This window comes from Lissotriton helveticus, chromosome 8, assembly GCF_964261635.1.
Source record: "Lissotriton helveticus chromosome 8, aLisHel1.1, whole genome shotgun sequence".
Classification (NCBI taxonomy): Eukaryota; Metazoa; Chordata; class Amphibia; order Caudata; family Salamandridae; genus Lissotriton; species Lissotriton helveticus.
The window spans coordinates 1,522,742,391-1,522,814,479 of NC_136069.1; the positions used below are offsets into that span (position 1 = coordinate 1,522,742,391).

A 72,089-nucleotide genomic window follows, 5' to 3' on the forward strand; every position below is an offset into this window, starting at 1 on the left:
AGCAGGCGGCAGTGGGGTGTGAAATTGACGAGGAAGTTTTCACGCGTTACTACGGCAGCGCTCAGCTGAGGCGTCAGTCTGTTACCTCAGCTGAGACGCGTGAAGCATGCCGGGAGCGCGCTGATTGGAGCATCACGACGTAAACAACGTGCGGCCATTTTGGGTTTTAGTAACGAACATCGGCTGTTCAAACAAGCCAGCTGAGGCAATTGTCACACGCGCAGGAAAGTGAATGTAAGGAAATAGCGAAGTGTGAAGAAAATAACACAAGTAAGCCACAGAATTATAAATCGGAAGCAGGAAATTCATATTTTATGTGAAAAACTCTGTGGGAATATCTTTTGAAAAATAAATAACATGGCAGAATGCAATAATATTTGTGCTCCTCCACGTTTCTTGGATGAGCCCGGAAAACCTACCATGAAGTGGAAGAAGTGGGTGAGGGCTTTTGAAAATTATATTGTCTCTATAGATGGAAAAAATTTCGATGCTGAAAGAAAATGTTCTTTACTATTCGGACTGTTGGGCAAAGCAGGTCAAGACATCTTTGATAGCCTGCCTGAATATGAAAGTCCACCTGGAGTGTTTATTCCCCTGAATGAATATCAGGAAGCATTAAAAAGATTGGAGAGGCAATTTGATGAGGAGAACAACATCATGGTTGCCAGGCATAAGTTTGCTCAAAGGAGACAACATGAAGGGGAATCTGTAGAAGACTATGTTGCATGTTTAAGAGTATTAGCAGTAGAATGCGAGTATGAGGAAATGACTGATATATACATCAGAGATCAGATCGTATTTTATTGTTACACTAAAAAGGTGCAAGAAAGACTGTTGGCATGCAAAAGACCTACTTTAATGGAAGTCATAGATATTGCTAGAGGTATAGAGAGGTCTTTGATTTCCACTAAAGAAATATCTTCTACAGGGTATAATTCTAATGTATTGTATTTGCAGGAAAAGAAGAAGGGTGATGGTAAGACTATTGAAAGGAACATGAATGAGAGAAGAGTGGGAAGTAAGCAGCTATGCTGTTTTAGATGCGGATCAAGTGACCACTTGGCAGACTTTAAAAATTGCCCCGCTGCAGGGAAGAAATGCATTAAATGCAAGAGGTATGGCCATTATTCTACCCTGTGCAAGACCAAGAGAGGTAGCGGTAACACAAGTATTAACACTGTAGGAAATTTTGATGAGGAAATGTGTGCGAATATTGTTTTGTACATAGAAATGGAAGATGGTAAAATAAAGGGTCCTATTAGTGATGTCAAGATTGGGGAAGTAGAACTTAAATTTACAGCTGATTCAGGTGCCCCAATCACTACTATATCAGATACCCTTTTTGAGGATAGGTGGAAGGGTGTGGAATTGACAGAGTCTGACATGAACCCGAAGGCATTTGGAGAAAAAGACATAAATATGTTGGGGTACTTCATCGACACGGTAACCTTTAAGGGGAGAGCGATTGAGACAAAGGTCTATGTTGCAGAAAAGGGGAGGATACTGGTGGGATGGAGAGACTTAGCCCAGCTGGGGGTGGTTTTGGTCCCGGGTGCAAAAGACCCAGTAATATTGAGGGAAGAATGGATGAATAGTATTAGTGAGGGGAGTGAAGACATAGATTTAAATACTGTTTTTCAAAAATATGAGGATGTGTTCAAAGATGTAATTGGATGTGTAAAGGGGTTCAGTCACGACATAAAATTGAAAGAGAATGCAATTCCATGTAAGCACAAGGTAAGAACAGTGCCCTTATCTGTAAGGAATGAGCTAAGGGAGGCGTTAGAAAAATTAAAAGAGGAAGGTGTGATTGAAGAAGCAGAGGAATCTGAATGGGTTTCTGCTATTGTGGTGTCCAAGAAGAAAAAAACAGGGGACATCAGGTTATGTGTGGACCTGAGGTCGCTCAATAAGAACATTATAATAAACTGTCACCCCCTACCTAAAATACAGGATATCCTTCAGTCCACAGCTGGGTCAAAGTTCTTTTCTCTCATAGATTTGAGGGCCGCTTATCATCAGGTGTGTCTATCAGAGAAGTCTAAATCATTAACAACTTTCATCACGCCGTTTGGAGCATTTAGATACATAAGACTTCCTTTTGGCCTGGCGTCATCTTCAGGAGTTTTTCAAAAACTCATGGATGTCTTGTTTGGAAAGGTGAAAGGGGTAGAAGCCTTTCAAGATGACATTTTACTACATTCTAAAACTGAAAGTGAGCACGTAAAATTGATAGGAACTGTTCTGAGGATCTTGAGAGATAAAGGCATGACAGTTGCCAGAGACAAATGCAAATTCATGACTGAAGAAGTGGAATATCTGGGACACGTCCTAAATGCCGATGGGATTTTGCCCAAGGACGATTTGGTTCGTGCAATAAGGGAAGCTCCAGAACCAAGGAACAAGGATACACTCAAGTCATTCCTTGGCCTGAGTGAATATTATGCAAAGTTTGTCAAAAAGTACGCAGAAATGGTGAGTCCACTCAGGAAACTTCTTAAGAAAAATGAGAAATACGAATGGAATGACGATCAGGTTGAGGCTTTCAGATTGATCAAGGAGGAGATAGCCAGAGCTCCAGCGCTGAAACCGTACGATCCACAACTGGAGAATATAGTAACTGTGGATGCAAGCAACGAAGGGATAGGAGCTGTGTTTTGCCAAAGGAAAGGTCATGAAGAAAATACAATAGCTTTTATTTCAAGACAGCTAAATGAAACAGAGAGACATTACAACACTATTGAAAGGGAGACGTTGGCTTGTGTATGGGCTGTACACAAGCTCAAAGACTATCTATGGGGCAAGAGTTTCAAACTGATAACCGATCATAAACCGCTTGTGCACATGATGGACGGCAAGGGTCGAGGCAATGGCAATGCAAGTTCCAGGCTAATCAGACTAATGTCGAAACTTCAAGAATTCAACTTCGAAATTGAGCACATAAAGGGAGGAATGAACAGTAGAGCAGATTGTTTGTCCAGACTGCCAGTGAGAGAAGTTAAAGATGAGGAACAGGACGACAACGAATGCATAGTTGCGCACATAGACGCAACGGTGATGTGTGATGGATCAATAGGTAAAGATGAATGGGAAGATAATGCGAAAGAAGACAATGTGTTGAGAAAAGTGAAGGAGTATGTGCAATCCAAATGGCCACATGTGAGAAACATGCCTAAAGAACTAAGAAATTATCAACAAGTGAGTGATGAGTTGACCCTTGAAAATGGGTTCTTGAAGAGAGGTGAAGTCTTCATACCACCATTTGGACTCAGGCAAAAAATTATTCTAATGGCTCACAGAGGGCACCCTGGCACCACGGCCACTAGGAATGTCCTGAGAATGCACTATTGGTGGCCGGGGGTGGACAGCGAAGTCAGGAATCTTATTGACAAGTGTGAGCAATGCTTGAAATCTGACAAACACTGGAGAATGGAGAGAAATGAATTGCAGATGGTACAAATCCCAGATGGCCCCTGGGCTAAGGTAGCAATAGATTTTGCAGGTCCTTTCAACATTTTGCCCAATGAGTGCAAACATCTAATAGTTCTAATGGACTACTACACCAAGTGGGTGTGTTACAAATTCGTGGAAATAGTTACTACAGAGGTAGTAATTAAGTTCCTAGATAAGATTTTTGAAAGAGAGGGACAGCCAAAGGTCATTGTATCTGATAATGGGTCACAGCTGGTATCTCGAGCTATGGTCGAATTTCTGGATAAGCGCGGAATAAAACAGGAAAAGACTCCTCTATACAGTCCCAAGAGCAATGGTCAGGTGGAAAGGATAAACAGGTTCTTCAAAGAAGGAATTCAAATGGCTGTGGCAAATGGAGTGAATGTGAAAGACTTTATTAAAACCAAGATCAATGCGTACAACAATACGCCTAAGGAAGCAACGGGTTTTACCCCGTTTTTCTTGATGAGAGGAAGAGCATGCAACAATGCCATGACACCGAAAATAGGTGTGTGGGAGAAAACAGCTGTTGAGGCAAAACAAATATGCGACAAAGAACTAAATGTGAGGGAAAACATAATATGCAAGCAAGCACAAAATAAAACGTATGCTGACAAGGTAAACAGAGCTAAGGATAAGGTCATCACACCGGGTGATTGGGTACTAATGAAAAAGCCTGGTTTAGTAAGCAAAGGAGAATCGAGACTCAGCAAACCAATGAAGGTTGGTAAAGCGTCAGGAGGTGCGGTGTTTGTTGAAGGAGAAGGATGGCGCAGTAAGGATGACATAGTAAAACTGAAACCAGGCCAAGAACAAATCATTATGAGAGAAGCTGAAGAGGGAGACGGATATCTCGATGAGAGTGTCCTAGAATGGGATGATGTGTCTGGTTGCTCAGAGGTGTTACATTCTAGTGCAAGTCCAGGACAGATGTGGGATTCTAATAGGAACTTCACCAGACTCTCCTCTAGCCTGGAAGGTTCTACTTTTGTTCAGGAGGATTCAATGATTGACAATGAAATTGAGAGGAATGGAAATACAGTAGCCGGTATGAGTGATGTTGGCAACCACCCCGGTGGGGAGCAAACGTCTAGATCGGGCAGAGTAGTAAGATTGCCCACCAGACTGAAAGACTATGTTATGGAATAAATTCAAGTTTTGTTTTCTTGGAGGAAGGGAGATGTTGTATATCATACTGTAATGGGAGATGCTATGTTAGTATGTTATCTATTTCTATTAGCAGCGTCATACACGTCACAGTGGAATGTTAGGAAGGTATTTATGTGACGTCATCTGTGCCAGTTGACAGATGACAGCTGCCGTTGTTGACACCAGTTGTTTCCCGCTACCGCGGGCCCTTGTGATTAATAAAATCTTAATCAACACTTCATCCATCTCTGTGTCCTGAACTCTACACTACATGAATACCGTTTTGCGAGTCCTTATTAGCGATTCGCTATGATTCGCTATTAGGGGCTCGCAAAACGGCCCGTTGATGAATCAGGCTGTTAGTCCATTAAATGTAGGTGGATTGCCAATGTTTGTCGTTCTAAAAACAGGGTCGGGATTTTAAACGCGTTGGATGCTAGACTAGATTAAAGCTTCAACTCAATACAAAATATTTACACTATTTGCATATTTGTCACGTGATTTAGGACTAGGGTCTTAAACGGTTTGCCAGTGTGCCTACCAACTAATTATAAAACGTATAAAGGAAGCATCTTGGAAATACGATTTTCAACCATCAGAAAAGTGTATCGTAACTAAAATAAAATCACTCGTTATAGCGCCGCATAGTCTGGTAGGATGTCTCCGGGTTAGTAACTACTTATAAGAAATTAATGAAAACATTCCAAGATGGCCGCCTCTTTCTCTCCGTTTCTTTCTCGGCTGTCAAAGGGCTTTGCCGCTGCTGCCTGCACAGCGGAAGTCGCGTTGCCGGACGGCTTTGGGTGAAGCACACTCAGTGCATCGCCCTTGTGGCTCCCCGGTGCTGTCCTTCACCCGAGGTTGAACGCCTCTGCTTCAGTGGGGATGGTGGCGGACGAGGCGAAGCGGTTGCCCCCGCCGGGCATAATTAATAGGAATTCGGTGTGGTGCGGCTTCATGGGCTGGTGTTCCATCATCCTGGGAAACGCAATGAACCAACGCCCGCCCCTGTATTCAGGTGAGAGCGGGCACACTGCTGATCTGCACTGTAGTTCAACGCTGAACATGCTCGGGCTATTCCATTTCCTTTGACATTGGTGGCAGCTATTTTTCTTTGCACTCTGCAGCTGCATACATTTTGGAAACTGCAGAAGTAAAAGTTACAAATTACAATGTGAAAAAACCAAAAAAAACCTTACACATAACCTGGAACGACTTAACATCTCTACTGCACTTAGGCGGAGGTCTGGGCGAGGGGCGCGCCTTACTAAATCACGCTTCCTGGTGGGGTGGAGTTGCTCGGAACTGGTATTCACACCGATGATCAAGAATTCTAGATGAAGACACGGAGCCCTGCGTGGACGGTTGTCTGCTCTGGCTCCTGTTGGTGGTTGTTTAAGCTGTCCTTCTGCCTGCCAAGAACCATCTCACCATTATCCTTCCATTATTGGGAAAATGCTGGTGTGGGAGATCTTCAGGCAGTTACAACAGGCTTTAGGCATGTGCAAACTGTGCACCTGCACAGGGCCACCAAACCCCAGGGGCCACCACACCAATATATATCCTTAAAATATTAATCCTCTGAGGATGGATACATATTTGCGTGGTGGCCCCTGGCAGGGATTTGGCGGATCTGTTCCACTTCTAAACACCCTGACCCCCTCCCCTCTTTACTGGCCTGCGCGCTCCGCTCCGCCCGGACCCCCTCTTCCGGGCCCCCTACCTACGCTCCCTGCCCAGGGCCACCATGAGCCTAGAGCCGGCCCTGGTTACAAAGTTACCTGAAGACAGTCAGCTTCATTGATGCATTACATTAGGGTTTTAGCCTTTTTAATGGGTTGGATTTTTCTATAATTTGTGTGGCGGATGACTTGTCCACGGTTACTGACAGGACATTTGGTGCTGCTAATATTATGTTGAACTTTGCACTGACTTTCAGTACTGCTAAGGATGGAATGCTCTCGTAGTACTTCAGACCTTGTAGTTTTTAGAGCAGCTGTTTTTTTTCTTCTTTTTTTTGCAAAGCATTCATCCCAAAGGCATTCCTCTATTTCTTTATTTTTTATTTTTTATTATTTGTTTTTACTCTATAGACAGTTGTTGCTGTTGGGTGATTTTATCCTGTAGCCTGGTCTGATTAGTATGAATATGCTGATGAAGATCCAATGTTAAAGATCCAATGTCCTGAAACTCAAATTTGTGAAGAAGCAGCTTCTTGGAGCTGAAAGAGATTAGATTGTTGGAGTTGAAATTGTCAAAAATTGGTGGTGAATTTAGCATGTTTGTGTCAAAAAGCCGCACCACTTTATCAAAGCTACAAAGTTGCCCACCTCTAATGGCCTGCTGTGTATTGACCGTACAATTAACTATTTATACAGAAAGAGAGACAACAAATACAGTTGAATATGGATTAGTAATTGGCATGAATGAAAACTCCTAGGTCCTCGTCAACGTGGTAGATCTTTTTTTCACATTTCTTCACGCAGCCAACACGTTTCGCCTTACAAAGGCTTCATCAGGGTTGCAACCGTAAAAGACAATATTGAAACACACCACTACATAAAACATCCATATAAAATTAAGGGTCTAGGACACAGACCCATATACACACAAACAAGAGTATTTACTCGGTTCTCAAAATGTTAGGTGATAATCCTGGGGTATACCACATATTTCTATACATAGCAATGGTGTGTGAGCTATGATTGTTTTACCAACGTATTCACCTTCCCTGAAGCAGTGAAAATGTTCTGCAAATAACATGCATTCTCTCCGGGACATGTGATGCATCCTTGATGCAGTTCTCATTTAAAATACGTCATTATTTCTTTTTTTTTCTAATTGTTTAATTAAGTTTTGCATCAAAACAAAATACAGCCAGTCAGCAAGAGTGCCCAATGTACATCGATATGAAACAGTGATTGGAACAGATCACAGTCCAGAACGTGTCGGCCCGAATGGCCCATAACACAAGGCGATCTGCACATGCGCCACTGGAAATACATTAGGTTACAGCATTCAAGCAAGTACAGTCACACATCCTCGTGACAGTCCAGGGAATATGTGCATGCAGCTACAGTAGTCTTCTCAACCAACACAGGGGTCAATTTCGATTTCCTCGCCCATACAGTCCATGCAGTGGTCTAGCAATGAGCCCTATTGTATCACCTCATGGGCAAGTAAGTAGGCCTACAAGGGGCCCCACATCTTGCACGGACGTAGTGCTTGCGGGATCGTGAAGTAGTAGATTTCCAACTGCTCATTACAGTATATAATATTTTTGAACCACAGTTTGACAGTAGGAGAAAAATCTCTGCCCACACACAGCCACACATTGTTTGGCCAAAAGAAGGGTCATGGAGAGAAACCAATTGATGCTCTGCTCTACATATATGGTGCAGCCCAATAGGGCCATTTTCGGGGAGAGTGTAATAGTGGATCGCACCTTATCTGATAATTTATGGAACATTTCTTCCTAGAATGCGTAAATGCACAGCCAGTGCCAAACCATGTGGGGAAAGTCAGCTACTGAGAAATTGCATCTGTGCAGTGGGAATCTGCCATCAGCTTCATTTGAAAGGGGCTTAGGAATGTGAAGTGCAGTAATAGGAGTTGGACATTAGAGGAGAGCTACACTATCTGTCTATAGCAGTAAATCCTCTTTTTATCTGATATTGTTGCTGCCAAATCTGCATCCCATTGTGTTTTAGCCTGGGGGAGTATGATGCGGCCTCAGATTGCATAGTGGTATTCAGCTTGATCACCAGATACCTAGAAGTGAGGGCCGTAGATATCAGCGCAAGGGTTTTAGAACTAGGAGGCTGTTGAGGAAATGTAGGATATTTATCTACTGCATAGCACCCTAAGCCAGTAAGCGCATCGAAGTTGACCTGGGCAGATAGTGACATAGTCTAAGAAAGTTCCCCCCATGAAGATGTCAGCCAGCTGGGTGACTTGCCAACCTCGCATGGTCTGTAAAACAGCCTTCTCTTCTGTAAGATCGCCACAGGGAAATGAGTTATAGGTTACTCTTGAGTGCATAGAATGTTATGTGAATTTGTAGACTGCGGCTAGTTACCTGTTAGTGTATACAGAATGGGGTAGGCCAAGCGTTGGCGGAGTCCCTCCCATGCTGGTTTTATACAGGAGACTGAGTAGATTTTAGGAAGGGGCCGTGGAGAACCGAGCCAGTTAAAGAGGAAAATGTAACGGTATGTGCAATGTCATGTTCTATTGCCAGCTGAGGCTTACATGGAGGTGGGCGTAGTCAGAAGTGTGTGAAGTGCTCTTGGGCGCAGTGATAGTAGAGTTCAAAATCTGAACAAGAGGCCGAGTCAGCACTTCCCAATGGATGCAGGGCTGCTTACCATTCCACACCAGCACCGTCGGATGCATAACCATCTTTATAAGGGCTATCCTGCCCATCGGGGATAATAGTAGATTTTTCCATTTATGGACTTGTTCTTCTATTTTGGGCTTGGCCATTCCTTAATTTTCAAGACGTACCGCAATTTTATCTATGCTAACCCAGATTCCCTGGTACTTCAGGGACGTGGAGGTCCACAGCAAGGGGAAGTCTAAGTCCCTCATGGGTGTCAACAGGAAAATAGTGGATTTGTTCCTGTTTATTGTAATGCCAGGTATTTCTTTAAAGCACATGAATTCCCTAATGACTGTACTGAGTTTCTGGGCTGGGTCGCATGGATAAAGTTATAGCATCTACATAAAGTGAAATTGTTGTGGTGAAAATGTGAGCCCACGGTGGCCCTGCAGTTGACTGCATATGCTAGGCGTTCTGAGGCTAGGCATAGTGCAGACGAGAGAGGGGGCATCCCACCCCTGTGCCTCTCAATATGGAAGGTATTAGAGAGCAGTCAATTTAAGCGTATTCTGATAGTTGGTCCAGAGTACAGCAATCGTATAAAGTTTAGAAACACTCCCGGGAGTCTCAGCCTGGCCAGCACAGTGAAATTAACCCAACTCCAAGGAGTCAACAGCTTCTGTGGCATCTAAAACAGCTTTGCGATGGGGCTGGGGCAGTAAGGCGAAAAGCATGCGGACATTGTGTGGCATTGACCTTCCTAGAATAAACCTTACCTAGTCCTGTAGCGCCTGGTCCAGGAGGAGCAGTAACAGACGATTTGCAAGACGTTTTGCCAATATCTTCACATCTGTATTTATGAGAGTGGGCAATATAAATCTTTGAGATGACAGGTTACCTGGCTTCAGGAGAGTGATTCATCAAGACTCCTGGAGGGACCGGAAAAGGACTCCCAGCTGCAATGCCTTTTGTATATTTGGAGCAGGGGCCAGAATAGCAGGGTAAACTTTGTAAAATTCGGAGGGAGACCTGTTGCTATCTTGGTCCTTGCAAGTAGGGAGACTGGAGATGGCAGCCGTTCTCGCAGAGGGTGATGGGCATTTCTACGAATTGCCGCTGAGGGCTCTCAATCCAGTCTAGTGTAATCTGCTCAAGATAATCTGTTATCTTTGAGGTTCTAGAGCTGCGGACTGCGTAAAGGCATCGAAGAGTATTTTGCCTATATGGGTTTTGTCTATATCGGTCTCTAGCTGGAGATAGCCCTGCAGTGAAGTCTTCTGGTGAGACAAGTAGACTAATGTTCTTCTTGGTGTCTCCGCCTCGCCATATGTTCTGGCACATCATTGTTTCTTTCATCATCGTAAAGTGTAACTGGGCCTGGGGAATATAGATCTATCAGAATTATGATCTAATACTAAACTGAAATCTCCCTCCGTTCCCATAATGATGTCACCTGTATATTGGCTGCAAATTGATATAATGTATGGTAAGAAATTAAAAGTGTTGATGTGGGCATGCACGTTATCTAGATCAGTCTTGTCTGCCATTGAATTTCACCACATTGATTACCTGTCTTCCCTCTGTATTTCTAAGTGTTCTGAACAGGAGAAACCCTTTTGTCTCCCTGATCAGTACCTGTTTGATTTAATAGAATATGCCAAGCTGCGCGCAGAACCTCTTCTTTTCTTACCCACTTTATGTTGTTTTCTTTGAGTAAGGATTTTTCACGTAGTAATGCTATTTTTGCATTCCTCTGTTTTAAATGGGATCACACTCTGCACACTATCTCACATTTATTCTTGTCTCAAACCAGAAGGCTCTGTGTTTTCTTACTAGTATTGGTTTGTGATATTAGCCCTTAGTGCACTCATCTGCTTGTCAAAAAACATGTCAGAGGAGTCCAGCCCCAACATTTGCCATGCTTCCATCTCTCTGAACTTCTCCACCTAGTCTCCTCTCCTAGAAGTTACTAAAACACCCCACCTTCTTACAGTTTAATTCTAAACCCCCATCAGTTTAATTTATTAAATATCTCTCCTCTCCTGTACTGCAGTCTACACCAAAAATGTCAGTGTTTCGCAATCAGTAACAGTACAGTTTGTTGCCAGATTTACAGTGAATGGCACCACAGGACTTATTACTGTATCACTTTCCTCCTACAAGCTTGTGTTGTGAAGAGGGCAGTTCACAAAAAAGTAGCTGCATAGTTATTTAAATCATTAAATATTACAGTTTCATGTAAAATGAATAGTCGGGCAGAGTTCAAATACAGAACCTTTCAGCTTGGCCAGTGAGACCACTGAACCACAATTGGCTGCTACTTCGGAGCACACAAGAGCATGATTTGACATGCATAACATAGTTCTTTGATAATTCCTGCATAGCCAACTCTGGGATTACATCTCCATGTTCTACTTATTACGAAGCAGTCCTTGTGAGGATGAGCAGAGTGGCTGAAAGCATAGGGCACTTGTTTACTGAATGTATTACATTCCCTTCAGGGCGCCGCCTATTCCTGAATGGTACTTATGTCACGTGGCCCGACTAGAAATTACGCCATCTTTTTGCTCACTTTTCTTAAGTTTACTTCTTTCTGCAACATGGTGACTTTTGACATATATTTGTGTACGTGCCAGTGCAGGATAGGATTTCCTGAAACTGCATTTGCTTACATTTCAACTTTGTAGGCACACCATCATGCCGCCTTGAACATTCAGTATGATGTATAGAGTTCACTGCACAAATGGCATGGCTTATTGTTGCCCAGTAAGCGATGACACTATCTAGCTAACGTGAACAATTGCGGCCTGACAAAGACTTTGACATGCCAACATGGGCACTGATGACACTTGCCTGCAGATAATGGGGAGTTAGATCCCCTGGCAGGGGTTCTTGACAGATGGACCGAACCCCCTGCCAGCCTCGTCTTTGGGCACGGCTGAGGCAGCGGATGCTGCTCGCAACTTGGGCGTCACGTTCGGCCCAAATTTACAGCTGGACGCCTTTGTAAATAAGACAATTGCCACATTTATGATGCTGCTTCGCACATTGCGTAAGATCCTCCCTATGCTTCCGGCCCCTGCTAGACCGGAAGTAGTGCGTAGTATCATTCTTAGCAAGCTTGATTACTGCAACGCACTACTTCTGGGTGCCCCCAGCACCTTGATTAGTAAGTTGCAGCGCATACAGAATATGGCAGCTAAGCTGGCTCTTTCTCGGATGCGCTCGACCTCTTCTTCTTTGGCGCTAAAAGAAATTCACTGGTTACCAGTCCATCAGCGTATCGGTTTTAAGGCGTCTTGCATAGTCTTTAGGGCTCTCCACGGACAGGGGCCTGTCGCGCTGCAAGATCTCTTCTCATGGTATTCAGCAGCCAGACCTCTACGGTCCTCCTCTGCTTGCTTGGTGACCGTCCCTAGGATTCAGAGGATTCGGATGGGCGGCCGTTCCTTTGGTTTCACTGTTGCGAAGCTTTGGAATTCTCTTCCCCTGCGTTTGAGGAGCCTGAAGGAACTCTCCTCCTTTTAAAGAGGGTTGAAGTCTCACTTTTTTTCCCAGGGCAGTGTAATTTTGTGATTGCGTGAAGCTAGGTAGAGTCAAAGCGCCAGGATACCCTTTGGGTGACAGTTCGCGCTATAAAAGTATGCGATACATACATACATACATCACCCACCCTAGGTCAAACTAGGTTAGGGAGTGATAGATAGGAGCGCACAAAACGATATTACAATTTACTACATGCTAGCTTATATTCCATTGTTATAGCACAATGGTGGAGTTAATTCTCCGTTCTTGTATTGCTGATTATGGTAATATGTTTCATTCTATTAGTAATTGCAGCGCACGTATTTTACTCCAGAATCTCACTGCTTCAATAAATATTGAAATTGCAGTTTGTGTATTTCTTGTGTATTTTCTTTTGGTTTGCATGAGAATCTGAATGAAAATGTTTTAGATCTGTTAGCATGATTCCTTGGGGTGTCAGGGTTGTCATGTTCTGAGGTTGCACGTACATTTGTTAACCTGTAAGGTTAGGGGTACGAATAGTGCACTGTGAGATAGTAGGATATAGGCCAACATCTTCTGAGGGGGTGCAGGGAGTCAGACTCCCAATGTTTGTCCAACAAACACTCAGTTTTTACTGAGAAAGTATATAGCTGTACGACACTTAAAGCTATACCATGGTGTTCCAACAACTCCCTCAGCCTTCATTAGGCTAACGAAGAAAGATGTGGTGTCGCTTATGATTTTCAGTCAGGGTGGAATGATGTATGTAATTTGAGCTTGACATAGTTTTGATTTGATACCATAGAATGAATTCTACTGTATTTGCAGTGTGTTTGTGTGTGATAGCTCATTGCAACTAAAAATTAATGGGGAAACATTTCCCCATATATCGTAGGATTGCATCTTTTTCTTGATCTTTTGACTATTTGAGACGTTGAAGATGCTCTAACTGTGTCCTTTTCAATAGGGCATCTTTTGCTCTTCTTGTGATAGAGTGAAGACGTGGTCCTTCGTTAATGGCAGAGGATCCCAGACATGCCCCCCACCTTTTTTCAAACATGTACAGTCGGTCTAAGCAAGGGTGAGCCTGACAGACACACTTCATGTTGAGTTCAGGCAGCTAGGCGATGTGCATAGACTAAATGTGCAGGCGCCTGGCTGCCTGAGCCAGACTTTGCCTGGCTGAAGGTCTGTGGGTGTGACCTCTTCACATCAGCAACGTGCTGCAAGATCCTCCTCCCTCATCGTACCGGGGTGCTTCAGTTTTAAGCCTGGAAGCGCTCAGTGATACCTCGTCATAGGATGGGGTGTGGTTAGCAAGTTTCCATGACCCATTCCACTCTGTGACCAGTAAGGGAAAGGTTCTCCTCTCATTGGCTGAACCATGACAAGGTCCGCCAATGAGAGGAGGTGGCAGCCCCATCCCCAATATTTCTAGTAAACACCAAAGCCCTTTTGACCAATCATAACACTATTGTATTTAATTTGCCAGCCCACGGGACTCCCACAGGACCACCACCATCTAGGTATTTTTATTTTTATAACCTTAAATTCTCCAACTCACGGCAAGCATTAGCATAGCCAAAATGACTCACCTATGCAAGAGCTATTGGCTTTGCCAATTTGTTTTAGCCATGTTATATGCCAGTGAGGCTGCTGTTCAGCAGTGCTAAGCTTAAGGGGGTACAGGAGAGTAGAGTGTTGTGGAGGGAGTAGAGAGTCGTAGAGTTTAGTGGCATAGAGTAGAGTAATGTGTCGGAGTGGAGTAGAGTGTTGTAAAGTGGAGTGGCATATTGTCGTGGAGTCATTTTAAGCAAAGCGGAGTGGCGTAGATGGAGTTGCGTAGAATGACAGAGCGGAGTAGATTATCATCGAGTGGAGCAGTGTAGGATAGTGGAATGGTATACAGTGGATTAGAGTGTTGTGGAGTGGCATATAGTGGAGTCGATTGAAACAGTGGAGTACACAGTGGAGTAATGTGTTGTAGAGTGGAGTAAAGTGGCATGAAGCTGCATAGTGGGAGTTGTTTAGAGCATCGTAGAGTAGAGTTGTGTCGTTGAATAGAGTGGAGTACAATTGAATGGAGTAGGGTGCCACAGCGTAGTGTCGTAAAGTGACGCATAGTGGAGTGGAGTGGGGTAAAGTGAAGTATGCATGTTGTGGTAGCGCACTGTCATTACAGACAACACATCTTCATTTGAAATTACCATTCTATTTGCCCAGACATACAGTTTTACTGATAAAAGTATACAGCACAAAAACGATAATGTGTGGAAATGTCATCACCTAGTGTATTGATTTGTTTTGATTGTATTAAAATATTTGTTTCCACCACACTTCTAAATTACCCAAAAATGTGCTTCACTTGTACGTTCCCTAGTCTGAAATATCTGCACAGTTCATTTACATTTTGTTTTGTGCTAGAAAATAAATAACACTGAATATCGCACCCCCAGTAGCCAGCATGAATGTCACATAAATCCTCTTACTTTGAAGTCGCAGAAAGAAAAGTAAACACCAAGCTCCCTGGAAGACAGTCTGACATTTTACCCCATCTTTCAATGCAAAGCAAATAAAACAATATAAGAACAAGATTTAAAGGCCTGTTTACAGAATTTCAGTCCTGGTGGAAGAATACAGCAAATAGGGTCTGGGTAAGAAAGGGACGAATTCGAGCTGGACAGCCTTAAATAAATTAAGCCAGCAAATCGAAAGCAAGCAAATGTGAGCTACAAATCACAAAGCCAACGGTAAGCATTGGGCAGAATGCATTCCCAGCTAAGCTTTCCGAAGGTCCTCAAGAAGTCGTCAGCAAACCAAACAACTGTGCTGTCTGGTAGACTTCGACCTAAAAAGCAAACTTTCTGGGTAAAAATCTAGTTTTCAGCCACATTTGAGATAATCTTGTTCAGCTGCTTTTTGTATATCGTCACTCCATAGGTGAGATGAGATGCACGCTAATGTTTGAGTGCTGGGTCTAGCAAGGATTTGACTACAGTTTAAACAAGGTGAGCAGATGGGTAGGTAAGATGTTGTTCTGATTGGTTTAGATGGTGCATACTTTACAGGTTTGGACACATCTAGGTATTTACAGTAATGATGTGTATAATGGGTTATTTTGTAGGGCAGCTGGATTTTACAATTCCTGATAAATAGTGCAGAGGTCCTTGATTTGGTTGGGTGCCAAAATAATGCATTTAGGGAAGTAGGCCTTGACTATCCCTGTAAGTCTGTGGTAGCTTCTTATGTGTCTTTTGTAGGGGGGGTTGTCCTCCCCAACCTGTTCTATGTTATTTTGGCACACTTTGGTTCAGCTAATTCTCTGCAGAACTGCTGATTTGTTGATTTCCCAACTTGAGTTTTCCGGCTTTAGGTGATGCTGGAGGTCTGGGGCAGACTAGGTGTAGTAACTGAGTCCAAGCTGGTTGTAGTAGTTCAGGAGACTTTATTGTAGATGGTTACATGTTCTGAAGTTCAGCTCAGGACTAGCCTCACCAGGAACAGCCAGCATGAAGCTCCGCCCTTCTCCAACTGTAATCTCTGACCCCCAACATTCCATATTACATCATTCTAGGAGGAACTCGCTGGCAGAGCATGAACACATTGAAACCAGGATACAACATATCCTCCTTTCTTCCAAAAAACCCCAGAAAAGAACACCATAGCGGATATAGGGAGAAATCAGAAGCTAAATAAGCGGAAGAGAGTAGAGAGAGTCAGGGAGAGACAAGAAGAGCAGTGGAAGAATAAAAGGAAACCACAAAAGAAATTAGAGCAGACAGATAAACATAATCCATTAACCATCCTACCTTCTTTATATAACCAAAGAAGAGAAAGAGACAGAAAAAAACAAGTATAGAGTAGGAAGAGAACCCATCAATGACTACCACATGCACACCCACTGGCCAGACAGGTATGCGAGGAGGCAAGTCAGAGCAGGAGGAAACCAGAAGACAGAGAAGCGGAGAAATACAAATGACTACACATACTTCTCCATCACATATTGAAGACCGAATCAAAATAGAGAACAGGACTGGGCTATAGTGTTGACAATGAAACATGAAACAAAAACAAACAAACGCCCAGTGTAACGTAAACCATGCACTATGGAAATGGGACTAGAACTGAAACCATACACCCAAAAAGGCTAACAACTCGCTTATGCAGGGGTAACCTTGAGAGGAGGTAAGACGTTGTGCACTGTTGCAATGAAGAAACACCTACACTGTAAAACGTGCACTATGTAATGAAGGTAAGAGACCGTGTGAGACACACTTCACAAGGTCAAATAATGTGCACTGCGTTGGGGGACAAAGACACACGTGAGACACCTCGTGAAGGGGCAAAAAGCATTTTAGACTGTAGCAATGGGACTGAAACCCACGCTATACACCTCATGTGGAGGTGTAAACAATGTGCACAGAACCATCAGGAAACCACCCAAAGAACGCACCTCGTGTAGAGGTAAAGACAATGTGCACTGAGCAATGGGAGTAGGACCCTTGCGAGACACATCAAGTGGAGGTAAAGCGTGGCGCACCGGTAGTGCACTGTAGCAACGGGACTGGAACCCGTGCGACACACCTCGTGTGGAGGTAAAAACGTTGTGCACTGTGAGAGGTAAATAAACACTTAGAGCAAAACATCCTCGCTTGGAGGTAAAAACGTTATGTACTGGAATGATGGGACTATAACCCAGACTGTACACCCTACTTGGAGTAATGGCACACCAGAATACGGACGAGATGGGACTGAAACCCAAGGTGTACACCCTGTGTGGGGCAGTGTGTGCAAGAAAGATACTATGGGCGTGGACCCATGATCTATACCATAAATATGAAATTAGGTAGACCAAACACCTGGACAAGTGTGTAAAAAACCAAAAGCTCAAAAATGGTAAATAATGTGCACTAATGCGTGCGCAGGTATAGAATACCTAACTGGTTCAAAAGACACAATAGTGTACCAAGCATAAAGGAAGAAAAACAACCAAAGTATCATTCCCCTTTATAAGAGACATGTTAATTGGACAATGGTGTGCCTGTCACCGCGAAATAGAGAGACAGGCGAGGTTATAGGAAAACAACACTTTGAAATACAGGGGTGTCCCTTGTTACTTGAGAAAGTACAGTTGACCGGTAAACAGAAGATCCGACTGAAGAACGAAGTGCGTCATGGATTGAAGAGAAAATAGGACTCGCTCGCCACTCACCACAGAAGTAAAAAAAAAACGTGTCCTCCAATCTCCGTGTGTGGAACCTCCGGTAATCAGAGATCGTAGTACAACGCTCAGGTGTAGCAGGAGAACAGAGGAGCATCAAGTCCAAGTCCAGCGGAGGCTTCGAATCATGAGGAAACAATCACAGCACTCATGAAGAAAACGTGGTTGGCATAACGGAGAAAGGTGTAAGAGAATAGGCAAATCACAAGATGGCGGTACGCCCTTTTACGTCTTCCCGTGTGGCTCACGGCATCAGCGTGCACGAAAGAATTCCTGAAGATGAAATGGACGTCACAGAGATGACGGTCTGCTGACCTAGGTCACACAAATGGAAAGACTGCACGTGAGCAAGACACTTTACTAAGGTAAGCGCGTGCAGCATTGGGCACTAGTTTGGTTAGTTTTCAAAATATAGATGACAGTTGGGTAACACTACAGACAAGAGGTCTGAGCGTTGTCCAACAATAACAGACATGACGCGTCTCACCTGAATATGACAGGAGAGACTCGTGACATAGAGGCAGCCATCCCCAAACTTGTCTTCAGACTATCAGCTCGCAAACGTGCGATCCTAACCTGGGGAATTCACCGATCCACTCTTGTGCAGGTCTAGATGTGTAGAACGATTTTTGTAGACATTAAGGAGCTATTAAAACACCATGTAGACACCTCCCTTCTTGCGCATAGAGAAGGAGAATAATGAGATCAGGTTCCTTGAATAAATTGTAGGGGTGAAAGTGACCACAAGTTGTTCCTTGAACAAATACACAGTTCAGTTCCAGTAGTTGTGACCACTGATTCCAAAACACACCACTCCAGAGGGAACCACAAAAACCAGATACAGCAGGAACTGTCTTGAGTTGTAGTAAAAAAAAATGCAGTAACTAGCTTTTTGAGAGGCTGGAGGGACAGCATGCAGTGACTTTAGCTGCGGTTAAAATCCTTCACCTAGTTCCTTTATTGTTGAGACGCTGTAGAGGCAGCATGCAAAGACTTGAGCTGCAGTTGAGACAGGAGCTGGCACTGTTGCGTAGAGGGCGGCCGATGTGGAAGTCACTGGTGGGGCTGAGGTGTGCCAGTTAGTTGATGATGTGCAGCTGTAGATGCAGAGGTTGCTTCTTTGACAGTAGGTTACCAGCTACTCCCAGTTGAACTTAAGAGGTAGCAGACGCAGGTTCTTGAGTCAACTCGTCGCCATAAAATTGTAGTAACTGAGTCCAAGCTGGTTTCAGTAGTTAAGGAGACTTTATTGTAGATGGTTACATGTTCTGAAGTTCAGCTCCGGACTAGCTCCACCAGGAGCAGCCAGCGTGCTGCTCGGCCCTTCTCCAACTGTAATCTCTGACCCCCAACATTCCATATTACATCATTCTAGGAGGAACTTACTGGCAGAGCATGAACGCATTAAAACCAGGATACAACACTAGGTTTGTGCTAAGTAAACTTTAGACACCGATTAAAGACTTCAAAAGGAGTTTAACGACACTGATGGCAAATATTTCCAGTTTGATGTAATAGTTTTTAGTGTCTTACCTTGCAGGACCCTTATCCACTGTTCTTCCTGAATGAGACCTTTGCATGAAAGATGCTATGCACTTTTAATTGAAGCAGTCGGCTCTGGAACTGGTTGAATTGACATTCCTGAACTTGATTTCCTCAGGATAACAATTGTATCTCGTTGTGCTTACTAACTGACCCATATCTGACCTACCTGTAACATCTGAAAATGGGCCAATGCCTGTTATGCAGTGTGTAAAGTTTTTTTTTTTTTCTTTCTTTTTTTAGGTGTCCATCGTCAGGCTCTGGCACTTACCATTGGGTGGTTTATTGGGTATCATCTTACTAAACGTGAAAATTACATCTATGCCAAAAAAGACCGAGACATGTTTGAGTACGTAAAGTTACATCCAGAAGATTTCAAGAAAAAAGGTATGGTAAAGAGCCTTTGAGTAATTTAACCAGCTTACCTATTATCTCCTGTATGTAACTTTTATCAGCCGTCAATCTTTGAATTTTTCTTACAGTAGTATTGTAGGTGTACGAGTGACAATTAATTAAAATGTCGGAGCACATATACATGAAAAGGTTCACTGTTTTGACAGCTGTTTTAAGGAATGAAGATCGTGCACCATTTTTCATGGTACTGGTGGTGAAAAAAGTATATATTTTCACTGAAAAAAACAAAGGTTAAATTAAAGTTATGGGTAGGTGAATGTCACTGACAACATTAATGTTCTGAACTAATACAATCTATATTTTAGAAAGACATATCCAGCTGGATAGGGGTCTTTCAGAGTTTTTACTCAAGATTCATGTATAAAATCACACGAGATACCTTCCAACTGTCCGCCAGTGTGGACCACAAGCCTGTGTCCAATACCAACAGAACAGGTACAAAGGGTTGAAGTACACAGCAAAGAAGGGCTTTTAAGGCAGATCAAGTACTCTACCAACAATGCAATTGTACAGAGTATCACAGTTAAGCACTACACATACTATAGTAATCACAGTTAGTTTTCGTGCTTATAAGGTCGACGGCGTTTCGGACCCTTAAAAGATCACAGGGTCCATCATCAGGACATTTACAATGAAAAGCCTTAACGTTTTTAGCCTCTTCTGCCTCGAGCACGCCAGGAAGAGTGATTCTCTACCGACTAACCCGGTCTCCTGGCAGCCGACGTTCACCACCGTGTACCGCGGCTCCCGCCGCCCGATTGTGGGTGGTTGCTGTATGTATCCGCTCTTTCCGGATCGAGCCTCTACCCCGTGAGGCTTTCCGGCATTTTAGAGGCTAAAAACGTTAAGGCTTTTCATTGTAAATGTCCTGATGATGGACCCTGTGATCTTTTAAGGGTCCGAAACGCCGTCGACCTTATAAGCACGAAAACTAACTGTGATTACTATAGTATGTGTAGTGCTTAACTGTGATACTCTGTACAATTGCATTGTTGGTAGAGTACTTGATCTGCCTTAAAAGCCCTTCTTTGCTGTGTACTTCAACCCTTTGTACCTGTTCTGTTGGTATTGGACACAGGCTTGTGGTCCACACTGGCGGACAGTTGGAAGGTATCTCGTGTGATTTTATACATGAATCTTGAGTAAAAACTCTGAAAGACCCCTATCCGGCTGGATATGTCTTTCTAAAATATAGATTGACTCTGTCTATATTTCATTTTGTGTTGAATGCGTCCAATGCTGGGGACCATTGTTGTTTGATAAAAGTATGCTCCCCGAGGTCCCTGCTGACTAATATTGGGGTCCCTTGTTGTTGCTGAACTGAACTAATACAAAACACAGAAATTCATCAGTTATTTTTAGCAGAGCCACAGCCTTCGAGATCTATAGATGTCAATCACTGGGGGCCCCACTGTACGGTGCTAAATTATGGGGCGTTTGTGACGCTAGACCCATTGAAGTAGTGGAAAATCAATTTCTGATGGCCTTTAACAAACTCCCAGCAAGTACCCCCCTTATCCTTTGACTCGATCATGGTTAAAGAGAGGTAATGACGTAGTGGGGCTGAAACCTTTAATGTATTTGCGAAGACTATGGTTAGCCCCGCAACTTATATTTGTCAGAGGACCCTTGGAAGAAGCAATGGGGCAGTTGGTGTCCAGTAAGGTCTCCCGGTTTAGGTTGGTCGGGAATCGGTTGAGACAGATTGGTTTTGGCAAGCTCCGGTCAACACCAACTGATGCTCCACTGGTCTCCAAACAGGCATTGAAAAGAGCCTATTGGCAATATGTGGACCAAAATACTGCAAGAACCTCTGGGGTGGGCTCCCTCACTGCCTCTTTCTTGTTGTTAAAAATTGACTACTGCTTTGAATCATTATTGGATGAGATGCTAGAACCCTTTACTTAAAGTTCCGTTTATTTCCCCCAATTCGAAGCTTTACCACTGCATGGAGGTCTGGGAACTCAGAGTCTGACAAAACATGCCCTTTCTGCCCTGGGGTGATCGAAGTGATTGAACATGTAATTCGATTTTGCCCAGCATATCATGGTCCAAGGAAAAAGTGGATTTTTCCACTCTGTCGTAATTTGGGTCTGAGGAATTGCAGCATCACCCTTCGAATACTCAAAAGTAATACAAGTCAGTCCATTGTCTCTGCATTAATCTGATATCTATGTGGAGGATAAGACAGAAAAAGGTGTTCCCCTAATGCTGCTGTGCACATAACGTTTTAACACATTTTATACTGGTTTTACTATAATCTATTTAGTCGGATCTTCTTTCTCTTTGATATGCTATCTATTTTTAATTGTTTTTATATATTGTGTATTTAGGTTTTTATTTTGCTCTTTTAGGCCGAAATAAAGATATTGACTGACTGATTTAGCAGAGCTAACTAGTGTTGTGAATCTATCTAGGACCCTAATTGGATATCCCCGATTCATGCCCTTATGTGGTTATAACAAAACATACCCTTATAAAGGCATAAGAATCATGTCCATATTTAGCCATAGCCAATGCAGTCCAAATACGGCAAGGCTACTCCCATAGACTCCTAGAAAGTACAACGCGTTCTTTAAACAAACCAAGCCTCCAGCAGCCCGGGAATTCCCCCTGCTTTTGTTTTGATTTGCACAAGAACTCCTGGAGTCCAGAAAGAACTGTTAGTTCTTAGTGACGTCTTATGTCCAACCTTACATCAAACACGGGACCTTTCAGGTATAAATATACCAGCGTTGCCTTAAGCAAACATGCGGTGGTTTGGAGCAGAGCGGCTATCTACTTGCCCGACGCCCAGCTGATGCGAGTGCTGAAGGAAGCCGACCCTCCCATTTGACGCACTGAGAGAGACGCTGTCTTTTCTCCTGCCGAGAAATCCAGCTCCGGTGTTTCCAGTCACCCTTGCAGGTTGCTGGGAGATCGAGTCCTGAGAGAGAGATACAAGACCTCCTTCATTCTAGAAACCAAGGTACGGAGCTGACTAAAACCTTAAGAGAATTCTTGATTCAGATTCTTGGCAAAAAAACAACTTAACTTAAACTGCAACTTACTTACTCCTTCCCACGTATTAGGCTTAGGTCAGGTACACCGGGGTAGGCGTATATTAGAAGCACCAGTTGAGTACGTTAGTCAATGTTTTTATGTATGTATATATTTTATCCATTTTAAAGTATCGTATGGCTAAGAAACCATATCAATGCTTTTACAGTATTATTTCATAATACTCCTTTTACTGTACGCATTTTACTTCATGATAAGTATTGCAATTGTGGCAATTTCTCTTGCATGAGAAAGAAGACTGCTCAATAAATAACAACTTTTATTGAAAACGCCCGTCTCTCTATTTCTCTGCACTCCTGGTGAAATTAAGCATGCACGATTGACTGAGTGAAATAGATGTCTATTGTTTTCACACGACTCTAGAGATATACTCTTTATTCTGAGGGAGCAAAGTTGTCATGTTTATGCGGTTGTCAGAAGCTAATCCCTTCTTGTCTATTCAGGGAAGTTAACACCTCCTTGTTTATTGGAGAAAGTTTCTAGTGACCTCTGAGCTAGCTGGCAAACCTAATTAAGTCTAACATAGTCAGTAGAGACCTAGATGACCTCAGTCCCACGTCTAAACTGCTGTTTATATTATTCCAATGCGCAGAGCCTATAGGGAAAATAGGAACTACACTACATGGCGCCCAACGTTTGGTAAGGCGATAATCTAACGCTAGATGCTAGAGTAACTCAGTCGTGCTTTTCACACAGACCCCTTTTTCCCGTAAAAACTCCAAAAGACGTCTGGAGTGGGTAAAAGGTTAATATCCGCCAGAACTTAGTAGGAAGAGATTCCTATGTATTAGTTTTTGGTTTAGTCAACGTTGAAGGATACAGTGTTCCAAAATATTGTTCACCTAATCTTTGTTTCCTTGAAACTTGCTCTGCAAACAAAACTTTCTGTCAGTAAAAATGGTGGAAAGTTACGATGAAAGAGAGAGAGCTAGAATAGCAGCTCAACTCTTAGCGGATGACACAAGTCTCCAAAATGATGACCCGAATTTTATAATCATTCCGGTAAACGTAAGAAGAACTATAACTCTTAAACTTATAGAAAATGGACTATCACCAAGAGGTGGTACAGTCATATTTGTGGTAGAGGCCCATGAATATCGGCAGACAGAGGTATTCTATTCATGGATACATTTTCCAGCAGCACATGCTGTAACACAAGATTTCCACTATTACAAAATAGAGGAATCTCCAGAGGAATACGCTCCTTTCGAGGACATTGAAATTCCACTAACATACCAAGAGCACCTGCTCTGGTTTAATGGCGCCCTAAAACATCAAAATCACATTACCAGGCTCGGTCCACTAGGTAGACCAGGAGCCACGTGGCCGGTTCTACCCAGCTACACACCACATCCTGACATTGAAAAGATGTCAAGTGAAGAACTTTTAGTTAAACTAAAAGAATTAAGAAAGGCATATAGAGAATTCGTTCAATTGGCAATGGACGATAGAACATACCTGCAAAAACTGAAAGAAGCAGATATAGCAGAACAACCTTTTGAACTTGCCAGAATCATAGAAAAATCCTATGAAGAACTAGGTAGAGATAGTTTGGGTGGGAAACCACTAAAACCCCAACTAACTGAAAATCCTGAAAAAACCTTTATTAAAAATAGTCTCAATACTTCAAAAAAGAGTTGGGAGGGTAATAAACAATTCACTCCTAGAGAAAAACGGTTTCAGTCCAGTGGAAGATTTCCTCAACGGAGAAATAGATCTCCAGAACAAGGAGGCAAGTCTCCCCAGATGGAGCCCTCTGAGAAAAGATACAACCTTAGAGATAGGGATAAATTAAGGAAACCTGACAGATATCAAGATATTGATACACGTCCCTCTCGATCTTTTCAGACTTCCTCACAGAGATCGGAAAGAAGAGGACGGTCAGAACATAAAGAAGAGCACGTCAAGTCCAAAGACAAGGAACCTGCTCATCAAAGTAAAAAATTACAATTTCCAAAGAAGAAGGTAGCTAGTATTAAAATAAAACATGCCAATGATTCTGAGGACACAACTGAAAAACGGAGAGTGGGCCCAGACAATGCTAGACAGCGCAGCAGAAGTAACCATAGCTAGCAAGATCCTGATTAATCTTCTGGAGACAGTGGACACGAATGAATACATTAAAGTGGAAACTACAGACACCAGAGTTAGCAAACCCCATAAATTATATGAAATAACATTACGTATCGAGGGGGACAAGACTAGGAAAGTAAGGGGTCTCTTTTGGGATAACCTTTAGAGAGGCTATGACATCCTGTTAGCTGCGAAAGACTGGCCACCAGAGTTTGTCAGGGAGTGCCCCCATGGCGAAGAAATGATTAGGCCTGCCTTCTCAAATTATATTCCAATTCATAAAAAATACACATTTGCTAGAAAATGGGCAGTGGCCCAAGCTCCTGCATTATATAAAAATCATGTTGGATGGGATGAGAAGTCTCCTCACCATAAAATCCAGTTAAAAAATCAACCCATTGCACAAAGGCAGTATCCTGTTAAGCAAGAAGCTAAAAAACAAGTCAGGGAGATCTTGGATCAACTTGAATAGCAGGGGGTGATTGAAACATGCACCTCACAAATGAACAATCCTTTGTTTCCAATCTCCAAGCCAGACGATTCATATCGTCTAGTTTTGGACTACAGACACCTAAACTTCTGCTGCAGAACATTTGCAGTACAAAACTCACACAGTGCAGCACTAATGAATAACATCGTGCGCAAAAAATATAAGACGACATTAGTTATCTCAAATGTCTTCTTTTGTCAAAACATTGCACCTGAAAGCAGGTATTTGACCACTTTCTCAACAATGGGAGCGCAAACACAATTCTGTCGACTCCCACAGGGATTCAAGAATAGCCCAGGATTATTCTCAGCAAGGGTAACAGAGTTACTACAAATGTATGATGATGAGGCATTATCATATGTCGATGACCTCTATCTTACAGACGACGACCTGGAGACACACTTGAAAAGAGTGAACACCATAATACTTGGGTTCGCAACTGAAGGGTATAAATTCAACTTTAAAAAGTCACGAATTGCCCATCTAACTGTCCTGTTTTTAGGATATGAATTATCAAGTGAAGGCAAAAGCCTAGCAGACAACTTCTTAGAGAAGCGTGCTGTACTCCAAGCTCCACAAACGCTGAAGAACTTACAATCAATACTAGGTTTCCTGAATTTCAGAAGAACATACATTTTAAATTATGCAGAGAGGGTTAAACCTCTCTATGAATTAATAAAACCTGATTTCAAACCATTTAATTGGACTCAGAAACACACAGAAATGTTAAGATCATTACAAACAGACATGTTAACTACAACAAAACTGCAAACACGCGAAAACATACGCAACCTTGTAATCCGAGTCATCCCAGGAAGATGCGGATTCACGTACCTGACCTCTAATGAGGGAGAAACGGAACCAATAGCTTACAAATCACACTTGTACACACAAGCTGAAATGAAATTCAGTTCAACTGAAAAAATTCTAACTGCGGTTCAAACTGCTGTAGCAAAAGAAAGAGCCCTAGTTCAAGGGAGAAACATATCTGTTTTGACAGCAGAATCATCCCTTGAGGCAGTAACAAGACCATGCATTCCAAATGCTGTGGCATTAGATCCAAAATGGATACAATGGGAAAATTCTCTTGCTGCAGAAGACGTGAAACACGCATTTGATCCAAAAATGAAAAAACTAGAAGATCTAGAATACGAACATGAATATCCTCTGCCAATCGAAATTCTGCCTCTAGAACAGTACACCTGTGTAATCTACACGGACAGATTTGCACAACACTACGTTGTGGATAAAAAGTCTTACAATTCAACGTGCGCGATTGTTAAAGGTCGCTGGTGCTTAGGTAAATTCAGACCGATGGTCACTAAAACTGAATCACTCAAACTGTACAGCTTAGCGAGCTGAAATAAGATCTTTAAAGATGGAGCTCGAAAATGCCGATCGCGAATTCCCCACACTAATAGTGTGTGATTCGCATTACTGCGTCAAATCTTACAATAATGATATGCAGACTTGGGTCAAAAACGGTTACAGAGATGGGACAGGTGCCACAATAAAGCATAAAAAGCTCTGGGAACAAGTAGTTCTTTTGCAGAAAGAACTACAAAAGACTCATGTGATACATACACTGAGTCATCAACGTGATGGCGTTCACGTTGCAGGGAATTGATTGGCTAATAGAGCCGCAGCGGTTCAACCGGCTTCCGTAGCCACAAAAAAGCGTTCTAAAAAACACATAGATGGAGAAACCATGCTGGCAGTAAAAGCCTCATTAAAAGGCGACTATGCAGCATTACCTCTCAACTATCCACTCAGTAATACATACATAATTGATGCAAACTCCGTTCCTTTTGCTCAAATCCCTGGAGTGGGGGACAGAGTAATTCCAAACACGAACCGGAGGGCTTACTTGATTCAAGAAGCACACATGCGACAGGGTCTGAGGCACCAAGAGATCGTGAAAACTCTAAAAAAAAATGACAGTCAGAATACTGGTGGCCGGGGATGAGCCTGCAAATTTACAACTTTGCAATGGATTGTCAAGACTGCAACAGAGATCGCAGTTGTGAACCGGGCCAGACTACTGCCAGGACACCTTTATTAGAAAGCATCAGGCTATCTATATGCAGAAATCCAGCAGGAGAAATGCGTTCCCATAATTATTAAGACTAAATTCACTTAAAAATGTAGGCCCCAGCGCTCGGCTGACGCCAGAACTGGTTTAAAAGATTTGTGAGTCTTTATCGGCACATACGCAATTGGCATGCTACATTCTGACCAGGGTCCTGCGTTTAGCTCTAGAGCTTACAAAGAGGCCATGACCAGCATGGGCATTGCATTGCGGTACTCTTCACCCTTCCATCCTGAGGGAAATGCGGTAGTGGAAAGAAAAAAACGTGACATAAAGCAATCTATAACGGCGAGGGTATTAGGTTCGGGTGATGAGTGGGTCAAACATCTAACAAGTGTCCAACGTAGTCTTAACAGTCTGCCAAGAAATTCTCTAAAAGGTATCACTCCTTAGGAACTATTGTTCGGCACTAGAATGAAAATCCAGGACTTAGATTGTCAGACTTCAGTGTTAAAAGAAAAAGCCTTTGATATTAAAGATCGTTTGGCTGTTTTACAGGACTTAAATGAAACAAGAAGGAATCTTAGTAACATAGAGTTAAAGCCAACAGCCACTGAAGAGAAACCACCTGTCCCAGCAAGACCTGTCTAGATTCCGAAGATTGGGGATCTAGTCAGAGAAAAGATCGCGGTGAAGAAGGAATTTGGGCCTTCTTACAGAAAAGCAGTACCTGTCTTAGCTGTCAGCGGAACAAGATCAGTAGTACTACCGCCCCTTGCTGGTAAAAAGGAGAACAGAGTTGTATCCATCGACCTGGTAAAACCACAATCATGTAGCCAATAATAAGTTGTAGGCCCAGTGGACTCCCAAGAAATAGCAGAAGACCAAATCTGGCTACAATTCAATAGGTTCAAACTGAGAGACTAATCACCTTTAATAAACCTACAGTGAATAAAAAAGGACTATGCAACAAAGCCATGGAACTTGTGCCTCTTGAAACACAAATTGCAACAGTTCGTCAAGAAATGCCTGTCTACAACGATGTAGCCTCAGACTATGCTAATGAAACAAAGAAAAATGCAAAGACTAATGAGAATCCGGAAGCATTTCCAACAATTGACAGAACTGCATCTGGCTACTTCATCAATTTCGATGACTTTTCTGATGATCCAAGTGAGCATGAAGAAACGCCAGCAACAAAATCTTTCAAAGAAAAAATGACTGAACTCATTCATCAACTCAAAGAAACATATCTGATTTCACCATGGATTGAATTTTGGATTGTTAGGTGTACGTTTCCTCCTACTTTGGCTCATCATGGTTTTATGTTTGGGTAGATATGTTTTTTTTTTTATTTATTTTTTTTGAAAGACCTTTATTGTCATGTTACATATACACAGCGGTGTTCCTACAACCCACTGCAGGGCCGGCCGCAATCGGTGTATCAGGCAAAACAAGTGAAACCAATAATAAGCAGCATTAGCGTTGGAATGCATATTATGAATACTCAACTCAGAAAGGCACATCAGATGATTACATAAAAAATGTACATAGCTCACCAGAAGGCTGCGGCCTCAGCGCCCTGAGTGGGTCTCGGTCTCTTTTTATATAGTGAAGAACCAAACTCAACAATCCTATAGAACCCAATCTACCCCCCCCCCCCAAACCTGGTCTTCGTGGGTGGTCCCAACCTGTAAAATACATTGTTTGTAAGGTAATTCTCCCTGTTGACAACAGGTAAGTAGCAACCCAGGCCGGCAGGTACAGAGAGACCTACTCACAGTGATGTAAAGAGCAATTGTAAGTAACGACACAAGCATTAGATCCACTGTCCAACTATGGCGTTGTGAAGGCGCCACGGGCATCCGTAACTCAAGGACATCGTGCAGGACAACCGACACACGCTCCCCAGTCACAACTCATTCGGATTCAGCACCTCCCACAGAAGAGGCAGCCCTCACACTTCCCTCGCTGTCAGAATTGTCCAGGGAGAGCATATAGAGCGTAAACGGAGTCCATATGTCCCGTGGTCTCGCCGCCTCAGGGAGCCCCTCATAATAACAATTAAGCTGATCCCTACAGTAGGCTATATCATTCAGCCACAGCCGCACCACAGACGCTCCCCTCCCTCCCCAACACAGCGCCACTCTTCGTTTGGCCAACTGGAGCGCTAACACCACAAACCTTCTAAACTTAACCGACACACCTGAGACAATGCCCAGCAGGCAAGTGCGCACATCCAACGCAACTGCAGTCGATGTCATAGCAGTAAGCATCTCGGTCACCGCCTTCCAGAAGTCATACACTCGTGAACATCCCCAGGCCAGGTGCACAAAATCAGCGTCATCCTCTCCGCATCTAACACAGCAGGCAGAGTCGCGAAGGCCAAACCTAGCCAGCTGGACCGGCGTGTAGTACCACTGATGTATGTACTTAAAATGCAGAAGTCGAAAATTACCATTTATCATGAATCCTCCTGTCAAAGTACAGCACTCAGTCCAGTCATCATCGCTCAGAGGTTCAGGAAGACTTCTATCCCATCGGGCTCTAGCTTGGGTCGCACCCCCCCCTTCATACCCTGCACGAGAATATATCTACCCTCCCGATCAATTTCCTCATGATGTATTTCAAACGGGACATTTTTTTTGACCAAAATCATCACTCCCCGGGCATATGAGGAATAGGACGTGGCCAGCCGGACTCCCGCCCATTGCTTACCCACCATTTCAGCCGCCCTCCCCCGAAGATGAGTCTCCTGAAGAAACACAACCTGGGCACCGTGCCTATTCAGAAAAGCAAGCATCTGCCGTGTTTTTTGCGGCCGATTAAGTCCCCGCACATTCCACGTGACACATGTGAGTTTACCCCCTCGATCCATATCGCCTATCATTCACGCAGCCCAACACTCCATATTCCCCCACCAACATCCACCCATCAACCCAACCATCTCCACCCAGCGACCCAGCATGTACATTAGCACACCAGCAGGTTACCTCGAACAGCTGCCAACAGGAAGTAATACATTTCTCAGGTAATTCAGAACCCCGACCCCGGACCAGGACATGGAACAGTACCCCAATAAACTCCAATAACTCTCCCCCCAACCCCCCACCCACTTCAGCAGCCCCAATGTGCCAAAGCCACTCCGAGCCCCCCCCCATTGCAACCCCCAACCATGCAATCAACTGTGTGTGGGGATCTCCCATAACCAGGGGCGCAGCGGCGCACAACTCCCGCCAGAACACTGACGAGAGCAAGACCAGACTCAATGATCAAACCCCCCCCCCCCCTCCAGTACCCCCATCTGCCAAAAGTTTGAGGCAGGCAATGCAGCAGTCAAACAGTAGCGCAACGTTGCATAACATCCATGAAGCTCGTCATAAATCAACAAAGATGACAACAGGGGGGCCCAGTGCAAAAAGTATCCATGCCATAGGCGCCCGTGCCGCCCCACAGCCCTGCATCAAGCCAACTCGCTCACCGCACCAACAGCGCACTTGTTCAATACCGTAGATCAAATGGTGCATTTAGGCGGCCGGGACGCAGCACAGTCCTTCCGTCCCTCAGCAGTAGCCACAGGACCGGCCGGGACAAGCCCAACTCTCAATGACTGCAGGATCGGGCTCAGCCGCCCCCAGCACAAATCCAGCAGAGGCGCAATGCAGCATCGCTCGACTGTGCACCCCCACAGGGAAACGGTCACAAAAAGTTAGGCAACGTCATCTTGCTGTCTATCCCCATCTTCCTGAAGCCCTTCAGACGCCCTTTTGCGTTTCTTTTGTTTTTTAGCGTAGTCCATAGCCGCCTTAGGAGAGGAGAAGATCTTGTTATCCGACGGCGGTCCTATCCGTAGGCGAGCAGGGTATAGCATGGCATAAGGAACACCTTCGTCACGCAGAAGTTGTTTCACTGTGGTAAATTCTTTGCGCGCAGTCTGCACCGCCACTGTAAAATCTGGATAAAACTGAAGCTTGTTACCCTGATATTCAATGGAGCCTTTCTCCCTTGCAAGGCGCAGAATGGTATCCCGGTCCCTGTAGTTCAAAATTTTGGCTACTATTGGACGTGGTGTGGCCCCGGGAGGTGGTCGTTTCGCCAGGGAGCGATGAGCACGCTCCACTATGAAGACGCAAGACAACTGGTCCGCTCCAAAGATGTCTATAAGCATACGTTCCATAAAGTCCTCCATGCGACCAACATTCGTGGACTCTGGCAGGCCCGTGACGCGGATGTTGCTCCTTCTGGATCTCCCTTCCAACTCCTCATTCTTTGTTTGAATGACCGCCAGAACCCTCTCCATGTTGAAGACCTTAGTCGAGACCGTCGCAAGGCCATCTTCGGTAGTCGATACCCTCTGCTCCACCTCTCCCATCCGTTCATTTTGACGATCAAATTGCGTCGCCATGTGGTCCAGTCGGTGATTGACAGACTCCATAGTACCCTCGATCGATTGGAGGGTCTTTTGCATGGCAATCAGCGTGGATTCCAAGTTCGGGACACCCCCCGTCGCGCCCCCCTGTTCATTGTTAGTGGGCTCCTGAGAAGACACGGGCGCCGTCTTTTTGGCCTCAAAGGTGATCTTCGGCTGGTTCCTCTCCGTCCTACCCATGATGGCGCTCTTCGTGATGCAAGCCGGGCCACCTTCTGTGCGCAGCCAGAGCGTCCCGCGACCTATCACCCAGCTCTCGCAGTGTATGTCAGCCCAGTAGCACCCACAATCAACTTCTCTGCTGCAGTCCCACAGCCAACAGTGCGCAAAATGGCGGGCACAGGATGTCTTCGCACCACGTAACAGGCAGCTCAGCAGTGACCACAATCACCCGGTCTGCTACAATCCCCGGGTCTCAGTTGACATGCAGTCCACCCAGCACAGTCTGTGCCGTAGCTAATGTACTCCCGGTGGCACCCTCGTTACCGCCACCGATGCATCCAAGAGTAAGATGGCGGGCACAGAACGCTCCTCAGCCTCACAGCAGAGCCCAGCCTGTCCACGCCGTGCAGCAAGCCGCCTGTCTCCGCTCAGCGCATTCCAGCAGCGCCGCCCGGACCTTCCGCCTCTCAGCAAGCCGCCTCCGCTCACCCCCCACCAGCCGCGGGTCGCGCAGCGCGGCCCCACGCGGCCCGACACCACCTCCGCAGCCCCGGGCTCGCGTAGCGCCCCGCCCCACTCACCACAGCCGGCAGAGCCGGGACCTCTCCGCCTTCGTTCCTGGTCTCTTCAGAGGCCTCCGCGTCCGGCAGCTCCACCTCACACGCCAAGCCGAGCGGCACTCAGGCTCCACACGCCGGGAGCAGGCAGGCTCCCAGCTCAGTCTGCGGCGCGCTGATTCCCCCTCTCAGGCCGGGGGTCCGCCGGCAGAAACCCGGGGAAGGGCCGACCGGTCCAAAAGACGCCCACCGCAGCGGCCGCCCAGCTGAAAACAGCACCAGGACTTCTCCGACAGCAGCGGAGTCAGCTGCCCTCAATTACGGGGCTCAGGGGGCACGATTTACAGGATAAATAGGCAAATGTTAGCTGGTCTCGGCGGAGCCTCACACAGGTGCGGCCATCATGCTCGGCGCCCTCTAGCGCCCCCATGTTTGGGTAGATTTGTTGATGGAAAATATAGTACAATGGACACAGCAAGTCAGAACATCAACTTGGTCCTAAAGCCTCACAGATCCTCACACATCGAAAAAAGAGAACTGTCATCAGTGAACATCACAGCCAATCCTATACCCGGTGGGGTAGCATGGGACAAAACGGATTATGAAATCTATGGCCCGTTTGAGCTCTTGAAATATCCACATCAATTCAAGGTTTCCTTCAGTGACTTTGTGACACCAAGTACTTTCTCTGATAATTGGGACTTTGAAAATATTAAAAATATTATGTCAGATTTAGTAATGTCAGCAAAATTTACAGAACATGATTATTTACAGGGTTCATCGAACTATGAAGAAATGTACTGTTTTAACCTCTATGGTCATCACTATTTGCAGAAATCTGCTCAACCTAGAAATGTTTTTACATATAATCAATGGGAACACCGCCAAAAGGCAGCTCAAACGTTTTATGAGAAATTCACATACTTCTCAGGGTTTAATACCAGTGATGCAGAAACGTTTTTATTTTAAAATGTTAAATAATACAGGAATTAATTTAATTTAATTTAATTGTGGGTTTTATATAGCGCTAGAATCAACTCCCGGAGGAGTATCTCCGCGCTTCGACCGCTGGGGAACCCGTCCTGGCTCACCCTGAGAGATGGTCCCTAATGGGTATCTCTAAGGTGCGACCAAGCATCCCCGGGGGTCTGGGGGGCCGTTGTGAAGATGAGGCAAGCTAATGCCCAGAGTTGCCGAGTGTGGTCCCTGACTGGAGTAGGCACCGAGGCGAGAATTATCGAGCCCGCTGACCGTGGTCCACGACCCTGCCGCGTCGGGAATCGAACCCTGGTCCCGGGCCGTCCTCTGCTTACGGGTCTGCCGCCTCTAACCAGTGAGCCACACCACTCCACTAATGAAAACAATGTTGAAAAATACTAAATTGATTTATTCTGAAAAATTCTATGATAAAATGTCTACATTTGGTTTTGAATTTTGGAAAAACATTGAAACAAAAACCATCTGGGGTTCAAAAGACTGGCAGGTACAAGGTCTAGAAGTGTTATTTAGAGGCTGCATGATCCCAGAACAGATAATATTCCTGAATGACACCATTCAACAGACAACCTGTCTTGGTTTAGCCAAGATAAAAGATTTAAACAAACCGTCTATTCCGAAGCCCATACCTGATAGAAATAGCACTACAGATGTGGAGATAGACGTATCCCATATTTTACACCAAAACAGAACAAATCCTGATTGGAAAAAATGGTTGATCTGGCCCACAGACACTAATAACTGTCAAGATAGATTCCTTGAACAAAACACAGGGGTTCAAACAGAACAGGCCAGACCCAAGATATTCTCAGAGACAATATCCAGGGATAGTTACAACATACAGTGTAGGGAAACTACGCCTCGAATGGCTACAGAAATCCACACTGCCAGAAATTAAGCAACACTTGACTTTACTTAAAGAAGGTGCTGACTTGCAAGATTTCATACTGGGACCTCGCAAACCGCGTCAAAAACGTTTCATATACGCTGATATATATACGCTGCTTACAACGAAGCTTGGAAAGTAACGCAAATTGAAACTGCAGAAATAATACGAGAAATTGATCGTATAAATTTGGAAAAATCACTTTCTGTAGTGGACAATGGGTTAACGACTCTGTCCTCCAGAATGTATTCACTGGACAGTATTGTATCATCTGCTATTGATATAATAGAGCAGGACTTGCTAATGTTACAATATGGTCAGTCCCAATTATGTTCTATTGTACAGCTAGGCTGGACTTTGCAAAACCTGCATTCAGGCTACGTGCCATGGCGTCTAATCAACACAATGTCATTATTTTCTATCTTTAACCTTACTGATAAACATATCAGTTTGGCACAAAAAGGAGCAGACTATACGATTCTGAGCATTGAAAAACTTGAGAGATTACCATTGAAAATGTCAGAGAGACCTGTCATTGAATGGATAATACATGGAACGATTACAATCCCAATAACAACTTTCCAGTTTAAATATTGCCAAAAGTATATACCAGCAGGCCTGTATGAAAGGTTGGGTAAAGGATACATCAAATCAACCTGGAAATTACCTTATTCACATAAATGTTCTAGTGAAGGGAAAAAAGAGGTATTCCTTAGTGGTAACAATTGTAAAAAATCACTAAGCGGTACACTTCTGTGTCAAGGTATTAACTTGCATGGAGCCTGCGAAGGTTCATCAAACAACCTTTTATGTCACCTGCACGGCACTCCTGCAACACAGATAGAGCCTTTTTTCAGACAGCTTTCCAACGGCAGCTATGTTCTAATAAGTGACCACAGCTGTTGTGGCATGGTGCCAGGAAAAGCCTATCTCGTAACCGTTACTTCCAGGGTCATTTGCTGTATGCAAGTATTGTATCCAAATGGCAATCCAGACATGGAGGCTGCATTATGGCCTTCTTTGAATATCTCTTCTATTCGAATTGATACTTTAAGCAGAATAAAGTCTATTCTTTTACAGACAACTGTGCCTTTAACCTCGTCCAAAGAGACGTATGATCTGCAAGTTGCAAGGACAGCGGCAGAGATACATTCCCTATTATCAACAAATTGCCCGTACATTTCGTAGAAATGTTAGGTCAAATTTTAAACATGTCTGATATCAGTGGCATCGCACATGTATTTAAGACAATTTTTTCGGGACTGTTAGCACCCTTTGAAATAGTTCTGGGCATCTTCCTGAATTTTGTGCATTCTGTATTCGGCGGCCTGCCTCTTCTTTTGGGACTCGTAGCAGGAATTTTATTTTTGCTCCTTCTGCTTCGATAAGCCAAGCCACAGGCAAAACTCCAGCTACAATGGAAGAAACGATCCTAGCAATACGCTACCGAGACCGAATCACTGAAGTCCTCGGATTGGCAAAGCTGAGAGATCTGAATACTACCTGGTTTCTTTCATTCAGACCATTCTGGCAAGATTGCATCTTACCTGTGCTTCGATGTCTGCTATGCAGAGAAGAATGCGTGTTGGACGTCTGTCTTACACTACCATCAGCAGTACCTATGGGTATCGATACTTTTTTTGGTTCGGTAACGGCTCATGCATCGTGTTGTCCCCAGCGGCTACCTATTCTGATGACGGCATTCGTTGAGACTTCACCATTACGATTAGGTGGCGGTGAAGTACGAGATGAAAGCAGCACCACACAGGTACAACCTTCCGTGAGCATTGCTGATCCAGACATCGATGATAGCAATGATTCTCACATTTGCACAATTTTAGCTTTTTTGAACTTGGTCGAACTGTCACCTACTGTTGTAGACCAATTTTTCGCAAGCCTGTCTGATATGATGTTCTCTCCTAAAAACGAGAATAACCTTTAAAAACAACGAGCACACAGCGTTCCCTGAACTCTGAATTCGGCCTTCAGTTTTTTGATAAACAACACTACTGAAAACAATTGGAACTATTTTTCCCCCGAAAACGAAATTATTTTTCCATTCAAAATATTTACCCTTTTTTTGGCACATGGTACTCTGCTTAAAGTAGAACTATTCTTAGAGAACAGAACTTCTATTTTTAGATACTCTAGAGACAATATTTTACCTCAGCCTCTAGCACATGTACAGTATTGTATAAATATGTGATGAAATGGTCTCGACCTTCTTTTCTGTATTAAGAGCCATTTCATATATGTAATTTTCGCAATTCATTCAGCCGATATTTATATATGCATATATACAACTGCTTGAAAGACGTACAGTATAATACTCATTTTCGTGTATACGTCATACACCATTTCAAATGCAATCTATGTATTTTGGGGTGGGTTGGAAAACACATGCATCGTTATGTTTAGTATTGCTTAGTATTTAGTAATGATGGACATTAATACGTGGAGTGGGTGTTGTGAATCTATCTAGGACCCTAATTAGATATCCCCGATTCATGCCCTTATGTGGTTATAACAAAACATACCCTTATAAAGGCATAAGAATCATGTCCATATTTAGCCATAGCCAATGCAGTCCAAATACGGCAAGGCTACTCCCATAGACTCCTAGAAAGTACAACGCGTTCTTTAAACAAACCAAGCCTCCAGCAGCCCGGGAATTCCCCCTGCTTTTGTTTTGATTTGCACAAGATCTCCTGGAGTCCAGAAAGAACTGTTAGTTCTTAGTGGCGTCTTATGTCCAACCTTACGTCAAACACGGCACCTTTCAGGTATAAATATACCAACTTTGCCTTAGCAAACACACGGTGGTTTGGAGCAGAGCAGCTATCTACTTGCCCGACGCCCAGCTGATGCGACTGCTGAAGGAAGCCGACCCTCCCATTTGACACACTGAGAGAGACGCTGTCTTTTCTCCTGCAGAGAAATCCAGCTCCGGTGTTTCCAGTCACCCTTGCGGGTTGCTGGGAGATAGAGTCCTGAGAGAGAGATACAAGACCTCCTTCATTCTAGAAACCAAGGTACGGAGCTGACTAAAACCTTAAGAGAATTCTTGATTCAGATTCTTGGTAAAAAAACAACTTAACTTAAACTGCAACTTACTTACTCCTTCCCACGTATTAGGCTTAGGTCAGGTACACTGGGGTAGGCGTATATTAGAAGCACCAGTTGAGTACGTTAGTCAATGTTTTTATGTATGTATATATTTTATCCATTTTAAAGTATCATATGGCTAAGAAACCATATCAATGCTTTTACAGTATTATTTAATAATACTCCTTTTACTGTACGCATTTTACTTCATAATAAGTATTGCAATTGTGGCAATTAATTTCTCTTGCATGAGAAAGAAGACTGCTCAATAAATAACAACTTTTATTGAAAACTCCCGTCTCTCTATTTCTCTGCACTCCTGGTGAAATTAAGCATGCACGATTGAGTGAAATAGATGTCTTTTGTTTTTACGCGACTCTAGATATATACTCCTTATTCTGAGGGAGCAAAGTTGTCATGTTTATGCGGTTGTCGGAAGCTAATCCCTTCTTGTCTATTCAGGGAAGTTAACACCTCCTTGTTTATTCGAGAAAGTTTCTAGTGACCTCTGAGCCAGCTGGCAAACCTAATTAAGTCTAACATAGTCAGTAGAGACCTAGATGACCTCAGTCCTACGTCTAAACTGCTGTTTGTTATTCCAATGCGCAGAGCCTATAGGAAAAATAGGAACTACACTACACTAGAACTTGCACCCCGCCATGTATACGTTCTATGACCTCATTTATGACATCTCAAATGACATCGCTGAAAATATCATCCAATGAGTGTGCTAGTTTGTTTTATAGTTTACATAGTGGCAGGTACCTACCATATTACTTTTCTACCTAATTTTGTACGTCCTCTGTCTCGGTACTGGGTGTAATTGTTTACAAATCGGATGTGTGATCACACATGCGTGGGAGTATTGAGCAATTTATAAACCTTTCTATTTCAGAGTAACTCTCTTTGTAGATGACAGTTGACGAGCTCTGTCCAGTATGTTCCACACAGGTTTTTTTGCTCTGCTGAAAAAGTTTCCAACAGGGCAAAGATTCTAAGTAGTAGATACTAAGTATTGTAAGCAGCCTTGAGATATTAGACAGCATTGCCTCAGCAAAGCAATTTCTACGTAAGATAGACGACTGTGTGCACCAGGTACTAATGTATGTACTTGTTTAGCTTTAGAAGGTGGTGTTTCTGTAAAGTTTCATCACTATGATGGCTGCAGGTAATATTTCCTTTAGCACCTTCAGACCTTAGTTTTTTAAAGCACATTGTGTCTATTTGGACACGTTTTGCATAGAGTATACTGTTCTTAGTAATACTCTTTGGTGTATACCCATGAGCGTTTCACTGTCTGAAAACAATGTGTTATAGAATTTACACTGTTTACAGTACCCACTTTACTACTCTTATCAACCTCATTTCTCAATGTAGGTTCAGTGACTGTGAGAGATTTGATACAGATAAAGACTGTCCTTAGTAGGTTATTAATTTTGGAAGAGACTCTGAGACTCTTGAGGGACTTGGCTTTCTCTGAACACTTGTATACAGATTGAACACTGTGTGCAGTAGGGGTTTCCCATATATCTGTGCTTGTTTGTTAATGTGAACTAGGCTACCCTAGAAGTGTATGGTATAGGGTTAATGTTTCACATTATCCATGCTTTCTACACCCAAAGGAGTTGTATATGGGATGGCATTATTGATGCTTTATATTATTCTGCGCTATTTTGTACTGCCGTTCAGCCCTCTAATGCCTTACTAGTTCTATAGCGCAATATGTGCAAATGAATCTTGGATAATGTCATCAGTGATGCTATAAATTATGTCATAGAGCATGTCATGAGTGATGTAATAGGTGAAGTCAAAACCAGTGCATGGCCGGGTAGCAAGTTACAGTTAGCTCTGCTAACTAGAACTGGTGAATTGCTGTGTTTTTTTCAATTTTCAGTGACCTATTTACCTAACTATGACGTTAGTTTAACCTTCAGCAAATCAAAATGGAGAGAGAGGACTAGATAGGCTAGTCCGGATCCCCTAGTTTATATGTAGTATCAAGAAAGGACTAGCTTAGTTGTGTTGGGAGACTCAGTGGGTACGTATGTCGGCAAACCAATTGGTTTGATTATGAAGCCCTCACCCACCAACCTAGTTGGTGGCATGCTTCATCATCGGGCCCACCACAGTGACACCGAATCTGTCCCGGGTGTGCTTCGACTCCAGATTACTGAGGAGCTGGTATACTTGCCGAGTGTGCTGTGTTGTGGGTGTGAAGGTGAATTAAAAGCTATGCAGTGGGTCCCAGTTCCCAAGGATATATGGATAACTTTAATGTCTGGGCCTCTGCTAGCAGATAAAAAGGCAAACGGACGCTGTGGAGTGAGTTATGGGCTCCCACGTCCTGTGTGGTCTACATGTTTCAGCCAGGCCTTTTGTTTACATCTGGCTTTCCTCAGGACCAAAGAGTATGTGTGGTGAAAATAAACTATATTAAATGGTTAGTGTTGTTTAAAAGTGTCGCACGCGCTAAGGTGCTATACATGTTAGGGGGGGATTCCCTCTGCTTTAACTTGCTGTTTGCTGTTACTCGGGACACCGCAGCAGGACGATAGGTCTCAGGAGCACGCAGATCGGCAATTCCGGTCTTCTCCCCCTGCCAGGTGACCCAGGAAGCTTTAACAGCAAACAGCAAGTTAAAGCAGAGGGAATCCCCCTCTAACATGTATAGCACCTTAGCGCGTGCGACACTTTTAAACAACACTAACCACTTAATATAGTTTATTTTCACCACACATACTCTTTGGTCCTGAGGAAAGCCAGATGTAAACAAAAGGCCTGGCTGAAACATGTAGACCACACAGGACGTGGGAGCCCATAACTCACTCCACAGCGTCCGTTTGCCTTTTTATCTGCTAACAGGGGCCCAGACATTAAAGTTATCCATATATCCTTGGGAACTGGGACCCACTGCATAGCTTTTAATTCATCTTCACACCCACAACACAGCACACTCGGCAAGTATACCAGCTCCTCAGTAATCTGGAGTCGAAGCACACCCGGGACACATTCGGTGTCACTGTGGTGGGCCCGATGATGAAGCATGCCACCAACTAGGTTGGTGCGTGAGGGCTTCATAATCAAACCAATTGGTTTGCCGACATACGTACCCACTGAGTCTCCCAGCACAACTAAGCTAGTCCTTTCTTGATACTACACGTTAGTTTAACCTTAGCTTTTTTCAATTAATTTTTACTTTTTTTTTATTAAAAAAAAACAGATCTGTTTATTACACCTAACTATAATGTTACTTTAGTCTTTGTTTCAGTGAATTTTTAGTGTATTCTTAACAGAGTGATATTTTATTACCATACATAAAGACAACCCATTGCTGTGGACGGCAAAGGTCCTGCTGTTAAATTCCATGCAGGCAGCCAATCCCACGCCTTTGCATTATGCAGCATAAGGTTGGCCTTTGGGCCCAGGGGACCCCATCCAGGGCAAAATTCGAGAAAAAGGGGAGAGGGGCCACGCAGTCCCCCTCCCTGACCCTTATTGGGCCCAGAAATACAATTCCCTGGAGAAATGCCAATAAAAGGGGTGCGGGCGGGGGGCTACATGCTCCCTTCCCATCCCCCAGGGCAGCCTTAGGTATTTTAGAGGGAAGGGAGGTCACGTGGCCCCATCCCCGAGTCTTAATAAACCCTGGGACCCCCCCCCTGTTACTGACTTGCCTTAAAAAGGCCACAGGGAACCCATCCCCTAGGGCATAGTGTTTGTTATTGTGTGTTTCTTTTTAAAGGGGAGGGGTGCTGTGCGGCCCCCCTCTCCGAGCCTCATTAGGCTTTGGGGACCCCTTACCCAGGAATATATATATATATCCAATAAAGGCCCTGGGGATAGGTTATGCATTAATGAAGCCACTTCAGGCACATCTCCTCTGGCTTCTATGTAGGAAAGTGCCTCTTTTTGCATGGTTGGCCACCACTTCTTGCCTGATGTTCATGCTCTTTGAAGTGTGCCCTTGGTTCCTGCTAACCAGGTACCCAGGGCCTATATTCTTTCTCTAAAACTGTACATCTGCAACACCAATTGGCACCTCTCTGGCCACATGTTTTATTTATTTTATTTTGAAAGTTTTATATAGCGCGAACAAGATCTTTGCAGATATCAGAGCGCTTTACAAAGGCAAGGGGTAAGTACAGGAGAGTGCATAACAATAAGTGAGTGGTAGGGTAGGTACATGAGGGGGCATAGTCAGGCAGGTAAGTCAGTAATACAAATAGTACAAATAAGAGGGTGCGTTGACAATCAGGTAAGTCGATAATACAAGTAATACAAATGAGCAAAGAGATCAGGCAATTAGTACAGATCGACGCAGAGTCTTAAAAGGTCCACAGTAATAGTTCAAGTGTATTTAGCCATGAGGATAGCTTTTACTTCTTTCTTAAAAAGAGGAGTGGAGGAGATGAGCCTGGTTTCAGGAGGGAGTGAGTTCCAGATCCTGGGCGCCATTCCTGAGAAGGAGCGTTTGTAAGTTTTTTCCTTCCGGAATCTTCGAGGCTTCAGCAGAAGATTGTTTGTGCTTCTGGAGCCGCCAGAAATTGTCAGCTTCTGAGTGAGGTGAGGTAGCCGTAAGTCCCTTGTAAAAGATACCATGGGCACCAAGGGAACTGTGACCAGTGAAGGCCTCCAAGGACTGCAGCACCTACTGTGCCACTCTTAGAGGCCCTGTACTGCCCTTACATGTTTTGGTGCAGAGAAAAGTGATTATACCTGTGTGCCATGCCTACTATCCACTGCCTATGTTATAGGTAAGACACCCCTCTAGCTGGGTGCACTATACCACTGGTGAGGGTACAGGTGCATGAGCCATGTTCCCCTACAGTGTCTAAGTCCATTCTTAGACATTGGAAGCGCAGTAAAGCCATAAAGAGTATATGGTCTGGGAGTTTGTCATCACGAACTCCACAGCACCATAATGGCTTTACTTAATTCTGAGAAGTTTGGTATCAAACTTCTCAGCACATTAAACCTACACTGATGCCAGTGTGGGGTTTAATACCAAATGCACTCATGCAGACTTTGTCGCGGAAATTGAGTCACAGCTCAATATTGGTACTTGCTACTGCAAGCTGAGCACGGACCCAACCGGGGAAGCCAGTAAGCTGATAAAGGACATAACAGATGTTGGTCGCAACCAAAGATACCTTTCGGAACATGAGTATGAGTTCCTCAATAGGAAACATTGACAGACCCCCACCATTTACACACTTCTCAAATTCCACAAAAACCTACAACATCCCCCGGGCAGTCCCATTGTGTCAGGTTTTGGGTCTGTCTTGAAGCCCCTGTGCAAATATGTTGATTATTTCCTCAAACCCCTAGCTGAATCGACCGCGCTTACCTAAGGGACACCATAGAAACCATACGCCTAGTGGATGATATGGCCTTCAATCCCATGCAGCAACTATTGGCAACAATGGATATTGTATCCCTTTATACTAACATTCCGCAGAGACCTGCACTTGAGGTGATACGGACAGCATTAGACACCAGACCTCGACCTGTTCCGGTACCCACTGATTTTATTATCCAATTCTTGGAGTTGGCAGTGATGAAAAACTTCATGTTCAGAGGGGAATTTTTCCTCGACACCTAAGGAGTGGCGATGGGTGCCAGCTTTGCCCCAGACCTGGCAATTCTTTACATGGATAACTTTGAGAAAGAGTTTTTCCTTGGAGATACCAACCCTTTCCGCGAACACATCGTCTTGTGGAAGCGTTAAATCAATGATGCACTTCTGGTCTGGAAAGGCGGTGTGAGCGAACTGGTGAATTTCCATACATAGCTGAATCAAAGAACCCAGATATGGACTTCACCATAGAACGTAGTCCCTCCTTGATAAATGTTCTGGACATCTCGATCAAAGTGGACAATGACCATTTGTACACTACAGTATACAGAAAAGGTATGGAAGGGAACCCTGTCCTACAGTACAGCAGCCATCTTCCCAGGTGCTTTAGGGATAACTTGCCCTTCTGACAGTTTCTCAGGAGCTGCAGGAACTGCACCCTCAGACAAGACCACTTCGGTGAGTCTGAAGACCTCCTGTTAAGATTAAGGGAGAGAGGCTACTGACTTGCCCCATTTTTGTCTTCCAGTCTAGGCACCTTGGGTGTCTCCCTCTATTTCCCTTGGAGCGACCCAGGCCACGCCAGTACCATTATACACGCTCATAAAAGGTGAGCCTTTTTGTCCTCACCAACAATTGAGCGTCCCTCTAATCAATATCGTAGTAGTAACAATTAGTTTACTACATTGCAGGTTGCCCCTTTCTGGTCCTGAGGAAGACCACACAGTAAGGACTGAACAACCACGTTCATTTGGGGTCAAAACGTAAACTTTTGTATTTGTTTGAGACTTGTACTAATCATTCATAGTCCAGAAGTGGACAAGCTCTTCATACAATAACGCTCTCACATCAAGTGGTTTCTTAAGCTAATTTCTAAAATCATGTTGGACAGGTCATCTTTTAATTGTGTAAATGTATATTCTGTATATTTCTAAATGTCCATCCTTCACAATTCCTTCACTTCACGAGCACTATTTTGAGCACTTTTGTCACTTTATCACTACGTAGCAACTTTTGTAACATTGAATCTAAAAAGGAGCATATTGACTAATACTTGTTTACATACACATTGTATTGACAATCAAGTTCAACCTGGTTCATCTATGCTTTTACTGTCTTTTTTTCCGTAAGTGTGTGACTCTCACCCTGAGGATTTCATTAATCAGTTAGATTTTTGTTTTATGTATCAAATGCACTCATAGGGCATCTTAGAGATGCCCCCTGAAAAACGACCTAACTCTAGTGTTCAGACTGACTAGCTGCTCGCCAGCTGCCCGCCCCAGACAGGTTTCTGGACACCTGGGTTGAGAGCCTCCCGCTCTCAGAGTCCTGTAAGAAAGCACATCCTGTGTAGAGGTGCCAAGCCTCCTCCCACAGGATGGGCAGGGTCCACGAAGGGGAAGCTTCAAAGGCTTGCTTTGTGAGCTGAACCAGCCATTTGCTGCTCCCAGCAACTGACCCCCACCGGTTCTAACTCCCACTTTGTGAGGGAGAATCGGCGGGAAAACCAAGATAGGAGAAGAGGTGTGCCCACCTTTGCCAAACTCAACCCTCAGGTGGGGGAGGAGAGGCGAAACACAACTCTCAGTCCCCGCCATCTTTAAGATGGGGGGGATCCAGCCAACCAGTGAAGCTTTCATGCATATTTGCTCATGTTAAAATGCAATTCACAAATATTTTCTAGGAGTACTATTTCTTGTCCTACTTCTGTAAATTCTTGGGAATTCATGAAAGCGGTATAGCTGCACTTCATGCAAGGACCTATACCATGGGTGCACTTGTGAGACTTTCTTTAATGATTGGGCCCCTAATTTGGTCTGGCGTTGACCGTGACCTTCAGTGTTTATTAAAATTATGTCCCTCTTTCTCTCTGAATCGGCTGGTTCCACTGTGAGTAACAGCATTCTGCTCTTTAACAAGAAGCAGATCGGTACGCAGTGGTGGCAGTGTGTGTTTTTTGAGACCCAAAACAATGTTTGCTTTTGCCAATGTTTGTTGTAATGGTGAGGGCCCGGCAGCTCCCACACCAATAAGGTTTTACAAAAAACATGCCAAAACTGTTACACATTGACAAAACTAAAAAGCTGACCACCAATTTCAGACCTACTGGATTTGCCAATGCTTGTTTATTTTTGTTTACCATAATCCAAATGAAACTGGTTACACTGATTTTCCTTTTAAAAAAAAAATAATTTTATTATACAAGCTTGAAGAAGAAAACATCATGTAACCAAAAAGAAGTCAATCATGACTACAGAGTACATTTTTACTAAATTTACAAAAAAAAGGGAAACCAAAGTAAGAGAAAAAGGAGGAGAGAGAGCAAGCAGGTAAAGACCAAAACCAAAGAGAAACATAAGGTACATAAGCGTATAGCACAATAGGGCAGAGCACTCAGTTCCCTAGTCACCAAGCCACTCGATCAGTGGAGCCCAGATCTTCTGACCCTGCTCCTGCCGCCTTCTGCCCCACCTCTGGAAAACAAATGAGCCAAAATCCTCGCTCTCCAGTTAACAAAGGTGGGGGCGTCCGGGCTAATCCAATCTGAGGTTATACACAATCTCACAAGTGACATGGCGAAAAACAAATGAGCAGATGCATGTCTTGATCTGTCACACAAACCAAGACTATCACAGCCGAATATGACTAGCTCAGGTGATAAAGCGGCTGAGATATTGAGGCTAGAATTAATGAAAACTTCTACATCCTGAAGAAATGCAGCAAGTTTGGGGCAGGAGAAAAACATATGCACATCATTAGCGGCTATTAAGCCACATCTCGGGCAACAATTACCCCCTCTGCCTCCCCATTTAGAAATTTCTGCTGGGGTATAATAGAGATCCAATAATGCCATATAGGACTGTGATCTTAGGCTACCTGATATTAATACACTACTTGACAGTGCTAAGGCCTGAGTGATATCAAACCCGGTCTTACCCGGCTTAGTCTCCCACTTAGCATTTTGGAGAGCAAGATCATCAGGTAGACCAGAGAGCAGGTACTGATAGACTGCACCTATTTTTGACAGTTTCAATATCAATTCCATAAGCAAGTTCCTGCGGAACAAAGTTGTGACTTGGCCTTTTGATTTTTCAACATAACTTCGGATCTGCAGGTATTTAAAAAACTCATGTGTATTAAGTAAAAATGTATCCTTTAGAAATGAAAACGAAGCCATTGATCCTTCAGACCCTAGATCCCCAATAGACTTAATCCCCTGAGTCATCCACCTGAATGAAATTTGATCTTGGAAAATAGAGGGTAGCAGTCTGGGGGCCGTGAATGGTGTATAATAGTGGATAGTGAGGATCGACCATTTCCTACGAATCTTCCGCCAAACTGAAAACATTGCAACAATGACTTTGAACTTGGTCTTCTTATAATAACTGGGTTCAAGTACCCGCAATAATATTCCCTTAGCATCATCACCTAATCCTATCTCAAAAATAGATGGCCTACAAAATGATGGCAACACAGCCCTGTCCCCAAACAACGGTAGGGCAAGGTGCTGGAGGAGAGCTGACCAGCAATACAGCACCAAATTCGGCACCGACCAACCCCCCCGATCAAGCTGAAGGTGCATCCACTTGGCCGCTCTTCGTGGATGGAGATATCCCCAAAGGAACCTATTGCAGCACCGTTCAGGCCAGGCCAGACTATATTGGGAGAATTCTAATGGAATGGTTCTGAATAGATATAGGAACTTTGGCAAAACCAACATTTTGAGGACGTTTCCCCTACCATATAAAGACGAATGCAAATGATCTAACCATGTCAGAGTAGAGTCTACGAAGTCAATAATCGGCAAGATATTCAAATCTGCAATATTATCAACTACGGCAGTGATTTTAACCCCAAGATAAGTTGCGTTTTGAACAACTGGTGTTTCAGAGGGTCCCATGGCTGCTGATTGTACAACCTGCGTTTTTGTGACATTAAGTTTATAGCCGGAAAGCAGTCCATATTTTTGTGCTAAGCACTCAATAGCGGGGAAAGCTGATGCAATATTACTGGTCAGGACTATAATATCATCGGCGTATGCCAACAACTTGTATTCTAACATATTGACCCCTAACTGGAAGTATATCCCTAAAGCTCTCAATTATACTTAAAAAGGGGTCAATATATAGGGCAAACAACAGGGGTGAACAAGGACACCCCTGCCTTGTGCCCCTGCTGGTACTAAAGGCTCTTGACAGTAAGCCCAAAACCGAGAGAGTAGCCTCAGGAGCAATATAGAGTGAGCAAACTGCTTGGGAAAACTCAGGGCTAAAACCCTTCCACTGAAGAACTGCCCATAGGAACCCCCAGTCGACCCTGTCGAACGTCTTTTCGGTGTCCAACAGGATCGCTCCGAGTGGAGATTTTGTAACTTGGGCCCAATCCAAGAGTGCAATTACACGGCGTATATGATCAGCCGTGTCGTGCCCAGGTATGAAGCTGTGCTGTCTCAATGAAACTAGAGGGGAAATCAACAAAGCCAATCTAGTGGCTAAAATTTTAGTAAAAAATATTGATATTGGACAGAACGATAAAGGGTCCAACTTTGGTTTGCCTTTCTTTTTTAAAAGAATGACATTGGTTTGGCGCCATGAATCTGGAATATGACCACGTTGGGTCCCACGTAGAATCGTTAACAATTCCTGCCTAATCTCTGAGCGAAACCGACTATAAAATTCCAGGTGGATAAGGTCGGGGCCAGCAGCTTTGCCATTAGCCAGTGAGTTAATCGCCAGCTCCACCTCTTCCCATTCACTAGGGGCAGAAAGAACTGCATTCTGCTCCGCTGTAACCTGGAGGGAGACAAGACCCTGTAGAAAGGCCTCCACTTCACTTTCAAATTCAAAAGTTGGATCCCTGGCTTCCTCTGTATATAGGGAAGTATAAAAGTGACAAAAGACCTCCATGACCCCCTTTGGTGTGTCCTGAATATGGCCTTGAGGATCCTGTATCTTGGTTATACTATTTGTAATCCCTCTCTGCTGGAGTCGCTTGGCCAGAACCCTGCCTGATCGCTCCCCGAACTCAAACATCGTAGACCGGAACTGCAGATACTTCGCAGCAAGGTCCTGACCCAAAAATTCCAGCAAAGAGGCCCTAACTTTAGCGACATGTGACTGACTTTGAGATATATCACGACCCTCCTTGATTGCACAAGTGAGTTGGACCTCTGCAGCCCTCAGTTCTTCAATCCGCCTGTTTCATCCCGGACAGACCGCTGCCGGAAAGACGAAAAGCTCTTCGTTTCACCTCGGACTGCTGCTTTTAGCGTGTCCCAAATGATGGTGCAGGAGGCGCTCTCTCTGTTGATGCTCAGAAATTCTGAAATCCATTTACTCATATGATCTATATATGGCTGTTCTAATGATAATTTTCTCTCAAATGTCCAGGTCCTAGGCACCCTTGTCATGCGAGCAAGAGGGCAGTCAATAATCAGCGAGTTATGATCTCACAGGATCCTTGGAGGGGCTGATATAGAAGTACCATACACCAGCTGATCATATGTAAAACAATAATCTAACCCAACCATTTTGTTATGGGGAGCATAAAAATATGTATAGCCATCAGAATGTTTATTGTGATGAGAACAAAGATCCGTCAAGCAGTGCTCTTGAACCAAGGCTTGGAGTGCCCTAAAAACTCTCGGTTTCTTACCAGTATAATTTTGGCCCCCAACTAAATTAAAATCGGCTGGTAAATGTATATTAAAGTCCCCACAAAAGCAAATAGGGCGAGGCCAAATGGCCAACTCTAAATTGAGATGGTGCAAAGCTGGTGGGTCATCCAAATTGGAAGCATACAAGGTACAAATGGTTAGAGGTCTACCGTTAATTAGCAACTCAACAATTACCCATCTCCCACTGCTATCTTGAGTACTATTTCTTGTTCTACTTCTGTAAATTCTTGGGAATTCATGAAAGCGGTATAGCTGCACTTCATGCAAGGACCTATACCATGGGTGCACTTGTGAGACTTTCTTTAATGATTGGGCCCCTAATTTGGTCTGGTGTTGACCGTGACCTTTAGTGTTTATTAAAATTATGTCCCTCTTTCTCTCTGAATCGGCTGGTTCCACTGTGAGTAACAGCATTCTGCTCTTTCACAAGGAGCAGATCGGTACGCAGAGGTGGCAGTGTGTGCTTTTTGAGACCCAAAACCATGTTTGCTTTTGCCAATGTGTGTTGTAATGGTGAGGGCCCGGCAGCTCCCACACCAATAAGGTTTTACAAAAATCATGCCAAAAACTGTTTCACATTGACAAAACTAAAAAGCTGACCACCAATTTCAGACCTACTGGCTTTGCCAATGCTTGTTTATTTTTGTTTACCATAATCTTAATGAAACTGGTCACACTGATTTTCCATTATGAATATTTGGGGAAACACTAGCATGCATCAACACGTTACAAAATGATGCTGCAAAGAAATGGTTCCTGAAATGTTACAGTAGTTCAGCAAAATGTTTTTTTTCTGCTTTTTTTTAATGAACATTTTATTTTGAAAGCAAAGAATCATCAATCTTGCTTTCAAGCTTCTGCAAATGTTTGCATCAATTCAGAGAGCATTCTGTGATAATTCTACATAGCTTCCTATGGCTAAACTTTGAAAAGGTGTGTACACTTTTCTATACTGGAACCACTGTCAGCAGCGCAGTTGGAGTTTACAAAATTTACTTAGAGCTCTCACCCTAATAATAAAGGTTTTAAATCAATGAACCATAAATGCAAGTTTGAACAGCATTAACTTACCTTAACTACAGACCGTGCCCTCCCTGATCCGTAATGTGGTACTGCAAACTGGCAGCCAAAGGGTGTGTGCTGCAGGGGGTTTGGCATACTTGTCCTAAGGACAAAATACACATGAACACATGTTGTCCTTGACCCCAAACAATATGTCCTGGGCATCGGGCTATAGGAATTCCACATCCCTGCAGACATGTTAAACACATCTCTGCAGCAGTCATTCACACATCTGAGGAGTAAGAATGTGACTTGTGGCGTAGTTTTCTTCAGTAGTACACTGATCATCTGCGTAGCCTACTTGGATGGGAGCCTGTGTGACCTACAGGTTACACACTGAAATCTGCAACTGGTGCTTATTTGTCTCTCCTCTACCCCTCTGAGTGTCAAACATTGCTTGTGGATAATTTGATTCTAATTTTTGGCCATCCCACAGGGCTTTTTTTCTGTTTGTGCACTTAATGCTAGAAGTTCTAGAAATATGAAGGGTCAGACAACCTGCTATAGATGTCGTTCTGGCAATCCTTTTGGGAACAATACTACTTGTTTGGCTCTGAGTAAGGAGTGTAATAATTGCAGGAAAATAGTCCGCTTTAAATCTGTGTTGGGCGCCAGTAACAATTTGAAGGTTATCCACATAAACATGCAAGATTATGTAGACAAATTAAGTAATGTATCAGTAACAGTTGAAACACAAAACAGTATTTGCGAAGAAAAGAAAATTAAAAGATCATTATGTCATGCAAAAAATAATGGCTGACCACTGATTGCTATGGTAGACTCCGGGGCAGTAATCACGGTTTCCTCGACAAAGGTCTATTTTGCTGTTATGGGATATTGTGGGGTGAAAGAGCTAGCTAAATTAGATATCCTAATTCGTCCAGGGCATGAAACCCTATTGGTCTTGGTGAAATACCTGATTTAGGCATGGATACCGATAAAAATATAAATCAGCTGATGGTTACTCATTTTTCAAGTGTACTTAAAAAAATGAAGCTGGCACAGTTAAGGGATTAGACACTGTTTTCTATTTAAAGCAGAATGCCACTCTTCTAGTTCATAAAGACAGACCATTCCACTTAGTGTCAGGAAGATTCAGAAGTGTTTGCTGTATAAATTATTTTTGAAGGGGGGTCATACAATCTAATCTGTCAGAGTAGGTTTCTCAGTTTGTTTTACCGAAAAAGCACTTGGGCGATTTAAGTTTGTGTAGACCTATGCTCTTTCAACCAAAATATTCTGGTTGATTGTCAGCCATTGCCCTGCAACCAGGTAATGATTGCAAATATTGGTGAAGCAACATATTCTTTCACTATTGATCTTTTTTCAGCATATCCTCAAATTTCCCAGAGTAAAAAGTATCAAGAACTGGCCATCTTTGCTACGCTTTAGGTTACCTAGAAGCATTTACAGCTACATTTTTGACTGGCATTGGCAGACAGTTTTCTTTTCTTCAGAAAACAATGGGCATATTATTTGGGGATTTAGGCAAAGTGTAGGCTTTACTGAGAATGTGGGGCGTGGTATCACCCCACTCCAGACGCACAGCTTTCCTTTGCGCATAATAGATATGCTTGAAATTATTCCAATTAAACCAACATTGTTTACTTGTATTTCATCAACGCTTTATTCCATGTTTTCCATAATCGTCCTGTCACATGCAAGACTCTCTGTTTCCCTTCATTCCTTAATGCTGTAGATATGCCTGCTGGCCTTGTTCTAGAGCATGGTGTGGTACATAGGTATTTCTCGAACGACAATTTTCATCACCCAATGCATTTCGGGCCCATTGTTGGCCCTCCGTCAGGGGTACTCTGCAATTTTAAAACATTACTATTAGACTGCGCCATAAACACTCTCGTTAAGTACACAAACATATAATGATAACTTCAGTTAAACACGTTGGTAACGTTTTGCCCTCTGAATTCAAACATGGATAAATGCCCAGTCTTCCATATTCTGAAAGTTTTCACCCTCCACCCCTTAAGTTCTAATCACTCGGAGCTCACACAACTATGTTAACAATCGCTTTCGGTGAAAATATCCCTCTGAATGCAATTTATCTAGCGAGCACATACCTTAATCATGCGGATAGCGGTTTTATCTTGTGTTCAAAACACCTACTCATTTCGCGTTCGAAAACCTTTCTATTCCTTTCTCTCTCTTTCTCGATTATATTCACCTGCGACATGTCCCCTCCCATAGGTGCTCAACCAATACAAACGGGCTGTTCCATTAAACTACGAAACCCATAGTCCACTGCAGCTGGAAATGAAAATACCAGCTACGCATTCTCAGAACTAATTAACAACCTGTTTTACTCATGATATCCTCTCCTATTAATATCACCCACTGTGCATTTACGTATCGAAACATTTAAATTCACCGCCCACCCAAAGATGTCATTTTTCAACGTTACTATAAACGCGTCTTTGTTGATATGTCATTCTCTTGATGGTCTATGCATACATCGTTAACGTTAGTTGAATTTGCCATAAAACCGGCAAGAGCCAATCCATCATTCTGTCCCAAAATAGCAGTTTCAATTTTTCTTTCGGAAAAAGCTGTTGAATAGTCCAGCCTGTGACCATGTCCTTTTATTTGATTTGTTTAAACTGTGATCCGTGGGTGCAACTCGTCGAATAGGCAGTACTGTAACAAATTACAAAAAAAGGATCCGTGGGTGCAACTCGTCGAATAGGCAGTACTGTATCAAATTACAAAAAAAGGATGAGAGTGCACACCGGTTATCAAATTTTATCCAAAGTTCTTTAGTGTTCCATTTGTAAGCGTGCTAGCCCGGTATCGTGGACTGCCCATTAGCCACGTGTTAGAAATACATCACTGAGAATGTGGGGCGTGGTATCGCCCCACTCCAGACGCACAGCTTTCCTTTGCGCATAATAGATATGCTTGAAATTATTCCAATTAAACCAACATTGTTTACTTGTATTTCATCAACGCTTTATTCCATGTTTTCCATAATCGTCCTGTCACATGCAAGACTCTCTATGTTTCCCTTCATTCCTTAATGCTGTAGATATGCCTGCTGGCCTTGTTCTAGAGCATGGTGTGGTACATAGGTATTTCTCGAACGACAATTTTCATCACCCAATGCATTTCGGGCCCATTGTTGGCCCTTCGTCAGGGGTACTCTGCAATTTTAAAACATTACTATTAGACTGCGCCATAAACACTCTCGTTAAGTACACAAACATATAATGATAACTTCAGTTAAACACGTTGGTAACGTTTTGCCCTCTGAATTCAAACATGGATAAATGCCCAGTCTTCCATATTCTGAAAGTTTTCACCCTCCACCCATCAAGTTCTAATCACTCGGAGCTCACACAACTATGTTAACAATCGCTTTCGGTGAAAATATCCCTCTGAATGCAATTTATCTAGCGAGCACATACCTTAATCATGCGGATAGCGGTTTTATCTTGTGTTCAAAACACCTACTCTTTTCGCGTTCGAAAACCTTTCTATTCCTTTCTCTCTCTTTCTCGATTATATCTCTCTCTCTCTCGATTATATTCACCTGCGACATGTCCCCTCCCATGAGCACCTATGGGAGGCGACATGTCGCAGGTGAATATAATCGAGAAAGAGAGAGAAAGGAATAGAAATGTTTTCGAACGCGAAAAGAGTAGGTGTTTTGAACACAAGATAAAACCGCTATCCGCATGATTAAGGTATGTGCTCGCTAGATAAATTGCATGAGCACCTATGGGAGGCGACATGTCGCAGGTGAATATAATCGAGAAAGAGAGAGAGAAAGGAATAGAAAGGTTTTCGAACGCGAAAAGAGTAGGTGTTTTGAACACAAGATAAAACCGCTATCCGCATGATTAAGGTATGTGCTCGCTAGATAAATTGCATTCAGAGGGATATTTTCACCGAAAGCGATTGTTAACATAGTTGTGTGAGCTCCGAGTGATTAGAACTTGATGGGTGGAGGGTGAAAACTTTCAGAATATGGAAGACTGGGCATTTATCCATGTTTGAATTCAGAGGGCAAAACGTTACCAACGTGTTTAACTGAAGTTATCATTATATGTTTGTGTACTTAACGAGAGTGTTTATGGCGCAGTCTAATAGTAATGTTTTAAAATTGCAGAGTACCCCTGACGAAGGGCCAACAATGGGCCCGAAATGCATTGGGTGATGAAAATTGTCGTTCGAGAAATACCTATGTACCACACCATGCTCTAGAACAAGGCCAGCAGGCATATCTACAGCATTAAGGAATGAAGGGAAACATAGAGAGTCTTGCATGTGACAGGACGATTATGGAAAACATGGAATAAAGCGTTGATGAAATACAAGTAAACAATGTTGGTTTAATTGGAATAATTTCAAGGATATCTATTATGCGCAAAGGAAAGCTGTGCGTCTGGAGTGGGGTGATACCACGCCCCACATTCTCAGTGATGTATTTCTAACACGTGGCTAATGGGCAGTCCACAATACCGGGCTAGCACGCTTACAAATGGAACACTAAAGAACTGTGGATAAAATTTGATAACCGGTGTGCACTCTCATCCTTTTTTTGTAAAGTGTAGGCTTTCCCAGAGTGATTTTCACACAAGATAGAGAAGAACATGTAAGGGTGCTTGAGCACGTTTTTCGTATCTTGGATGCAGAGGCATGTCTGTAAGACTAGAAAAAACAAGTGGATTATCTAGGGCACATTATTTCTGTGGTAGGTATTAAACCAAAATATTGCATCCTGAAAGCATTACAGTTAGCACCTCCTCCCACAGATTAAGCTTTGCTGTGCTCGTTTCTAGGCCTGTCTGAGTACTATGCTAGATTTGTCCCAGAGTATGCTTTGACTGTACAACCTTTGAGATCTTTACTTTAAAAAAACTCACAAATTTGAATAGAACTCGCAGGTGAGCAAAGCATTTGAAGATATCTAAAAACTAGTTGTCAATGCTCCAGTTTTGAGCCCATGTGTTCGTGAAGCAAAGACTTTTATAAGGAATAGATACCAGTCTGAAAGGTATTAGAGTTGTTTTTTGGCAACTTATCTCTGACAAGGAAGTTACGGTTGCTGTAGCTTCAAGAACAATCTGTAAAGCTGAGGTTAATTACAGTACTATTGAGCGTGAAGCTTTGGCTTGTGTGTGGGCAGTACAGACATTTAAAACTTACATTGGGGAAACTACTTTTGGTTTATACACTGATCATAAAACTCTCATCTTTTGGCTGACAAGTTTTCGGCTAAACATCAGCATGGATGGTAACCTTGTTATTCAAGCTACAAGAGTGTGACGTGTGTTAAATACATACAAGGTGAAATTAATGTATGTGTAGATTGCCTGTCACACTTACCTTTGCCCGCTAAAGAATAGCATGATAATGAGTGTATAGTAGTGGCAAAGAATGCTATTTCAGAATGTAAATAATCTATTTCAGAGAATGATTGTCTGCAACTGCAAGTGATGTAGTCTTGCAGTAGGTTTTTTAATTAATCAGATTCCTGGCAATACTGTATAAGTCTAGGCAATTTGAAGAGTTTTAGTTAAGTGTCTTCTGAGTTAATGTGCAAAAATCATATTTAATTGTTCATACTACTGTTGACGTTGCATAAGCAAATTAGTATATTGGCTCATGAAGGTCATTTAGATTTTTCAGCCACTAGCAAAAAAGACAGTTTTACCATTGGCCTTGCATGGATAAACAAATTACTAGTTTCATTAATTAGTGTCCACAATGTGTTGTCTCTGAAAAACTTGGGAAACAGTTGTACAACCACTTTATTCTGTACCATTACCATATTGTCCCTTGTGTTCGATAAGGCAAGCTCAACAATTTTCAAATTGCATGGATTAGTGATGGCTCAATGGATTAGAACGGTTACAGCGTTGGTGTGCTTTAGTCTACGGTTCCCGTGTGGGAGACCTGGCGAAGGCACACTCTTTCTTCTTCCTTCAGAGGCCATTCATTTAGGTATTATTGGCAGCTGTTGGAAATGGCACGAGTGAACTTTGACATGGTACATACAAACTAACAGTTGGTGAGTGTTATTATTGCAACATGCTGATCATGTGAAGACCTAAACTATGCGATCTAACCCTCTTTATTTAGCACTACAGACAGAACTTTGTTGCTTTGTATTCAGCAGATGCACTCATTTGAAGCAACTTGCCATAGAAAACCTGTTTTTCCTTCATTTGACAGAAAATTAGGCCTTGGCAAAGCCAGTACCTCGATATTTTATGTGTAGATGGCCATTTCTGTGCTTTTTTTGCATGTTAAACCCAAATTATTGACTTTGCCAATGCTTGTTTGGATGTGCATTGTCTCTTTCCTTGTTCAGCAACATGATTTATTTACATGCTAAAATCCACATCTCTCATCTTTCCTTCCACTCTGCTCTTCATCTGATTGGATTGTTTACACTAATACCTTAAGAAGAAATCTGTAGTGGGTCTGGTTAGGGACCCCATGAGTAGGGTGCTAATTTCCCATTAATGTGATCATTGACTTATGGAATAAGCACTTGGATGGATTCTAGGGTCCATGAAATTTACTGATGTTTTATTGTGTTTTTCTTTTGTAGAAAGAAGAACAATGGCTGAGGTGTTGGAGGACTTCCATCCCGTTCGTTGAGGAGTTTCCGTCCACCACTCCAGTCCTGCCGAACCCTTTTATGATTACAATTGTCACTGATTACAGGCCGTATTTTTGAAAGTCCTATTTAATAAGTTGATTACGCCTGTCCATATGGAACCAGCTGTATTCTGGCATTAAAATGACTGTTGACCACATGGTCTTTCTCTGGTGTATGTGTTCAAGCTAAACCCGGATCAGATGAGAGAGCCTATGTTTTCTTTGAACAGGTAAATAAACCTGAAAACGTGTTGCGATCTGCTCTGAACATTGAAGAGCAGTGACAGAGGTTTCACCAAAGTGCCCTTCAACTTGGTGGCATGATTTCACTTGGAAAGTTACGTCACTAGAGGAAAAGAAGGAAAAGAGAAACCGATTATAATGCAGGGCAATGACCAGGGAATGTACCAAGATGTTTTTTTCAATGGGAGGAAAAGTAACCCTGTTTCGAGTAACATGAAGAATGAACTAAAGAGTTCTACAATTAGAAATAAACTATGCTGATTTATGTGGGTCGCAGAGTGCCCATCGTAGGTCCAGGAGGGCCTGGCCAATGCCATATTTTCAGGACATCCTCATTAGTTATATCTGCATGCAATTCATCTGAATGGAACTCCTTTACAGAGTGATTATCCTGACAATCTGGCATGGATTTGGCCTGCCTGGACCTGCGTCGGGCACCTAGTTAATAACCACAGCGACACATAAAGGTTCAGTATTTTAACTTAATCACCTTTGTAAGGCAGCGAACTATGAGCACCTCTTGAATAAATGCACGAATTGCACTTTCTCCTGCTGGGGGACGTGAGTGAGGTCTGCAAACATTCAGTCCTGGAAGAAAGGGAAGTTGATGTAGTTTGGGAAACCAAAAGGCCATAACGAAGACCTTTGAATGATGAACTTGCACTTTGTGGTGTTAAGAACCAGGTTGAGACTAATTTTGAGCTCTCACCATGAGCCCCGCTGCAAGGCAGTGATCATTTCAAAAGGGATTCAAGGCGCCTTAATTAATGAATCTGTTGCTTTATTAATAGTTAAATGAAAAAGCGGCACATTGCACACCAATTTTACCATCTTTGCCTTGAATGTTGATCATGTTCATAGATTTAAACTTCTTGCGTCCAGCCTGGGCACCATGATCCACCCTAGTATCACGCACTCGTAGATACAATCATTCATGGAGCCAAGTTGCACTCCTTTACCAGGCGCACAGCGTATTCCATCGTTCTCACGCAAATATATCTTCCCTTTTTTCCAACTTAGAAAATAATTATTCCAACTACTCCAATGAATTTCATTCACTCGTTTATTGTTCTTGTTGTAACACACGTAAGATGCTGATGTTTTCAACAAATTTTCTCATGCGACAGATATGCCCATCCGGGCCTTTTTCTGGGCACGCAAGAATACACCAAACCTCCTCAGTCATGGATAAAATTGTACCCAATGCATTTCGGACTCTTGATGGGCCTTCTTCAGGGGTTTACTACAAGTAAAAGAACATTTCCGTTAGATTTATGATTTAAAATCTCCATATCTTCAAATGCAAACAGTATAAAACATTGTGCAAAACACCATGCCATGTTTTACAGCTCACCCTGCACATTGTTTTCCCTCTATAGTTGTAACTATACGCTACAACAATTATGCCTGTAAGAGCCTCTACCACGCTCCATCACCCTTCATGAATTAGCTTCCCCATTATCAAATACAACCAACAAGATGTTCCCCCGCCTCATTCTTGATGCGCAATGCTGTATAAAAAGCAACTCGAACTAGCTTTCATACTTTCATGGCTTCTCCCAATGTAATCAACTTCCCAACACAATTTTCTCTAATGAGAAAGCGTTCCACGCATTGGTGACTCCCCGCCCCCCTCTTTTAATTAGTGAAACCAGACTCCACCCCTTTATTAATAGTAACACATACTGCTTTTGGACTGTGTAGGGGCACTGGTTTTACTTAATTTGTAACATAATTTCCTCAAAGCTTCAGGCAAGCTATGCACAGCTAGAGGACCATTACCAAGTAATATCCATTCTTTCAATGGCGCACGTCCTAGAGCAACAGTTACAGGACAGATGCAGCTGAAAAGAGATGCAGTATTATGGAAGTGGAATGCACTTTATAGCGCTTGTACTGTGGGTTTCTGCTCCCTCTGTCGAATGTAGGGTCTCAGAGGAGAGATCCGATTGTTGGTGCAACGTTGGGTATGAAGTGCACTGCGCTCTTAAATGCACGCATTTAAAGTATGTGCTGTGCAGCACTCAAAATTAACCCACTGGGGCACAGACCACTGCCTGTGGTGCACACCCTCCTTACACTGATTCAAGACACTCGAGAAGGGCGGATTCATCTGCCTTATGTTGGTGAGTGAATGGGGACTCTGTGATTGGATGGAAGGATGAGTCTAAACTTAAAAAATAAGAAGTATATATTTATCCCCAGTGGGGTAATTGATTAAAGCCTTGTTAATCTATATTCTTGGCCATTTGATTTTGTGTCTACCTTTGAAACATCCAGGTGAAAGGTTAGACAACATGGCAAACTGGGAGCGGACGATACAATTTAAAAAACAGTCCGCCTTTATAGATAGCCAAGAAAGTGAGATGAAGCACATATATGGGTGAGGTCAGATGAGGATTGAAAAGGCTGTGCGTTCATTTTGAAAACTAGCTGGGAAAGACAATTTTAGGGACAAATTAAAAGGGAGGCCAGGCCCTAAGTGTGTAGAGATCCGCTGCATTGGACTAAATAGCATAGTGCTTTCATAACGTGCTATCTGATTACTGCAGCCATGTTCTTTTCTATGGTTTACCCTCAGACATCAGCATGAAAGTATTACATCTCCCCTCCCATTCCTCCTCCCCAACCCTGCCAGGGCGGTTTAAAAGGAATTGGCAGAGACGAGTTAAAGGTGTGGTCAACAGGACGTAGTTCGATTTAATGTCACAACAAGGATTGCAAAGGGATTCGACATTTATAAAACATTAAACATTTGATAGGTATTGCAGGACGCAAGACTTGCTATACAAATATTCTTGGAAAAGCAAACCTATCGTAAAGCGTTCATACACTGAACAGTAACTGGGCTCACCAGTTCCTATTTCCATCCTCCATAACGACAGACTCATAATGCCAGCAATTTACACGGCAAGCATGTGACGCTGACAAAGGAATGGATCAAAGCACTTCAATTTCTGCACTATGGCACCTGATGGAATATGTATAGCAGAATAGCGTGGACAAACATCTATAACAGTCACCAGGGAACCGCATAACGCTCAATTCCTGCCAACTATTGGTGTACAATGGAGTCTGCTTTAATAAATCTACTTCAGTAGACTCCTCTGGGCTCTGGTGCAACAGCACCTGCTGCACGCCTCTAACTCCCTCTACCTTGTACAATTTCCTCCTAACTCATTCTAACTCACTCGAATTCCTGTACTCCCACTATCACTTTCACTTATTCATACTCACTTATTGATTTTCACTTAACTCTTGTTGATGCTTTGGAATGCACTAAATAACACGCGCACTCTCACTCAATTTTATTCTCTCTCAATCACTTAAAGACACAGTCACTCGCCCATCCACAGAGAAACAGTAGATTGTCCAGAGCTGGACGTGGTAGCCAGCAAGGCATGGTTACCAACGCGGATCCAGACAGAGCAGCAAGGCTAGTATAACAAAGGGGAAGACCTACCTCTAACCCGTCTCCCAGATTCTTGATAGTACTGAAGCACTATCAGAAGCTGGGACAGTGCTCGTTCGTACTGAAGCACTATCAGAAGCGGGGACAGTGCTAGTTGGTACTGAAGCACTATCAGAAGCTGGGACAGTGCTCCTTAGTACTGAAGCTCTATCAGAAGCTGGGGCAGTGCTAGTTAGTACTGAAGCACTATCAGAAGCCGGGGCAGTGTTTGTTAGTACTGAAGCACTATCAGAAGCGGGGACAGTGCTAGTTAGTACTGAAGCACTATCAGAAGCTGGGACAGTGCTCCTTAGTACTGAAGCTCTATCAGAAGCTGGGGCAGTGCTAGTTAGTACTGAAGCACTATCAGAAGCTGGGGCAGTGCTCCTTAGTACTGAAGCTCTATCAGAAGCCGGGGCAGTGCTCATTAGTACTGAAGCTCTATCAGAAGCCGGGGCAGTGCTCGTTAGTACTGAAGCACTATCAGAAGCTGGGGCAGTGCTAGTTAGTACTGAAGCTCTATCAGAAGCCGGGGCAGTGCTCGTTAGTACTGAAGCTCTATCAGAAGCTGGGGCAGTGCTAGTTAGTACTGAAGCACTATCAGAAGCTGGGGCAGTGCTCGTTAGTACTGAAGCACTATCAGAAGCGGGGACAGTGCTCCTTAGTACTGAAGCTCTATCAGAAGCCGGGGCAGTGCTCATTAGTACTGAAGCTCTATCAGAAGCCGGGGCAGTGCTCGTTAGTACTGAAGCACTATCAGAAGCTGGGGCAGTGCTAGTTAGTACTGAAGCACTATCAGAAGCTGGGGCAGTGCTCCTTAGTACTGAAGCACTATCAGAAGCGGGGACAGTGCTTGTTAGTACTGAAGTACTATCAGAAGCGTGGACAGTGCTTGTTAGTACTGAAGTACTATCAGAAGCGGGGACAGTGCTCGTTAGTACTGAAGCACTATCAGAAGCGGGGACAGTGCTCGTTAGTACTGAAGCACTATCAGAAGCCGGGGCAGTGCTCATTAGTACTGAAGCACTATCAGAAGCGGGGACAGTGCTAGTTAGTACTGAAGCACTATCAGAAGTTGGGGCAGTGCTCCTTAGTACTGAAGCTCTATCAGAAGCCGGGGCAGTGCTCATTAGTACTGAAGCACTATCAGAAGCGGGGACAGTGCTAGTTAGTACTGAAGCACTATCAGAAGCTGGGGCAGTGCTCCTTAGTACTGAAGCACTATTAGAAACGGGGACAGTGCTTGTTAGTACTGAAGCACTATCAGAAGCGGGGACAGTGCTAGTTAGTACTGAAGCACTATCAGAAGCGGGACAGTGCTCGTTAGTACTGAAGCACTATCAGAAGCTGGGACAGTGCTAGTTAGTACTGAAGCACTATCAGAAGCTGGGACAGTGCTAGTTAGTACTGAAGCACTATCAGAAGCGGGGAGAGTGCTCGTTAGTACTGAAGCACTATCAGAAGCTGGGGCAGTGCTCCTTAGTACTGAAGCTCTATCAGAAGCGGGGACAGTGCTCCTTAGTACTGAAGAACTATCAGAAGCTGGGGCAGTGCTCCTTAGTACTGAAGCACTATCAGAAGCGGGGACAGTGCTCCTTAGTACTGAAGCACTATCAGAAGCGGGGACAGTGCTCGTTAGTACTGTAGCACTATCAGAAGCTGGGGCAGTGCTCCTTAGTACTGAAGCACTATCAGAAGCCGGGGCAGTGCTCATTAGTACTGAAGCACTATCAGAAGCGGGGACAGTGCTAGTTAGTACTGAAGCACTATCAGAAGCTGGGGCAGTGCTCCTTAGTACTGAAGCACTATCAGAAGCGGGGACAGTGCTTGTTAGTACTGAAGCACTATCCGAAGCGGGGACAGTGCTCGTTAGTACTGAAGCACTATCAGAAGCGGGGACAGTGCTCGTTAGTACTGAAGCACTATCAGAAGCGGGGACAGTGCTTGCTAGTACTGAAGCACTATCAGAAGCTGGGACAGTGCTAGTTAGTACTGAAGCACTATCAGAAGCGGGGAGAGTGCTTGTTAGTACTGAAGCACTATCAGAAGCGGGGACAGTGCTCGTTAGTACTGAAGCACTATCAGAAGCGGGGATAGTGCTCGTTAGTACTGAAGCACTATCAGAAGCGGGGACAGTGCTCGTTAGTACTGAAGCACTATCAGAAGCGGGGATAGTGCTCGTTAGTACTGAAGCACTATCAGAAGCGGGGACAGTGCTTGTTAGTACTGAAGCACTATCAGAAGCTGGGGCAGTGCTCATTAGTACTGAAGCACTATCAGAAGTGGGGACAGTGCTCGTTAGTACTGAAGCACTATCAGAAGCTGGGGCAGTGCTCCTTAGTACTGAAGCACTATCAGAGCCGGGGCAGTGCTCATTAGTACTGAAGCACTATCAGAAGCGGGGACAGTGCTAGTTAGTACTGAAGCACTATCAGAAGTTGGGGCAGTGCTCCTTAGTACTGAAGCTCTGTCAGAAGCCGGGGCAGTGCTCATTAGTACTGAAGCACTATCAGAAGCGGGGACAGTGCTAGTTAGTACTGAAGCACTATCAGAATCGGGGACAGTGCTCCTTAGTACGGAAGCACTAGCAGAAGCTGGGGCAGTGCTCGTTAGTACTGAAGCACTATCAGAAGCGGGGACAGTGCTCGTTAGTACTGTAGCACTATCAGAAGCTGGGGCAGTGCTCCTTAGTACTGAAGCTCTATCAGAAGCGGGGACAGTGCTAGTTCGTAATGAAGCACTATCAGAAGCGGGGACAGTGCTCGTTAGTACTGAAGCACTATCAGAAGCGGGGACAGTGCTTGTTAGTACTGAAGCACTATCAGAAGTGGGGACAGTGCTCTTTAGTACTGAAGCACTATCAGAAGTGGGGACAGTGCTCGTTAGTACTGAAGCACTATCAGAAGCTGGGGCAGTGCTCCTTAGTACTGAAGCACTATCAGAAGCGGGGACAGTGCTCGTTAGTACTGAAGCACTATTAGAAGCTGGGGCAGTGCTCGTTAGCACTGAAGCAGTCCGAAGCGGGGACAGTGCTCGTTAGTACTGAAGCACTATCAGAAGCTGGGGCAGTGCTCCTTAGTACTGAAGCTCTATCAGAAGCGGGGACAGTGCTAGTTCGTAATGAAGCACTATCAGAAGCGGGGACAGTGCTCGTTAGTACTGAAGCACTATCAGAAGCGGGGACAGTGCTTGTTAGTACTGAAGCACTATCAGAAGTGGGGACAGTGCTCTTTAGTACTGAAGCACTATCAGAAGTGGGGACAGTGCTCGTTAGTACTGAAGCACTATCAGAAGCTGGGGCAGTGCTCCTTAGTACTGAAGCACTATCAGAAGCGGGGACAGTGCTCGTTAGTACTGAAGCACTATCAGAAGCGGGGACAGTGCTTGTTAGTACTGAAGCACTATCAGAAGTGGGGACAGTGCTCGTTAGTACTGAAGCACTATGAGAAGCTGGGACAGTGCTCGTTACGCTGCTCATGTTGCTCTGTGCGGCTCCTCACCCGGCGCGCAATGCCCGTAGGGCTCAAAGGGGTTTCCCCCCCCTTGTCGTGTGTGTCAGCCCAGGCTGAGACAGCTTCTCAGACACACACATTTCTTTGAGATGCTGTGGGCTGGCTACTTATCGCAGCCACACCAGAGTATTTCACGGGTCTTTAAAATACCATTTACTTGATAAGTCTTTGCTGTTTATTCACCTGTTCCTAGAGTCCCTCTATCTCCACTCTGCCTATTCCTTAAAGTTGTAAATTCCTTTTGCTGCCACAGTGTGAGAATGCATTTCCTGAAAAGTAAACTTAGGCTTTGTGTTTTTTTGCTGTTTTATATAGCTCTAACTCCACTCAAAGGTATTGAGGCACTTTGCATGAGCACTAGTTGCATTATACAAGGGGACATTAATTTTTGAAGGCACGGGGAGATAAAGTGATGTGCCCAGGATCACAAGATGTTGAGTTGGCACTGTGACTATAAACTTGTTCACCGACTCAAAGCCAGCAGCTCTGGCAGTTATGCAACATCCTTTCCACTTTCTAGTCATAGCAATATATTGCATATCCAGGCATATCAATAGTTTGAAAGTTTATTGCAGGCCCCACAGATTATGTATTCTCTCCATCCTTCATGGATGCCATAATAAAAATTATATCCGAGACCACACTTACTTCCAGGGATTACAAATATGCTGAGTTTCTCGAAGTGTCTGGCCTGCATTCAGACAACGAGCCCATCATTCTCAATGCTCACCGTGCACTCACTGCGATCACACTATTTCCGATTCACTCACGCCATTCACATCCCACTTATCCCTCTTACTCTGCCCCACAGGGGCCCACCTCTCAGCCTGCACTCACATGACCCTCCACTCACCTATCACACTCACCCTGCATTCTCACCCTGCACTCACAGCGATCACACTGTACTTACACCGCTCACCATGCACTCATGCCGTTCACCCTGCACATGTTGTTTACCCTGCACTCACATGATAATCCACTCACCTGTCACACTTACTGCTCACCCTGCTGTCTCACCTCTGCACTTTCACCCGCACCCAAACTCAAATGGGCACATCCCTCATCCTGTGCTAACATCACTCAATCTGCACTCACCCTACTTTGAAACGGGCACATCACTCATCCTGCTCTTACATAGACACTCTGATCACTCACACAGCTCTTCCTTCATTCACATAGTCTCACCACTCACCCTTCACTCTACAATCAAACGGGCTCAACACTCACTGTGAACTAACACCACTCACCCTGCACTCACACAGGCACACTGCTCATCCTGCATTCACACAGGCACTGCTTTTTACCCATCACTCGCAGCTCACTCTTCTTGCACACAGGCACAATAGTCTACCAGAATTCACAGGGACACATCACTCACCCTCCACTAACTTCTCTCACCATGCTCTCACAGCTCACCCTTCACTCTTGCTGCGGCTGCTCACCCTGCACTCACACAGGCACAGTCCCCCAGTACACACACAGGCACATAAGTCATTCTGCATTTACATCGGTCACACCACCCACCCTGCACTCATTCCTCTCACTCTGTATGCACTCCTCTCACCCGGCACTCACATGGGTCCTTCTCTCACTCATGTAGCTCGCCCTACACTCACCTCAGTAGTCTTTTCACCCTACACTCACAAAACTCACGTTGCTTTCACTCACACTGTTCACAATCACCCAACATTTATATGAGCTCACCTCTTACACTGTACACAAGCCCCTTGCTGTATAACATGTCTTGCAAGCATGTGCAAGCAGCACATACTCTTTCACTGGCAAGACCTAAAAATGACCCAACTGTCATAAGTACACATTTCTACAAGGCACCTGCAAAACTAGGGGCAACATTTACAAAACGAATGGTGCTGCACCGCAAACCATTTTGCTGTGCTGAGCTGTGTCATTGTAAAAGCACAGGGATATGTCTTATTAATAACAATACGATGCATCTGAGTGCTTTCCCCTGTGCTTGTGCACAATTGGCTGCCATGTGCCAGTGCAGGCACCCTTGCATCTAGTTGCAACGGTTCCTGTGTTGTGGGGATGATTTTTTTGTGCAGGAATTTATTTGAAGGTTTTGTAGAGCGCGAACAAGATCCTTGCGGATATCAGGGCACTTTCCAATGATTGGAGTTGCATTATACATAAAGAACAGTATGACAAATTATACAGGTAATAAAATGAAGGGGAACAGACGCAAGGCATAATAGTACGAATGCAAAGTACAAATCGTGGGGTAGAGAAACATGGGATAACAGAACAAAAAAGCACAGGAACCGTCGTAGAGAGCTTAACGAGAGAATCTCGATTTCTTAAATTCCAGGGCAGGATATCGTGCCTAGAGAGAATAGATGGACCCCCAGCACGGTAGTAAGGGAACTATTGTTCTTCAGATTTGCTTAGCGTCTAGAAGTAAATTTTGCCATGAGAATCGCTTTTACTTCCTTTTTGAAAGAGACGGTGGAAGAGTTCAATCTGGTTTCTGAGGGAAGAGTATTCCAAATCCTGGGTGCCATTCCAGAAAAGGTTAGTTCATATGTTTTCTTTTTGTTGAATCTTTGAGGTTTTAGTAGCAGGTTGTCAGCACCCCTAGAGGACCTAGACCCACCGGAGAATGTCAATTTCTGGGCAAGGTAACTGGGAGCCTTGTGGTGTAAGGCCTTGTGTGTCATGCAGGCTATTTTTAGATGAATTCTTGCTTCAAGCAGGAGCCAAGGATTCTAGGATTTTAGATCAGGGGAGATGTGGGAACTTCTTTTCGAGCCAGTGATGAGTCTTGCTGCGGTGTTTATTGAGGCTCTCAGGGGAGCTGGGATGACTTTTGGGAGGCCGCAAAAAGAGACCCTTCCATATTCCACCCGTAGGATAACTAGTGCTTGTACAGCCATCTTGAAGTCATTGGCTGGCAGGAAGGGCTTCAGCTTCCTCAAAGTGTTTATCTGGAAGTTTGCTCCCTTTGTGACATTGCTAATGTGTTTCTGCATAGTGAGATTGCTGTCCAGGGTTATTCCCAAGGATTTTGCCGAGTCCTCAATAGTAGGTTGAACGTTGAGTGCAGTGAGATGTTGGATTAGGTCTTGCATAAAAGGGACGTTAGCAGGTGGAGCTATAAGGAGGAATTCGGTCTTTAGAGCGTTCAATTTGAGGTGGTTTTCTGCCAACCAAGTTTGGGTGTTCATGAGTGTGGTGTTAAGCAGTTTAATGTCTTCTAAGGTATTGATCTTAAGATAAAGTTGTATATCGTCATCGTACATATGATATTGCACGTTAGACGCCTGTACCATTTCGGTGAGTGCCTCCATAAACAGGTTAAACAGTGTCGGGGATAGTGAGGACCCTCGTGGGACGCCCAGCCTTACTGGAACAGGCTTGGAAAGGGTGTTGTTGATCTTGAATTGTTGTGTGCGGTTATGTTGAAAAGAGGTAAACCAGTTTAATACTACTCCTGACAGACCCATCCTAAGTTTGAGAAGATCACAAAAACAATCATTGATGGCATTTTCCTCTTTCTGTGCATGCTGCAGAATGCAGCACGCACAGCAAGAGGAAAAAAAGATGAGAAATAAAAGTATTTCTCCTCCTTACGCCACGCCTACACTTCCTCTGGGGAGGCGTAGGATTCTGAAGCATTCCCAGCTTTACAAATCTTTGTAAATCTGGGAATGTCAGGTTCCATGGATGTTGCGTGGGAACACCCATGGAATGCTTCCCCTTTCACACACAGTAATGTGTGAAAGGGGCCCCTATTTACAAGGTCATGAAAAGTCACGCAGGGTGACTGCGTGGACTTGTAAATAGCAGGCACACTGCGCCGCTGGTGCGTTACAAAACAATGACAGACTAGTGGCGCAATGGCCTTATAAATGAGGCCCTAGATACCTAATCAGTGCAATCTGTAACTATGTGGCCGGTGCAAGAGGGTAGAGTGATGGCAAAAGGATAAAGATCCATGCTGAGGCTTTGGGGGATAGTGTGGGACCGAGGCTCCGTCTTAGGCTGTGGGGACCAGCAGGGAGCAAGTGCCTATTTGGTACAGGAGGAGAAACCAGGCAAATGCTGCAGAAAGGGGAGGAAGCAGGCACACGAGGTTAAGGATGAATCAATAAGACAGAGGCTGTGAGTGTGTGATGGAATAGAGTGGGGGCTTAAGTCAACGGTGCATTGCAGGTGGTGAAGTAGCACTGGCTCCAGATTTAATTATTAATCCTTCACCTGAGCTGCCTTGGCATGCAGAGGGAGCTGGTGTTTTTGATGTTGTTGAAGCCACGGCATAGATCAGTGCTTGAACCTGTTGGCCTGCATGGTGGCAGTGCTCTGTGGCAGCAGGTACCACATTGGAGAACTGTCTGAGGCTGTGCACACCAGTCCCAGCTTCTTTAGAACACTTGGGCTCACCTTTCAATAATATTTCAGCTGAGTGGCTGGGACTTCTGAAAGCACACCAAAGCTTTGGCACTGCATGGGAATACAGGCACCAGCATTGAGGTTTTCTGTTTATCTTCTCAGTTCAGACACGTTCAGTTGCTGTTACTACACAGCATGATCAAATGGTTGCAAGTGATGCCAAAGCATTGGTTCAATAGCCCCTTGGACCTGTCACTGTGGTGGGTGGTGCATTTTTAGCAAGCTTCAGTATTTTAGAGGAGTTTAAATGTTTGACATTTATCACTTCAATTCTAACTTCTCCCGATGACGTGGAATCTTTGCGCATTCACCATTTCACTGCATAGCTTTTGATTGGTTAAAAAAAATGAGGCCAAAAATCACAAAGTGAAACTTGTATATATTTCCGTAGCTGCCGTACTGTGTGACACCTACAGCCATTTTTAGACGTATGTTTGATCTGAAAATACCAAGCTGCAAAGTGTTACTGGATAAAAAAAAGCATGTTTGCCAAAGCAATCAATCATTTCATAAGATAAATTGGATGCTATGATATTAATTTTAAGAGTGTATTTCTTTGTTTTCAATAGTGTTACTATTTTGAAAAAAAAGCACATCACAGCACTATACGAGTATTTTCATTTTTCCAGACTACTGCATGGAGTTATGTCATGGGTTGCCAAAACATAACTCATCTAGAAGCAGTGCAGTGGTTTTTAACCCTTTCAGTTGTATTCAAAATCATAGTTTCCGTTGTACCTTGGACTCTCGTTTAAATCTTAGTAAGTGAATGACCGTGACTCCATGGAGCTAGGTAGTGCACAGTTGTCCTGTCGGTCTATCCATTAGCATTATGAGTAGGTAGCAGGGAAAGACGACTGAAGCCAAACTACCTGATGCTTGTCTTGCTTCAGCTGAACCTGTCCCATGTGCTGTAGAGATGACCAGTGGCCTTAAGACTAGACCGTGATCAAGAGACCTAAACATGAGACCAGCGATCTGACCAGGGGAAGGTGATGATGGGCCCACTGGAAGAGTTCACAGGTAAAAGGATCCTCTAACCACAGTAACTGAAGTGGCAGTACGTTAGAAAATACTGATGCCTTGGAAAAACAGTCAAAGTCCTCTGGACTTTCTCTTGCTGTGAGCTTGGCACACCTGCATTAATTCAAACCTGACACAGAACTCTGACAAGACGGAGGTCCTCATCCGCGGCTCCACCCGCCACGCATGGGACGAGTCCTGGTGGCCGGGCACGTTGGGAGCTGCCTCGACACCCACCAACCATGCACGCAACCTGGGGTTCATCCTGGACTCCATGCTCTCTATGACCCAGCAAGTCAACTCTGTCTCCTCATCCTGCTACAACACCCTCCACGTGCTCCACAAGTTCTCCAGATGGATCCCCACCGAAACCAGAAGGATGGTCACCCAAGCCCTCGTCAGCAGCAGGCTGGACTACGGCAACGACCTCTACGTGAGAACCTTGGCCAAACTCTGTAAAAGATTCCCAACACATACAGAACGCCTCTGCTTGGCTCATCCACAGAATCCCCGCCACATTACCGCCCACCTGAGAGACCTGCACTGGCTCCCGGTCAACAAGAGGATCACCTTGAAGCTCCTCACCCACGCTCACAAAGCACTCCACAACGCCGGACCAGCATACCTCAACTAACGACTCGCCTTCTACACCCTGAACCACTAGCTCTGCTGCCCTCTCCACCGTCCCACGCATAGGCCGAATGACTACCGGCGGCAGATCTATCTCTCACCTTGTCGCCAAGACATGGAACACCCTCCCCATCCACCTGCGACAGACCCAGGACAGGACCTGCTAACCTTCAGGAGACTTCTCAAGACCTGGCTGTTCGATCAGTAGCTGCTTCATCCCCCTCCCCCTCTAGCGCCTTGAGACCCTAGACAGATCTAGCAGCACTATCAACAACTCCTTGGATAAAAGTCTCTTCTCAAAAGAACTACGTAAAACAAAGAGGCTTTCCAACAAGTTCCCCTTCTAACTTCCAGACGATAACAAACTGTTTATAGGCAAATAGAGTGAAAGTTCAGCATCAAGACAAACATCTACATTCATTGAAGAATGTAACCTTCTCTTAGATTACCAAAACAGATTCTCGTATGGCTGTGGCATGAAAGCAGCAGACTTCCTCACGGGTTGATTTAAGCACTGGAATGGATTCAAATGGAGTAATGGCATGCCTGTTAATTGACCTCTTCCTTGTCCATCTCTACAGGGACTTGGACAAATCTTCTTAAAAATAACTTTGTATCTGTAGTTGGCTAGGCCTCTGCTATTGAGAATGGCACCTCTGCCCATAATACTCCCTACAAATCAACTTTTCTGCTAACTCGTCGACAGCCGCCTGGTGCATTCCTACTAAATGTGGCTCATTATGTTTACATATATGGGATTTGTTCAATTTGGCATGCTAACAATGACCATTGTTTTATTTTTTTGTGTAGCACAGCTGTGTGGCTGTGCATTTACATGCAGTAATATTACCAACTCATTGGCACACAACTGCAGAAGAAGGAATGGTATTTGAGGAATTAAGCCTATGATTTATCAGCTATCTATCCCAACTTTACATGTGGTAACCCAAAAAAGCAGTCCTTAATTTATAATGGTAAAGGCCGGGACCCAAAGTTTTGCTCAGGATCCTGTGCCCAGCAATTTCAAATATCAGTTGCGCTGAATATCAACACTGCCTAGGCTTGATTCTACTGTGTGCCACTTTCATCTACCACCAGGCACTCCCTGCCCCCTTATCTAACTTTTGCAGGTTCTTTTTATTTTTTTGCTTTCTTGTTGTGTCATAATTTTTCCATCTTTGTCTTTTGTTTTTTTCTCTCTTGTTCTGGAGCAAAGTTTGATGAGGAAAAATGAGGGCAGGACCCCAAAAATGAGTGCAAGTGGGCTCCAACTGCAACCACCGACTCAAATTAGGCACTGTCACTAAGCTTAATATTTTGAGACCTGTATGTAAGGGCAGCCATACCCCTGAATACTTTGCAACAACCAATTGGGTATACTAAATTATGCCTTCAGTTGTTTATGGGGCAGGAGCATATTTCTGGACTTTCAATTATAAATATTTCACAAGCACATTGTCCTGCACAGAAGGAATCGGGGAATTGGCAAAAAGGGTGTTGTCTTGAAATACCTTTGTGAAAACATGTGTTATGTGCTTTGGATTCAATTTTATACAAGTTGTTTTTAGTTGTCAGTGCACTCAATCAGCACTGTGAGTAGCCAAGGAACAGTGTCAAATCTACAAAAACATGCTTGTTACAATATCAAATTTGTCCAATATGTTTAAATTGCACAGGTTGTCACTTGTTATTCTTATATTGCCTATGGGGATAGCTCGTACTCCACTTCTGGAAATTCTTGTCCTGCCCCATTGCTGGAAGTATTAACCCCGCCCCCCTGCTCCTCACTTCCTTCAGGGTGCACTGATATGCGTCCCGACAGCCATATTTTAGCGGATATATTATTCTTCACGAGGCATTCCCAGTATCCTAAATAAAATGGATGGTACTGGTGTGATGGGATCATAGTTTAACTAAACAGTATACTGGTGCAATCCAGACATCCACCTACAAAGCTCTGTGTTTTTAAACAACAATGGAGATAGATCATTGGTCAGCCAGCTTCATTCTCTTTTCATCGTGAGCCCTGGTAGAGAGGCCAAGAAGGCTAACCCTCACACTGGCAGTGTTCATGAAAACACAAACAATTATTTTCGTGAATACTTTTAAGTTAAAAAATTAGCGCAGTGCAGGCTGAGGCTCAGGACATTATTTGGCAGGACTGTGCCCCTGAAGACTCTATAGATGAGTCGTGAATACACCTTCATGCCTCTCCTGATTTTCAGTAGAAGTAGAGGCACAGACTGATGGGGGGACTTCAATGGTTAGAACAAGGGAATGAAGGGGAGGGCTGTTTTTTGGAATGCACGGTAATGTAATGAAGTATCATGGAAGCATGTATCCATCAATTCTTTATTATGTGACTCAGAGGTACATCTAAATAAACAAATTTGCGTTCACCCTTTGTGCATTAGGGTGACCAACCGTCTGTAAATTTCATGGACCATCCGTAATTTGGACCTCCCTTCCGTTGACTGTAACAACGCCT

The 72,089-nt window shown here is 43.9% G+C and overlaps 1 protein-coding gene across 1 annotated transcript; it reads left to right on the forward strand.

The window, feature by feature from the left end:
• The first annotated feature begins 5,392 nt into the window (after window positions 1–5,392).
• On the forward strand, window positions 5,393–56,490 carry NDUFC2 (NADH:ubiquinone oxidoreductase subunit C2). Its single transcript, XM_078658497.1, has 3 exons — window positions 5,393–5,620; window positions 19,437–19,580; window positions 56,283–56,490. Exons 1-3 carry the CDS (start codon window positions 5,488–5,490, stop codon window positions 56,330–56,332), a joined length of 327 nt encoding a protein of 108 aa, XP_078514623.1. The 5' UTR covers window positions 5,393–5,487; the 3' UTR covers window positions 56,333–56,490.
• Window positions 56,491–72,089: the final 15,599 nt, after the last annotated feature.

Bases quoted from the DNA above. Each gene is read 5' to 3' on its own strand.
- NDUFC2 (XM_078658497.1), top strand. From the start codon at position 5,488: ATGGTGGCGGACGAGGCGAAGCGGTTGCCCCCGCCGGGCATAATTAAT. The intron at 5,621-19,436 runs GTGAGAGCGGGC...TTCTTTTTTTAG, and splicing joins ACGCCCGCCCCTGTATTCAG to GTGTCCATCGTCAGGCTCTG. The intron at 19,581-56,282 runs GTATGGTAAAGA...TTTCTTTTGTAG, and splicing joins AGAAGATTTCAAGAAAAAAG to AAAGAAGAACAATGGCTGAG.